Here is a 63,868-nt window from a genome sequence, read left to right on the forward strand (position 1 = left end):
TTTTTCTCCATTCAAACTTACCTCCCAATCGCCTTGACCCTCAACCCTACTGTACCTAATAACCTTGCTCTTATTCACATTTACTCTTAACTTTCTTCTTTCACACACTTCACCAAACTCAGTCACCAGCTTCTGCAGTTTCTCACATGAATCAGCCACCAGCGCTGTATCATCAGCGAACAACAACTGACTCACTTCCCAAGCTCTCTCATCCACAACAGACTTCATACTTGCCCCTCCTTTCCAAAATTCTTGCATTCACCTCCCTAACAACCCCATCCATAAACAAATTAAACAACCATGGAGACATCACACACCCCTGCCGCAAACCTACATTCACTGAGAACCAATCACTTTCCTCTCTCTCGTACACATGCCTTACATCCTATATATATATATATATATATATATATATATATATATATATATATATATATATATATATATATATATATATATATATATTTTTTTTTTTTTTTTTTTGCTTTGTCGCTGTCTCCCGCGTTTGCGAGGTAGCGCAAGGAAACAGACGAAAGAAATGGCCCAACCCACCCCCATACACATGCCTTGATTCAATCCACTGACAGCACGTCAACCCCGGTATACCACATCGCTCCAATTCACTCTATTCCTTGCCCTCCTTTCACCCTCCTGCATGTTCAGGCCCCGATCACACAAAATCCCCTTCACTCCATCTTTCCACCTCCAATTTGGTCTCCCTCTTCTCCTCGTTCCCTCCACCTCCGACACATATATCCTCTTGGTCAATCTTTCCTCACTCATTCTCTCCATGTGACCAAACCACTTCAAAACACCCTCTTCTGCTCTCTCAACCACGCTCTTTTTATTTCCACACATCTCTCTTACTCTTACGTTACTTACTCGATCAAACCACCTCACACCACACATTGTCCTCAAACATCTCATTTCCAGCACATCCATCCTCCTGCGCACAACTCTATCCATAGTCCACGCCTCGCAACCATACAACATTGTTGGAACCACTATTCCTTCAAACATACCCATTTTTGCTTTCCGAGATAATGTTCTCGACTTCCACACATTCTTCAAGGCTCTCAGAATTTTCGCCCCCTCCCCCACCCTATGATCCACTTCCGCTTCTATGGTTCCATCCGCTGCCAGATATATATATATATATATATATATATATATATATATATATATATATATATATATATATATATATATATATATATATATATATATATATATATATATCCCTGGGGATAAGGGATTAAGAATACTTCCCTCGTATTCCCTGCGTGTCGTAGAAGGCGACTGAAAGGGGAGGGAGCGGGGGGCTGGAAATCCTCCCCTCTAGTTTTTTTTTAATTTTCCAAAAGAAGGAACAGAGGGGGCCAGGTGAGGCTATTCCAAAAAAGGCCCAGTCCTCTGTTCTTAACGCTACCTCGCTAACGCGGGAAATGGCGAATAGTTTAAAAGAAATATATATATATATATATATATATATATATATATATATATATATATATATATATATATATATATATATATATATATATATATGTGTGTGTGTGTGTGTGTGTGTGTGTGTGTGTGTGTGTGTGTGTGTGTGTGTTACGAGCACCAAAACTGCAAGGATTGGCATCTTTCCTGTTACTGTTAACGCTGGTTCAATCGCATCAAGCTCTGCCACCAGACTGCTCTAGATCTTTCCCAGGAGTGAGGTTGTATTGAGGGATGCGTGCTGAGAGAACCACTCACGTTATCAGCGGGCCTCAGTGGCGTGCGACCCTTTAATGCACCAACCAGCCTAAGTGCTCCGTCGAAAGCTGAGCGTCCTTCAAGACCTCCTTCCCATCCTCAGCCTCTATAGAGAACTGACAGTCTGATGGTGGAACCTTTTACTGGGCGTTCATCGTCTCCCCTAACGGGCGGTATGGTCCAAGCTAGGCTGACGTTTACTTGCTGGCGACCATTATAACCAGCGACGATCACCTTCGATCGCTTTATCACGTGAGGTACAACTGGCTGGATCACTTCTGCCAGGGAGGGACGCACCTCTGAGAGGTATTATTTGATCCACCTGGTAACACAGCATGTTCCCTCCTGCCCAGGAACTCATGAGAGCTGGAGAGACAGGTGAAGACACCGCTCCCATTCACCGTCAGCATAACTCGCTGACAACCAACGACAAAGCCGCTGACGAACTCCCCCTGCTGTGACGGTGGTCATCATTACGTCATCGGCAGCTGCATGGCTTCCGACAGCCTGGGAGAGATCAGACATAATCCTCATCCCTGAAATAAATAACCACGGAAATACACATCTCTTTCATTAGTTGTTAACCACTGGGAAAAGACGTGCTTCTCACGGCCTGCCGTGGCAAACTGGAGAACTTCATGATGATGATCCAGGCTCGACCAGACCGGAACGAGTGAACACCACAAGATATCGTCATACGCCATGATCTTAGGAAAGCCTTTGAAGCTATCCACCTCTAGAGCCAGGTCGGCAACATTGGTCAGGAAGGGTGCAAAAGGAAGCCTACTCGTCTGAATTGCTGGAAACATCACTGACCTGACCTTAGCTCCACACGCTAACAATAACGAGCTCGTTTGCTGGATTTAGTGACGGTGTCTCTAGATTCCTACCTCGTATGATATTGTTTTCTTGTGTTTCTTCAACTGTAAGTTTATTCTATATTTCTGTTTCCATATTTTGTATTTAGACTGTAACTCTCACTACCTGTCAGGATACTGTAAATGTGTACCGCTTTTAGTGTTTCTCTGATGCTTTATGTGCTATGTACTGTGGTTATTTCCGAATGTCTTTCTTATATATATATATATATATATATATATATATATATATATATATATATATATATATATATATATATATATATATATATATATATATATATATATATATATATATATATATATATATATATATATATACGTGGGAAGTATTTAGAATACTTCCCACGTATTCCGTGCGTGTTCTAGAAGGCGACTGAAAGGGTAGGGAGCGGGGGGCTGGAAATCCTCGCCTCTCGGTTTTTTTTTTTTTTCTAATTTTTCAAAAGAAGGGACAGAGAAGGGGGCCAGGTGAGGATATTCCCTCAAAGGCCCAGTCCTCTGTTTTTGACGCTACCTCGTTAACGCGGGAAATGGCGAATAGTAAGAAAGAAAAAAGATATATACATATATATATATATATATATATATATATATATATATATATATATATATATATATATATATATATATATATATATATATATATATCTGTGTTTAACATATATCCAAGTTTTTTGACGTTTTTCTTTTTTTTTGTAGCTTTCTGATGATTCCAATGTGAAGGAAAAAGCAAGAAGATTACTAACTCTAAATATGTTGTCGTGTTCAATGTTAGGTGCATTAAGGAAGAGCCTGCTCCCAGCATGACGCAAGGATGTGTTCCCCGCCCAGCTCTTCCATATTCCAGTGGCACATCAATACCACGGCTTCCTGACGACGCACAACTGGTGGTAACCGGGAGCTGAGGGAAATCAGATTACCATCGCTCGAGAAGCATCAAGTCAAGCCCGAACACACACTTGGCCATGTTTGGAAATGATCACCTGTCGACTGGGAGTCGGTGTGGAGCGGATGAAAGGTTCAGAATCGACAAACACGTCCAACACCTGACAGATCGAAGAGAATAGAGGGTTCAGATGATGAGCACAAGGGTTCAGAACCCAGTGTGAGCGCTGAACGTTATGTTCCGAGGTCCCTACACCCACACCAACAGCTGGTTACTGACGTCAGACTCAAACCAGAGAAGTAGTTGGCAGTGGCTCAGAATGACGTCATGTGAACCATGCTTGGACTCCCAGGGTGAACTAGAACTGAGAACCTCCAACTGGAATCACCTCTTGAATTCGATATGAAAAATAAAGTCCGCACATCCACCTGCAGGTCACCAGGCAGACTGACCAGGTTACGTGAGGAATGACGTCAAGGCAGGTTACCAGCAGGTGTGTATCCCTCGGCAGGCAGGAGCGTCCCCTGCCCCACAAGACCACATGTTTACTATGAGCAGCTGAGGCGACGCGTGGATCCCATCTGCTAGACACAAGCCTCAGGAGAGCCAGCGAGGCCAGGCTACAGCCCGTCTCCGGCAGACGAGCCAGCACCATCAGCTGCCACGTCAGGCGATGATACAGTGCAGGACACACAGAGGGAGTGCAGCACCAGGACGTGTGGCAAGTGACGGGAGGGTCTTGCAGCAACTGTCCTGCCTCACATATAGTTGATCCATGTTAGAACATTGTTAGCTACCGCGGCCAAGACCTGACACTCTCTAGTTACTAATGAAACATACACACACACACACACACACACACACACACACACACACACACACAGAGGAAGGGAAGATTTCCAGCCATCCGCCTCCGACCCTCTAAGTCGCCCTCTCCAACACGCAGGGGACGCATGGGCAGTATTCTTTATTCCCATCTCCATCCAAGACACGTGAAGCGTCTGGGGTAAACCATGGAAAGTCTTGTGGGGCCTGGATGTGGAAAGGGAGCTGTGGTTTCGGTGCATTATACATGACAGCTAGAGACTGAGTGTGAACGAATGTGGCCTTTGTTGGCATTTCCTAGCGTTACCTCGCGTCAGCGAGGTATTCTATATATATATATATATATATATATATATATATATATATATATATATATATATATATATATATATATATATATATATATATATATATATATTCAGCAAACCTTCGAAATACTCGCTCCATCTCCTTCTCACATCACCACTACTTGTTATCACCTCCCCATTAGCCCCCTTCACTGAAGTTCCCATTTGTTCCTTGTCTTACGCACTTCATTTACCTCCTTCCAAAACATCTTTTTATCCTCCCTCAAATTTAATGATACTCTCTCACCCCAACTCTCATTTGCCCTCTTTTTCACCTCTTGCACCTTTCTCTTGACCTCCTGCCTCTTTCTTTTATACATCTCCCACTCATTTGCATTATTTCCCTTCAAAAATCGTCCAAGTACCTCTCTCTTCTCTTTCATTAATAATCTTACTTCTTCATCCCACCACTCACTACGCTTTCTAATCTGCCCACTGCCCACACTTCTCATGCCACAAGCATCTTTTGTGCAAGCCATCACTGCTTCCCTAAATACATCCCATTCCTCCCCCTCTCCCCTTACCTCCTTTGTTCTCACCTTTTTCCATTCTGTACTCAGTCTCTCCTGGAACTTCCTCACACAAGTCTCCTTCCCAAACTCACTTACTCTCACCACTATCTTCACCCCAACATTCTCTCTTCTTTTCTGAAAACCTCTACAAATCTTCACCTTCGCCTCCACAAGATAATGATCAGACATCCCTGATAGAGTGGCAGATATAGGGTGTTTTGGTCGAGGAGGTCTGCAAAGTGAGAGCGTTAGGGAGAATGATTTGGTAAACAGAGAAGAGGTAGTAAAAGCTTTGCGGAAGATGAAAGCCGACAAGGCGGCGGGTTTGGATGGTATTGCAGTGGAATTTATTAAAAAAGGCGGTGACTGTATTGTTGACTGGTTGGTAAGGTTATTTAAAGTATGTATGAAACATGGTGAGGTGCCTGAGGATTAGCGGAATGCTTGCATAGTGCCACTGTACAAAGGCAAAAAGGATAAAAGTGAGTGCTCGAATTACAGAGGTATAGGTTTGTTGAGTATTCCTGAGAGATTATATGGGGGGGTATTGATTGAGAGGGTGAAGGCATGTACAGAGCATCAGATTGGGGAGGAGCAGTGTGGTTTCAGAAGTGGTAGAGGATGTGTGGATCAGGTGTTTACTTTGAAGAATGTATGTGAGAAATACTTAGAAAGGCAAATGGATTTGTGTGTAGCATTTATGGATCTGGAGAAGGCATATGATAGAGTTGATAGAGATGCTCTGTGGAAGGTGTTAAGAATATATGGTGTGGAAGCCAAGTTGTTAGAAGCAGTGAAAAGTTTTTATCGAGGATGTAAGGCATGTGTACGTGTAGGAAGAGAGGAAAGTGATTGGTTCTCAGTGAATGTAGGTTTGTGGCAGGGGTGTGTGATGTCTCCATGGTTGTTTAATTTGTTTGTGGATGGGGTTGTTAGGGAGGTGAATGGAAGAGTTTTGGAAAGAGGGGCAAGTATGCAGTCTGTTGTAGACGAGAGAGCATGGGAAGTGAGTCACTTGTTGTTCGCTGATGATACAGCGCTGGTGGATGATTCGGGTGGGAAACTGCAGAAGCTGGTGACTGGGTTTGGTAAAGTGCGTGAAAGAAGAAAGCTGAGAGTAAATGTGAATAAGAGCAAGGTTATTTCGTACAGTAGGGTTGAGGGACAAGTCAATTGGAAGGTAAGTTTGAATGGAGAAAAACTGGAGGAAGTAGTTTTAGATATCTGGGAGTGGATTTGGCAGTGGTTGGAACCATGGAAGCAGAAGTGAATCATAGGGTGGGGGAGGGGGCGAAAGTTCTGGGAGCCTTGAAGAATGTGTGGAAGTCGAGAACATTATCTCGGAAAGCAAAAATGGGTATGTTTGAAGGAATCGTGGTGCCAACAATGTTATATGGTTGCGAGGTGTGGGCTATAGATAGAGTTGTGCAGAGGAGGGTGGATGTGCCGGAAATGAGATGTTTGAGGACAATATGTGGTGTGAGGTGGTTTGATCGAGTAAGTAATAAAAGGGTAAGAGAGATGTGTGGTAATAAAAAGAGTGTTGTTGAGAGAGCAGAAGAGGGTATTTTGAAATGGTTTGGTCACATGGAGAGAATGAGTGAGGAAAGATTGACCAAGAGGATATATGTGTCGGAGGTGGAGGTAACGAGGAGAAGTGGGAGACCAATTTGGAGGTGGAAAGATGGAGTGAAAAAGATTTTGTGTGATCGGGGCCTGAACATGCAGGAGGGTGAAAGGCGTGTAAGGAATAGAGTGAATTGGAACGATGTGGTATACCGGGTTCGACGTGCTGCCAATGGATTGAACCAGGGCATGTGAAGCATCTGGGTTAAACCATGGAAAGTTTTGTGGAGCCTGGATGTGGAAAGGGAGCTGTGGTTTCGGTGCATTATTACATGACAGCTAGAGACTGAATGTGAACGAATGTGGTCTTTGTTGTCTTTTCCTAGCGCTACCTCGCGCACATGAAGGGGGAGGGGGTTGTTATTTCATGTGTGGCGGGGTGGCGATGAGAATGAATAAAGGCAGACAGTATGAATTATGTACATGTGTATATGTGTATATGTCTGTGTGTGTGTGTATATATATATATATATATATATATATATATATATATATATATATATATATATATATATATATATATATATATATGTATACGTTGAGATGTACAGGTAAGTATATTTGCGTGTGTGGACGTGTATGTATATACACGTGTATGTGGGTGGGTTGGGCCATTCTTTGGTCTGTTTCCTTGCGCTACCTTGCTAACGCGGGAGACAGCGACAAAGCAAATTAATATATATATATATATATATATATATATATATATATATATATATATATATATATATATATATATATATATATAACATGTGTCAGAGGTGGAGGGAACGAGAAGCAGGAGGATGAAAGGCATGCACAGGATAGAGTAGATTGGAACGATGTTTTATACTGAGGTCGACGTGCTGTTAATGTACAGAACCAGGGTATGTGAAACGTCTAGGGAAACCGTAGAAGTATCTACTGGGCCAGGCTGTGGTTTAGAAGCTGTGGCTTCGATGTATTACCCATGATAGCTAGAGAATGGATGTGAGCGGATGTCTCTTCTCGTTATCTGTTCCAGGCGCTCCCTAGGTAACGCAGGAAATGGCCAACGGAATGAATGCATTGTGCCATTATACAAAGGCAAAGGGGATAAAGGTGAGTGCTGAAATTTCAAAGGTATAAGTTTATTAAGTATTCCTGGGAAAGTAAATGGGAGGGTATTGATTGAGAGAGTGAAGGCATGTACAGAACATCAGATTGGGGAAGGGCAGTGTGGTTTCAGAAGTGGTAGAGGATGTGTGGCTCAGGTGTTTGCTTTGAAGAATGTATGTGCAAAATACTTAGAAAAGACAGATGGATTTGTATGTAGCATTTATGGATCTGGAGAAGGCATATGATAGAGTTGATAGAGATGCTCTGTGGAAGGTATTAAGAGTATATGGTATGGGAGGCAAGTTGTTAGACGCAGTGAAAAGTTTTTATCGAGGATGTAAAGCATGTGTACTAGTAGGAAGAGAGGAAAGTGATTGGTTCTCAGTGAATGTAGGTTTGCGGCAGGGGTGTGTGATGTGTCCATGGTTGTTTAATTTGTTTATGGATGGGGTTGTTAGGGAGGTGAATGCAAGAGTTTTGGAAAGAGGGGCAAGTATGCAGTCTGTTGTGGATGAGAGTGCTTGGGAAGTAAGTCAGTTGTTGTTCTCTGATGATACAGCGCTGGTGGCTGATTCGGGTGAGAAACTGCAGAAGTTGGTGACTGAGTATGGTAAAGTGTGTGAAAGAATGAAAGCTAAGAGTAAATGTGAATGAGAGCAAGGTTATTAGGTTCAGTAGGGTTGAGGGACAAGTCAATTGGGAGGTAAGTTTGAATGGAGAAAAACTGGAGGAAGTGAAGTGTTTTAGGTATCTGGGAGTGGATTTGGCAGCCGATGGAACCATGGAAGCGGAAGTGAGTCATAGGGTCGGGGAGGGGGCGAAGGTTCTGGAAGCGTTGAAGAATGTGTGGAAGTCGAGAACATTATCTCGGAGAGCAAAAATGGGTATGTTTGAAGGAATCGTGGTGCCAACAATGTTATATGGTTGCGAGGTGTGGGCTATAGATAGAGTTGTGCAGAGGAGGGTGGATGTGCCGGAAATGAGATGTTTGAGGACAATATGTGGTGTGAGGTGGTTTGATCGAGTAAGTAATAATAGGGTAAGAGAGATGTGTGGTAATAAAAAGAGTGTGGTTGAGAGAGCAGAAGAGGGTATTTTGAAATGGTTTGGTCACATGGAGAGAATGAGTGAGGAAAGATTGACCAAGAGGATATATGTGTCGGAGGTGGAGGTAACGAGGAGAAGTGGGAGACCAAATTGGAGGTGGAAAGATAGAGTGAAAAAGATTTTGTGTGATCGGGGCCTGAACATGCAGGAGGGTGAAAGGCGTGCAAGGAATAGAGTGAATTGGAACGATGTGGTATACCGGGTTCGACGTGCTGCCAATGGATTGAACCAGGGCATGTGAAGCATCTGGGTTAAACCATGGAAAGTTTTGTGGAGCTTGGATGTTGAAAGGGAGCTGTGGTTTCGGTGCATTATTACATGACAGCTAGAGACTGAATGTGAACGAATGTGGTCTTTGTTGTCTTTTCCTAGCGCTACCTCGCGCACATGAAGGGGGAGGGGGTTGTTATTTCATGTGTGGCGGGGTGGCGATGAGAATGAATAAAGGCAGACAGTATGAATTATGTACATGTGTATATATGTATATGTCTGTGTGTGTATATATATATATATATATATATATATATATATATATATATATATATATATATATATATATATATATATATATATATATGTATACGTTGAGATGTACAGGTAAGTATATTTGCGTGTGTGGACGTGTATGTATATACACGTGTATGTGGGTGGGTTGGGCCATTCTTTGGTCTGTTTCCTTGCGCTACCTTGCTAACGCGGGAGACAGCGACAAAGCAAATTAATATATATATATATATATATATATATATATATATATATATATATATATATATATATATATATATATATATATATATATATAAAATGTGTCAGAGGTGGAGGGAACGAGAAGCAGGAGGATGAAAGGCATGCACAGGATAGAGTAGATTGGAACGATGTTGTATACTGAGGTCGACGTGCTGTTAATGTACAGAACCAGGGTATGTGAAACGTCTAGGGAAACCGTAGAAGTATCTACTGGGCCAGGCTGTGGTTTAGAAGCTGTGGCTTCGATGTATTACCCATGATAGCTAGAGAATGGATGTGAGCGGATGTCTCTTCTCGTTATCTGTTCCAGGCGCTCCCTAGGTAACGCAGGAAATGGCCAACGGAATGAATGCATTGTGCCATTATACAAAGGCAAAGGGGATAAAGGTGAGTGTTGAAATTTCAAAGGTATAAGTTTATTGAGTATTCCTGGGAAATTAAATGGGAGGGTATTGATTGAGAGAGTGAAGGCATGTACAGAACATAAGATTGGGGAAGGGCAGTGTGGTTTCAGAAGTGGTAGAGGATGTGTGGCTCAGGTGTTTGCTTTGAAGAATGTATGTGCAAAATACTTAGAAAAGACAGATGGATTTGTATGTAGCATTTATGGATCTGGAGAAGGCATATGATAGAGTTGATAGAGATGCTCTGTGGAAGGTATTAAGAGTATATGGTATGGGAGGCAAGTTGTTAGACGCAGTGAAAAGTTTTTATCGAGGATGTAAAGCATGTGTACTAGTAGGAAGAGAGGAAAGTGATTGGTTCTCAGTGAATGTAGGTTTGCGGCAGGGGTGTGTGATGTGTCCATGGTTGTTTAATTTGTTTATGGATGGGGTTGTTAGGGAGGTGAATGCAAGAGTTTTGGAAAGAGGGGCAAGTATGCAGTCTGTTGTGGATGAGAGTGCTTGGGAAGTAAGTCAGTTGTTGTTCTCTGATGATACAGCGCTGGTGGCTGATTCGGGTGAGAAACTGCAGAAGTTGGTGACTGAGTATGGTAAAGTGTGTGAAAGAATGAAAGCTAAGAGTAAATGTGAATGAGAGCAAGGTTATTAGGTTCAGTAGGGTTGAGGGACAAGTCAATTGGGAGGTAAGTTTGAATGGAGAAAAACTGGAGGAAGTGAAGTGTTTTAGGTATCTGGGAGTGGATTTGGCAGCGGATGGAACCATGGAAGCGGAAGTGAGTCATAGGGTCGGGGAGGGGGCGAAGGTTCTGGAAGCGTTGAAGAATGTGTGGAAGGCGAGAAGGTTATCTTGGAGAGGAAAAATGGGTATGTTTGAAGGAATAGTGGTTCCAACAATGTTATATGGTTGTGAGGCATGGGCTGTAGATAGGGTTGTGCGGAGGAGGGTGGATGTATTGAAAATGAGACGTTTGAGGACAATATGTGGTGTGAGGTTTGATCGAGTAAGTAATGAAAGGGTAAGAGAGATGTGTGGTAATAAAAAGAGTGTGGTTGAGAGAGCAGAAGAGGGTGTATTGAGATGGTTTGGTCACATGGAGAGAACGAGTGAAGAAAAACTGACAAAGAGTATATATGTGTCAGAGATGGAGGGAACGAGGAGGAGTGGGAGACTAAATTGGAGGTGGAAGGATGGAGTGAAAAAGATTTTGAGCGATAGGGGCCTGAACTTACAGGAGGGTGAAAGGCGTGCAAGGAATAGAGTGAATTGGAACGATGTGCTATATGGGGTCGATGTGCTGTCAGTGGATTGAACCAGGGCATGTGAAGCGTCTGGGGTGAGCCATGGAAAGTTTTGTGGGGTCTGGACGTGGAAAGGGAGCTGTGGTTTCGGTGCATTACGCATGACAACTAGAGACAGAACGAATGTGGTCTTTGTTGTCTTTTCTTAGCGCTACCTCGCTGACGCGGGAGGCAGCGACAAAGTATAATAAATAAATGAATGATATATATATATATATATATATATGTATATATATATATATATATATATATATATTTATATATATATATATATATATATATATAAATATATATATATATATATATATATATATATATATATATATATATATATATATATATATATATATATATATATATATATATATATATATATCAGCTTATGTGAATCGTCTTCGTGCTTCAAAAAGGGTGAGTTAGTTCTTTTCTGGTTACAGTTTTGAGGCTTCTAATTGACAACCAAACGTTGTTTTCCACATCACCTTTGCTAAGTGCAAGTTTGGCTAAAGCATCAGCTTCGTCATGCTCACAGAGCCTTATATGAGAGGCAATCCATAACACTTTGATTTGAATCCCTTGAGCAATAATGTCTGAGTGTTTGTGTTTGGCTTCAGAGACCAACATGTTACATTCTGACCTCAGGGTGTTAAGGACAATTAATAAAGATGATCGGTTATAATCAAACTCTCTGTGGCAGTGATTTTTTACCTGCTTAAAAGCGATAAGTATGGCGAACAATTCAGTTTGTAGCGTAGATACTCAATTATTTATTCTAACATTGATTTATTACCATTGGACTTTATCACAATGGCAGCACTGTCTGCTATCACTGTGGCAGAATCGCGAGAACCGTAAGATTAGATATACTAGGCTATGTTGTTTTCAGTCTGGAGTTTCTGTATAAGTTGAAGGTGAAGATTGTAAGTACTTAGATTCTTAGGTGGATAAGTGGGTGTAGTGAAGTCAAAGGGAGTTGTCTGCCAGAGAGGCAGGAAATGCTGCTGCTTCCTGATTTTAAATCAATCATGTACACCAAATATCGTCATGTGGTTGGCTGTTATTTAGATATATTTAGATTCGCTGGCGCCATGGTATACATGGTTTAACAATTCTTTAGAGACAACACTATCTGGATCACCAGGCAGAAGTTTCAGTCCATAGTATCATAAGATCGATTTCAAGTATTGTGTCTTCAGTGCTGGGAACACCAAGTTCTTTCTGCATGTTGAGTACTTTAGTGGACTTCGGGCAACCAAGTATTGTGTCTTCAGTGATGGGAACACCAAGTTCTTCCTCCATGTTGAGTACTTTAGTGGACTTCGGGCAACCAAGTATGATTCTTAAGGCTTCATTTTACATTTTTTTTTTTCAAGTCTGTTGGTACCTTCACTGTCATGTAGGGCCCAAACCAGTGTGGGACAATCTATTACAGACCAAATGTAGTTAGGATTGCAACCTGGAACAGCGCTAAGAGCTCGATCTGTGCACTGTCAATTAGGTTTTGGACTGCAGCACATGGAACTGAGACACCAAGATATTTAAAGGAGGAGACGAAGTCAACTGAGTTTTCACCAATTGTCAACATAGAAGGTCTGTTCCTGCCACCGTTACCATTTCGTTTATTGAAGACCTTGGCTTGATCTGCAGAAATAATAAAGCCAAGGCTTTCACAGGTTGTGTATATGCAATTAAGAACAGTTTCATTTCACGATATGTTTTGGTATGTGCAAGAATATCATTGGCATAACTAATAGTGGTTTTTCTGGTACACTGTGGAATTGATTTCAATAATGCAGTTTAGTCAATTGAATATAGTGGGGCTAAGTACTCCACCTTGAGGAGTGCCAAGCAGCATGTCTAACCTCACTTTTGTTGCCTTGAAACAACACAGCGGACTTTCTATGAGAGAGATAGCCGAGCATCTTAACCAGAGTACGCCTTACACCCTCCTGCATATTCAAACGTCGAGCATTCCAAACCTTTTTCACTACATCCTTTCATCTCAAATTTGGTCTCCCCTCTACTCCTTGTTCTCTCCACTTCCGATACATATATCAACCTCTCCTCATTCATTCTCTTCACATATCCACATGATTTCAGAGCACCCTCTTCTGATCACTCAACCACACTCTTCTTATTACCACACTAATCTCTTACCATCTCATTTCCTACTTCCGTCAACCCAAATCACACCGCGTATTGTCCTCAATCATTTCACTTCCAGCGCAACCACTTTTTTCCTTACCTTCTCTCCTAGGGCCCATACTATATCTTTAAACATGTCCATCTTTCCCCTCCCAGACAGTGACCTCTCTTTCCACACATTTCTCTGTACTCACAGAACCTTCACCCCCTCACCCACCCTATGACTTACTGCAGGTCTCAGTTATAGAGTTATCATATCTGCAAGAATACCATGGCACGTACCACCAATAAATCAGGGAAAAAGATACGAAAGCCTCACTCCGAAGCCTGAATAGCTGTTCAATTTACTACCACATGAAATCAGAAACATATATAGAACAACTTCAGAGAAATCTAAAAGAAAACTCTACATGTGGTTGAAATCAGTCCCAGATGAACCCAGAATAGATGATTGCTATATACACGTGACAGTAGAGACGAAGATTACCACTCATCAAGCAAGACGAGCGAGCGGTAAGCAAGCGGTGAGTGCCACGCGGTCGCCTTGCAATTGGCAAAATCTCGTTAGACGTATAATCTGCCAAATCTCGTCTTAAGATCTCGGAAATAGGTACTCTCTCTCTCTCTCTCTCTCTCTCTCTCTCTCTCTCTCTCTCTCTCTCTCTCTCTCTCTCTCTCTCTCTCTCTCTCTCTCTCTCTCTCTCTCTCTCGTTGCATACTCCATCTGCTGAATGTTCTATAACGTGCACGTGTTTGCCTCCCAAGAAAGATGTGCTTTATGCCCTGATCATCACAAATTTGCGAGCTCGAAGTAAGAAACCCTTGCCGTAAGATTCAGTAAAATTGGGTTTATGTATAAAATATATCTGTGCACGGATATTTCTCACTTGTCCAGTATCATTTTACGAAAATGACTAGCAAATTTTTTTCAATATCATCATTCAATGAAATATCACGATGAATACAATAAAGAAGATAGATATGAAATATACTTTATACACAGAACCCCTAATCGCTAGATAAGATGGCGGCCTCCATGGTTCGCGGTACTGGTGAGATCCTAATTACTTTTATTTTAAAATATTAGCCATCTTTCTACCAACTTCGTCGTCCTTGAACTTATCTTTTGAGTATTTAAGTCCGGAAAATGGTAGATAACATGAATCCGGCTTGTCATAACCCTGTATATGTTGGGCAAGGCTACCTCTTTCGCCAACTCTTGTTTACATATCATCTGAAGGGTTAATGGGTTTGTATAGGTCTAGTAATTTCTTTTATCCATATCATACATGTGTATTTTGAACCTGGCATTAACTCTCTTAGAAAGTTTGCATCAAAGTTTGGGATCAGGTATATATTGTAGGAACTGGACCAAGTCGTTGGCTGAACCAGTTTTAAGTCTAATCTGGACCTCACGTTGGATGACAACTAATTTTCTTTTAGTTTATGATAATCTTGGGAGTTGACTGTACTGTCAGGTTTCTCAGCCGTATAAGATTATTTGCATAGATTCTCGTATGTATATGGCTTCTGTAGTGAGTGTCTCAGCGAGATCTCCACACCTCTCCTATATCTTTAATTTTATGGTTTAACAACAAGCTTGGTGGCTCTGTAGTGAATACTCTCTGAATGAATAATATTATCTTTCTCATAGTATGATGACCAAGCTGGAACACAGCATATGAGGATGGATGTATAAGTGGATATCTTGCAGGCTAGTATTCATTATTGAGTCAAGTCTTGATTTGCTAACTAGTTTATGTATGTGTGCCTTACTCAATATATTGAGTTTTTTGTATTTATTGAGTGTCTTGCAATTATTGATAACAGAGCGGAAAGAGTAATTTCAGTTACTGTAAGCCCATTAGGGTTGTGGGAGAGCTCATACCTGTGTGCCTTTTTGAATTCAAGGCAAAATGCTGCATTATGATGGTCAGATTAGTCAGCCCAGCTTTACTCCTAAACAGGGCACTTTACCCCCTGACCTAAGCCTACTCCACCATAGCCTAACCTACCTCACCAGTGCTCTAGTCTGAATGTATCCCAAATAAATTTCAGAGTAAGGAAAAACAACAGTGTTGCAATTAGATCAGTTGGCAGAATAGTATCTAACCTATAGGTGGTGACAGGTTAGGAATTTAGCCACTTACTAAGCATTTTGTACAATATTAAGAATCCTTTTCTATCCGTATGGCATAAAGTTTTCCATTTAGATCTCATTATTCACTTTCCAGGCAGACTTGACACTGCTTTTATGATAATTTCTGTCCTGATGAACACACAGTCTTTTGGTATGATATCCTTAAACATCAAAATACATTGAGATACCCAGACATACAAGGAGAATGCAATAGGATTGGCACATTACACCTGTAATGTTGTAGGAGATGCAGTTAATGAAAGAAAATCATTTCTAGTATTTTTGGATTTCGGTATTCAAGCAGTCTGCTGATGATGGGAGCAGTTTAAGGGTTATGGGAAGTTGTGTGCTCTTTGTGATAGGATTCAACTGTTTTTTTGCATATCAATTACAGGACTACGGGCGTTGCAGTCATGTGCCTCAAGAAGTACATTTATTTGGCCAATCAAAGGGTGTCCCACTGGTATAATTGCTCATCCACTGCTTCAGTACCCAGATATCCCAGGAGCAAAAGGAAATTCTGAGGTTGGTAAGAATGTTTTGGAATTCAAAGATGTTGTGAGTGTCAGAGAGAGGGAGGGTGTTTGATTACTTTTTTATTTACATTTATGCATTGTGTAGAAAGTTTACTATGAGATTAATTTTTGTGTAATTATCTGTTTTATGGTGTAGAGAGGATGTTCTACATTTATGGGGCTTCATGATCTTGGTCATTTCAACTTTATCATCCATTTGCTTTATGATTGTAATTTATATAGTATTTACAGATGTCATTATTCAGGGAGGCTGATTCAGTGCAACATTTTTGCTTCCTTTCTTAATGACAGGTGTGACTTTTACCCTTTCCCACTGTACCTTCCTCCATTAACTTCTTTAAATGCATTTCAGTTGGCCTGTCAAACATATCTACACATGACTTCTGCAGATATGAAGACTTCCTTATGAATTTAAGCCTTTTTGGATCAAGGCCTTTTAGCAGAAGAGGGTGTATTGACATGGTTTGGAGATGTGGAGAGAATGAGGAAGGAAAGGTTGACAAAGAGGATATATGTATAAGAGGTGGAGGGAACAAGGAGAAGCGGGAGACCATATTGGAGGTGGAAGGATGGGTCAAAGAGGTTTTGAGTGATTGGGAGCCTGAACATGTGGGAGGGTGAAAGGCATGCACAGAATAGAGTGAATTGGAATGATGTGGCATACTGAGGTCAATGTTCTGTCAATGAACTGAACCAGGGCATGTGAAACTTCTGGGGTGGAAAGTTCTGTGGGGCCTGGATGTGGATAGGGATCTGTGGTTTTAGTGCATTACACATGACAGCTAGAGAATGAGTGTGAGTGGATGTGGCCTGTTTTGTCTGTTTCCAATGCTACCTTGCTGACACAGGATGGCATTGCTGTTTCCTGTGGGGCAGGGTGGTGCTGGGAATGGATGGAGGCAAGTAAGTATGAATGTGTACATATGTATGTATATATTAATATATACGTATATGTTTGTGTGTGTATGTATATATGTGCGTATATGAGTGAATGGGTCTTTCTTCATCTGTTTTCCTGATGCCACCTCACTAATGCGGGAAGCAGCAATCTAATATAATACCGATAAACATTTATATATATATAAAGAGAATGAGTGAGGAAAGATTGACCAAGAGGATATATATGTCGGAGGTGGAGGGAACGAGGAGAAGAGGGAGACCAAATTGGAGGTGGAAAGATGGAGTGAAAAAGATTTTGTGTGATCGGGGCCTGAACATGCAGGAGGGTGAAAGGAGGGCAAGGAATAGAGTGAATTGGAGCGATGTGGTATACCGGGGTTGACGTGCTGTCAGTGGATTGAATCAAGGCATGTGAAGCGTCTGGGGTAAACCATGGAAAGCTGTGTAGGTGTGTATATTTGTGTGTGTGGACGTATGTATATACATGTGTATGGGGGGGGTTGGGCCATTTCTTTCGTCTGTTTCCTTGCGCTACCTCGCAAACGCGGGAGACAGCGACAAAGTATAATAAAAAAAAAATAAATATATATATATACAAATATGTATATTTACATATATTTGTGTGTGTGTATATATTGGCGGAATGCTTGCATAGTGCCATTGTACAAAGACAAAGGGGATAAAAATGAGTGCTCAAATTACAGAGGTATAAGCTTGTTGAGGATTCCTGGGAAATTATATGGGAGGGTATTGATTGAGAGGGTGAAGGCATGTACAGAGCATCAGATTGGGGAAGCTCAGTGTGGTTTCAGAAGTGGTAGAGGATGTGTGGATCAGGTGTTTGCTTTGAAGAATGTATGCGAGAAATACTTAGAAAAGCAAATGGATTTGTATTTAGCATTTATGGATCTGGAGAAGGCATATGATAGAGTTGATGGAGATACTCTGTGGAAGGAATTAAGAATATATGGTGTGGGAGACAAGGTGTTAGAAGCAGCGAAAAGTTTTTATCGAGGATGTAAGGCATGTGTACGAGTAGGAAGAGAGAAAAGTGATTGGTTCTCAGTGAATGTTGGTTTGTGGCAGGGGTGTGTGGTGTCTCCATGGTTTTTTAATTTGTTTACAGATGGGGTTGTTAGGGAGGTGAATGCAAGAGTTTTGGAAAGAGGGGCAAGTATGCAGTCTGTTGTGGATTAGTGTGCTTGGGAAGTAAGTCAGTTGTTGTTCGCTGATGATACAGTGCTGGTGGCTGATTCATGTGAGAAATTGCAGAAGCTGGTGACTGAGTTTGGTAAAGTGTGTGAAAGAAGAAAGCTGAGAGTAAATGTGAATAAGAGCAAGGTTATTAGGTACAGTAGGGTTGAGGGATAAGTCAATTGGGAGGTGAGTTTGAATGGAGAAATATTGGAGGAAGTGAAGTGTTTTAGATATCTGTTTGTGGATTTGGCAGCGGATGGAACCATGGAAGCGAAAGTGAATCATTGGGTGGGGGAGGGGGCGAAAGTTCTGGGAGCGTTGAAAAATGTGTGGAAGTCGAGAACGTTATCTTGGAAAGCAAAAATGGGTATGTTTGAAGGAATAGTGGTTTCAACAATGTTATTCGGTTGCGAGGCGTGGGCTATAGATAGAGTTGTGCAGAGGAGGGTGGATGTGCTGGAAATGAGATGTTTGAGGACAATATGTGGTGGAAGGTGGTTTCATTGAGTAAGTAAAAATAGGGTAAGAGAGATGTGTGGTAATAAAAAGAGTGTGGTTGAGAGAGTGGAAGAGGGTGTTTTGAAATGGTTTGGTCACATGGAGAGAATGAGGGAGGAAAGATTGACCAAGAGGATATATGTGTCAGAGGTGGAGGGAACGAGGAGAAGTGGGAGACCAAATTGGAAGTGGAAAGATGGAGTGAAAAAGATTTTGAATGATTGGGGCCTGAACATGCAGGAGGGTGCAAGGAATAGAGTGAACTGGAACGATGTGATATACCGGGGTCGACGTGCTGTCAGTGGATTGAACCAGGGCATGTGAAGCATCTGGGGTGAACCATGGAAAGTTGCGTGGGGCCTGGATGTGGAAAGGGAGCTGTGGTTTCGGTGCATTATTACATGACAGCTAGAGACTGAATGTGAACGAATGTGGCCTTTGTTGTCTTTCCTAGCGCTGCTTCGCACACATGAGGGGGGAGGGGGTTGTTATTCCATGTGTGGCGAGGTGGCGATGGGAATGAATAAAGGCAGACAGTATGAATTATGTACATGTGTATATATGTATATGTCTGTGTGTGTATATATATGTATACATTGAGATGTATAGGTATGTATATTTGCGTGTATGAATGTGTATGTATATACACGTGTATGTGGGTGGGTTGGGGCATTCTTTTGTCTGTTTCCTTGTGCTACCTTGCTAACACGGGAGACAGCAACAAAGCAAAATATATAAATGGCGAATAGTATGAAAAAAATATATATATATATATATATATATATATATATATATATATATATATATATATATATATATATATATATATATGAAATGGCGAATAGTTTGAAAGAAAATATATCCCTGGGGATAGAGGAAAAAGAATACTTCCCGCGTATTCCCTGCATGTCGTAGAAGGCGACTAAAAGGGGAGGGAGCGGGGAGCTGGAAATCTTCCCCTCTCTTTTTTGTAATTTTCCAAAAGAAGGAACAGAGAAGGGGGCCAGGTGAGGATATTCCCCCAAAGGTCCAGTCCTCTGTTCTTAACGCTACCTCGCTAACGTGGGAAATGGCGAATAGTTTGAAAGAAAGAAAGATATATATATGAGTGGATGGGTTTTTCTTCATCTGTTTCCTGGCGCTACCTTGCGAAGGCAGGAAATGGCGATCATACAGGTATAATGAATATAATATTCTGTGCTTTTCAAGACCTCCTCTCCTTTCAGTCTCAGTGATGTTGGGGCTGCCATGTCTTCCACTATGAACACATGTAGACCTTTTTAGTTAGGTTTTTATATATTTTGTACATCATATCCTACATCTCTATCTTTGATGCCCATTCCCTCTGGGAACTCCCATCAAAGAGTGGCCATGGCAAAAGAGTGTCCACTTATCTCTGTCCTTATATGCCTCCCTCTCATACACCATTCCATGCACTCTTCCTCTGTTTCTCTCCCTCCAGTATTCCTCCACCCTATTTGCCCATGTCTACTCACACCAACCCCTTTAATTGTACTGTCATACACTCCCTTTGTAAAATCCCTGTCTTTCATTCTCTCCACATGTCAAAACCTCCTCAAAATATTATGTTTCACCCATTCTACCACCACAATTCATTCCCTTTCTTTCCTTGCCATACCACATCTCTCATACACCCTTATACTTCTTTCTTCATTCCCTCTAGTCACATCGTATGTTCTTCTCATATAGCTCATTTCCACAGCCTACCTTCTGAACCCCTTATCCTGAGGATATCTGACAGTGTACCCAATTAATGTATGGAAAAGTTTTGGATTATCTCCTATCTTGTCCACAATATTCTTTTCAAAGTTGCTGTCTTCCTCTTTTATCCTGCTTCACTTAAACCTTTCAGATGTTGATTGGCTGAAGTGCTCCTAAAATCTCCTCCTCATTATATCCCTAAGCTCTTTTGCTCTTTGCCATTTCTCATTTTTACCCTTTTTTCTGTATTTGAGGCTAAAGACACCCAAGTCCCTACTTCATTGTAAATTTCACAGAATCTTTCATGATTGTATCTTATATCATGGCTAATGAACTCCACTATCCAGTTGATGTTCCCATTAGAATGCTTTATTTTATGTAGTTTTCATGATTATATTGTCTCAAAGATTCTGTATTTATTTTTTTCCATATATTTTCCTAATAATTAAATTCAAGCATTAAATTGTTCAGCTGCTGTGTGATGTATTACATTTTCAATTTCCATGTCACTCTATATAAAGATAAGATCCAGTAACAATGGTGTGTATCAGCCTTTCTAATTTTACAGTCCTCAGTGGCATGCTGATAAAAGAAATTTTTCGGTATACATAAAAAACTTGCATTACCTTACTTTTTTTGTTTTGGTTTTTGTTTTAGTTTTTATAATCAAAATTCCCCATTGCTAGAACCTTACTGTATCTGAGGAGTATGTGCTTCACTGCTTCATGTACTCTCCTTCATGTTCCTTCAATGCTATCATAAATATTAGAATTGTTTGTAGGATTTTGAATTATCAGTTTTTCCTTGTAGTTACTCTTCCCATTATATACTCTGAATGAACTGTTTTCAGTATTCGTTGAAACTTAAGGCTGTCACCTCTCATCATAATGACAGTTTGATTCTCTAGTCCTCTTACAACTAATGCTCTCATTACACAACACTTTACCACGGTGAAATGATATATTTAAAGGATACTGCATCTTGGGGCCCCACCGGAATCTCCTACCCATTACTTGTACTGTAGGCCTTTGAATTGTAGTGCATCTAAACCATCTGTAAAAGATGAGAGCGCTTTGGGTACTCTTATCTACTGTAATTGCTGGTGTGTGTGTGTGTGTGTGTGTGTGTGTAATCACCCATTTGGAATGTATAGAGAAACAATTCTCTTGTGAAGCCACACATGCATATTTGTGACTGCTATTGTTGCATTAAGGGAAAAGTTTTACATTAATTTTGCTCCATGTGTTAACCACATAAGTATACATGTATTTATATACCCCAGCTTATATATAGTATCTGTACTTTGATTAGCTCCAGTTGGGGGGGGGGGGCGATGAACAGCTGGTTGGCTGTGAGCTGGCTGCCTGGACTGGGAATCAAACTTGGACACATTAGATTTGTGGGTCGCGGCACTAGCCATTGTACTGCAGAAGCACGTGCTTGAATATGCTTGTATGTTACAGGGAGAGAGCTTTTACACTTGTACTGTCATGTCTTTTGAATTTGTACCATGTCTTTACTCCTCTGTGTGCACATACATATACTAGCCAAAGCTGTTTACCCATTTATTGACAAGCCTCAAGGGAATGATGAACATCTGTGCTAGGTTTGGCTGACTGCTGTGCTTAGGATTCAAAGACATGTGGGCCCAACTCCAAGCAGGTCATGCTGACTCATAATCAGCATTGTTAACTACTGCACCACGGAGGCCGATGTGTGTGTATGTGTGGTTGCTGTCTGTTATTTCTGTTTTGTGTGTTGCAGGGAGAGTTTTACACTCACTTTGCCCTGTCTCTTAACCTTGTTTATACATACACTTGTTTATGCATACACTCCTGTGTATTTATGTATATGTAATTACTTATTTGTACAGTGTCAAGGGAATTTTACACTTGTGAGGACCCAGCTTGTTATCATTCTCTGCTATCATAGAACTTAAATTGATGTATGCTGTCTAAATTAACCTTATTCCACTCACCCACCACTGTGAAAATACATCTTTACATCATTCTTAGAAAGCTTTTTGATTAATTTTATGTTATATCCTCTTTTTGCTCTATCTATATATCTCTCAAAGAATTGTTCACTTTCTGCATCATCTGTTCATTTGAAAACTTATGATCAGGTTACTTTTTTTTGTGTGTGTGTGTGTGTGTGTTGTGTGTGTGTGTGTCTGCATATGTGTTTATGTACAACCATTACACGACGCTCATTAGCAAGAAGATATCAGTATAGATTTAATTTTACATTCATTCCCTCGGACATCAGTCTTTTTGTGAACTGCTTCTTTGTGATCTTTTACCACTAATGAGTCTGTGTTTCTGCTTAAGTACACATTGCACAATTTTGTGTTTTTTATTTTCTTTACTCTTGTATTTATGGTAATGAATCATTCCAGAGCTGCAGTTTCCACACCTCATCTCTGTTGTGCTGGGATAGGCCTAAAGGCCCACAGAGTTGGCCTAAAAACAATAAGCTCAAATTTCCACCAACACCACTGGGGGAGGAGCAGAGACCAGCAGTGAGTTGCCATTATGGGTTAGATGTATTTGTTTATTTTCTATTATACTTTGTTGCTGTCTCCCGCGTTAGCAAGGTAGCTCAAGGAAACAGACAAAAGAATGGCCCAACCCACCCACATATGCATGTATATACATACATGTCCACACACACACATATACATACCTATACATTTCAACATATACATATATATACATACACAGACATATACATATATACACATGTACATAATTCATACTTGTTGCCTTTATACATTTCCGTCGCAACCCCACCACACATGAAATGACAACCCCCTCCCCCTACATGCGCGCGTGGTAGCGCTAGGAAAAGACAACAAAAGGCCACATTCATTCACACAGTCTCTAGCTGTCATGTATAATGCACCGAAACCACAGCTCCCTTTCCACATCCAGGCCCCACAAAACTTTCCATGGTTTACCTCAGACGCTGCACATGCTCTGGTTCAATCCATTGACAGCATGTCGTCCCCGGTATACCACATTGTTCCAATTCACTATTCCTTACACGCCTTTCACCCTCCTGCATGTTTAGGCCCTGATCGCTCAAAATCTTTATCACTCCATCTTTCCACGTCTGATTAAGTCTCCCCCTTCTCCTCGTTCCCTCCACCTCTGACACATATATCCTCTTTGTCAATCTTTCCTCACTCATTCTCTCCATGTGACCAAACCATTTCAAAACACCCTCTTCTGCTCTCACAACCACTCTTTTTATTACCACACATCTCTCTTACCCTTTCGTTACTTAATCAAACCACCTTACACCACATATTGTCCTCAAACATCTCATTTCCAACACATCCACCCTCTGCTGCACGACTCTATATCTATAGCCCACGCCTCGCAAACATACAACATTGTTGGAATCACTGTTCCTTCAAACATACCCATTTTTGCTTTCCGAGATAATGTTCTCGCCTTCTACACATTTTTCAACTCTTCCAGAACTTTCACCCCCTCCCCTACCCTGTGACTCACTTCTGCTTCCATGGTTCCACACTGCCAAATCCACTCCCAGATGTCTAAAACTCTTCACGTCCTCCAGTTTTTCTCCATTCAAACTTACCTCCCAATTGACCTGTCCCTCAACCCTATTGTACCTAATAACCTTGCTCTTATTCACATTTACTCTCAGCTTTTTTCTTTCACACACTTTACCAAACTCAGTCACCAGCTTCTGCAGTTTCTCACCCGAATCAGCCACCAGCGCTGTATCATCAGCGATCAACAACTGACTCACTTCCCAAGCTCTCTCATCCACAACAGACTGCATACTTGCCACTCTCTCCAAAACTCTTGCATTCACCTCCCTAACAACCCAATCCATAATGTACAATGCTTTTTTATATAAGCAAGGTGTAGAGGAGGAAAACCTTTTTTTTTCTTATGAGCAGATTTTTCGAAATAATGACAGCAGCTGTTGTAATGGTTGCGAAAACTTTGAAAACAGTCAGTTGAATGAACTGCGAAAAATTGCTGTGAACTGCTGGCTGAAATACATTAATACTGATGGAGAAGCATTGCAAATATCACTTTACTATATTGACTCAAACATAACACTGCTTTCCTTTGCTGCTGTTGCACTTCAGTATCAAGTGACAGCATTTCATTTGGCTTACAGTTATTTAGGTTAGCTTTAGTTTTGTGGGGGACATATTTTACATCGATTGTTCTTTATATAATGTGTGATTAAGTATTTGATGGGGTTAAATGATTGAAGTTAGTTGCTTTAGACTGTAACACATTTTTTGCCCGTAGTTTAGGTAAACATTGTGATGTAAAACATTTGTTTCATGTGGTAGCTATAAACATTATTTTGTGAAATTATGTAGTCTTATGGGTTTACTGTGTTAATGTTCATGTCTGCCATTATTTACTTTTACTTTTTTATGTCTTTTTGTGTGTCCTTAATTCCTCATTTTCTCCCCCATCCCCTTTTTTTCTTATAGCTAAGATGGCACAGGTAATTGGGGCCCTAATCAAGGTCATGCAATTAATGCTTTATGCCCTCATCCATTCCTGGTACCACCCCACCCCACCCCACAGGAAACAGGATCTCCACCCCATGTCAGTGAGATAGTGCTAGGAAACAGACGAGGAAAGGCCACATCTGCTCACATCCACACAAAAGCTGTCATGAGTTATGCACTAAAACCACAGTTCCCTATCTATGTCATTTTCTCTCTTCAAACTGTGAATAATGATATACATGTTACTAAAGCAGATAAGGCTAACACAGTTGTGATTATGATTTATCAAAAATGAATGATCTTTTATGTGATGAAACAACATACTTTAAACTCAGTAGAAATCCCCTAGAAGCAGTTAATTCTCACTTTGATAAAGAATTTTTTCAAAGAGTTTTATCATTGTCCCTTTCATTACCATAGATAAATGGGATTTTCAGAACTCATAAGCCATACTTTCCAGCAGGACCCATAGTGAGTTCAGTGGGCTCTATCACTTATTAATTATCAAAATGGTTGATTTCTTTATTAAGCCCACGTGTGGGTAAGATATCAAATTCTAATTTCATGAACACTGTAGATTTTATTAGCAAACCTGATGATATCCATGTTAATTTTGATTTTAGACTGGTATTTCTGATGTTTTATCCTTGTTTACAAAAGTTCCAGTTGATGACCTCAAGAATATTTTGCTGATTTATTTTATTTTTATTTTGCTTTGTTGCTGTCTCCCGTGTTAGCGAGGTAGCGCAAGGAAACAGACGAAAGAATGGCCCAACCCAGCCACATACACATCCACACATGCAAATATACATACCTATACATCTCAACGTATACATATATATACACACGCAGACATATACATATATACACATGTACATAATTCATACTGTCTGCCTTTATTCATTCCCATCGCCACCTCGCCACACATGAAATAACAACTCCCTCCCCCTCATGCGTGCGAGGTAGCGCTAGGAAAAGACAACAAAGGCCACATTCGTTCACACTCAGTCTCTAGCTGTCATGTAATAATGCACTGAAACCACAGCTCCCTTTCCCACACTCAGTCTCTGGCTGTCATGTAATAATGCACGAAACTACAGCTCCCATTCCACATCCAGGCCCCACAGAACTTTCCATGGTTTACCCCAGACGCTTCACATGCCCTGGTTCAGTCCATTGACAGCACGTCGACCCTGGTATACCACATTGTTCCAATTCACACTGTTCCTTTCCTGCTTCTCACCCTCCTGTATGTTCAGGCCCCAATTGCTCAAAATCTTTTTCACTCCATCCTTCCACCTCCAATTTGGTCTCCTACTTCTCCTCGTTCACTCCACCTCTGACACATCTATCCTCTTTTGTCAGTCTTTCCTCACTCATTCTCTCCATATGTCCTAACCATTTCAACACACCCTCTTCTGCTCTCTCAACCAAATTCTTTATTTCCACACATGTCTCTTACCCTTATCCCTGGGTATAGGGGAGAAAGAATACTTCCCACATATTCCCTGCATGTCGAAGAAGGCGACTAAATGGGAAGGGAGCGAGGGGCTGGAAGTCCTCCTCTCTCGTTTTTAGTTTTCCTAATGAAACAGAGGACGGGACCAAGTGAGGATATTCCCTCAGAGGCTCAGTCCTCTGTACTTAATGCTACCTCACTAACTTGGGAAATGGCGAATAGTATGAAAAAAAAGTCTCTTACCCGTACATTACTTACTTGATTAAACCACCTTACACCACATTTCCAACACATCCACCCTCCTCCATACAACCTATCTGTAGCCCATGCCTTGCAACCATACAGCATTATTGGAACTACTATTCCTTCAGACATACCCATTTTTGCTCTCGAGATAACGTTCTTTCCTTCCACTCATTCTTCACCGCTCCTAGAACCTTCGCCCCCTCCCCCACCCTGTGACTCAATTCTGCTAACATGGTTTCATCTGCTGCTAAGTCCACTCCCAGATATCTAAAACACTTCACTTCCTCCAATTTTTCTCCATTCAAACTTACATCCTAATTAACTTTTCCTTCACCCCTACTGAACCTAATAACCTTGCTCTTATTGACATTTACTCTCAAGTTCCTCCTTTCACACACTTTTCCAAACTCAGTCACCAACCTCTGCAGTTTCTCGCATGAATCAGCCACTGGAGCTGTATTATCGTTGAACAACAACTGACTCCTTTCTAGACCCTGTCACCCACAAAAGATTGCATACTCACCCCTCTCACTAAAATTCTTGCATTTACCTCCCTAGCCACCCCATCCATGAACAAATTAAGCAACCATGGGGACATCACACACCCCTGCTGCAGACCGACATTCAATGGGAACTAGTCATTCTCCTCTCTTCCTACACATACACATGCCTTACAGTGTATGAAGCAAAATTACCATGAGATGTGATGTAGGTGATGTTCTTTATGTTTGGCTAACAAATGAAAATTTACAAACATTTCTTCCTCAACAGTTTTGTACCTATGAAATTTATTATGGAAGTGGAAAATTATCGTATGTTACCATTTTTAGTTGCATGATCCATAGGGATAGAAACATTTTCAAGTTTAGCATATACAGAAAACCAACCTATGTTTGTTCTTATATTCATTGTTACTCAGCTCAACACGACAGAGTTAAACTATCATCGTCCCAGTTGATGTTAATTAGGGCCTTGTGTATGTGCAGTCCAGAATTTATTAATGATGAGTTTTAGAAGATATATTGGATCCAAGTTAAAGTATTCTAGATCTGCCCTTGATAAATTCCTGAAGTTGGCAAAGAAATCATTTTGTAGAGTTTAACCCAAACCACCCCTTGATACCAAGAATCTTTTAGCTCTCCCTTATAGTGATAATTTTACATTACTTCCCAGGTTGCTTAAATTTTTTAATGTAAATGTGGCCTTCAGCATTAATAGTACTATAAGGAATACTTTAATAAAAAACTCATCAGAAAATCCTGCAGGCTGTGCTTACAGAATAGGTAAGGATCTTTATGTTAGACTTTAGCAATGTAGATATAGTATATGAACAGGACAAGAATCAAATGCTTTTTTTAACCAAGAATTATGACCATTGTATTGACTGGAGCACTGCTAAATGAGTTATTAATTGTAGCTCCATTACCATGACAAATTTCATTGAATCTTCTATTTTTAGATACACAAAGAATTGTAACATTGATATTAATGAAGGTCTATACAAGCTAGGTAGCTTTGTCAGAGGCAGAATTTGTAAACTTCCCTTTTCTGTCCACATAATAAACATTTTATGACAAGCATGATGCCATCTGAACACCACTATCCAGTAACACTTCTTTACCATTGGTGTCTTAGCTACGCCTCTTCCTTGTATATCAATTGACTGCTCTACATCTGTCTCATTCTTGTATCTCCCCTGACAATGTGATCATTACACAAAAGTGCTCTTGGGAACTTATCATGTTTCCTTTTCCCTGTGGTTTTATGCTTATTCTAGATCATGCACACCACTGTGACCTGCAAATTGGAGGTGGAAGGATGGAGTGAAAAAGATTTTGAGTCACTGGGGCCTGAACATGCAGGAGGGTGAGAGTCGTGCAAAGAATAGAGTGAATTGGAATGATATGGCATATCAGGGTCGATGTGCTGTCAATGGACTGAACCAGGGTATGTGAAACGTGTGGGGTAAACCATGTAAATGTCTGTGGGGTCTTGATGTGGATAGGGAGCTTTGGCTTCGGTGCATTACACATGACAGCTAGAGACTGAGTATGAATGAATGTGGCCTTTTTTGTCTGTTTTCCTTGCGTTACCTCACTGAAGCAGGGGGTAGCGATGCTGTTTCTTATGGCCTAAGGCAGGTACCCAATTTGTTGACCAGCCTTACAGGGGTTGATGAATAGCTGGGTTGACTGCAGACTGAGTGCTGTGACCAAGATTTGGACCTATGTGGGCTCAACCCAAGTTGGCCTGTTAATGTGATATGGTAAAGGAAAAAAGAAAAGTCTTCTGCACATTATTTACTTGTAATGATTTATTTTTCATGTGTTTGCTATTTCCCACATCTGTGATGTAGCATCTGCAACAAATGAAGAAATGGCCTTATTTCCTCAGATCCACTCTCTATCATGTATCATGTACAAAAACCAGAGCTTCCTGTTCACAACCAGGCCCCATCGACCTTTCCATGATTTTTTCTTTGCTGTTTCATATGTCTTGGTTTAGCCCACTGACAGCACGTGTCCCCTGCTCAATCTTTCCCTTGCATGTAGCATACCCTCATGCATGTTCAGGCCCTGAACCCTCAAAGCATCTTTCACTCCATCCTTCATCATCCTTCTTTGTTTCTCCTTTTTCCTTGTTCCCTGCACTTCTGAAATGTATACTCTTTAAGTCATCCTCTCTTCACTCAGACCATTTAATCACTTTCTCTTTAGCTCTCTCACACATACTCTTCCTACCACTCTTCATGCTTACCTTATCATTCTTATCTGATCAATCTTCCTCACATCTCAAATTGTCTTCATGTAGTAATTCGTTTCCAATATATCCTTCATCTTCCCTGTTATTGTCTAAGGCCCATGCCTTCCATCCAAATGGCATCAACAAGGCTACTGACTATACTGTCATACATCACCTTTGCCCTCAGTAACCTCTCTTTCCACACATTTCTTATAGTGCTCAGGACCTTTTCTCTCTCACCCACCCTATGGCTCACCTCTGCTCCCATGGTTTCATTTGCTGCCATATCCCCTCCCAGGTTATCTGAAAAACTCCACATCCTCTGAGATTTTCAAATTTCCTGTCCCTCTTCACTGCTATACTTAACTTTTATTCACATTTACTCTCAACACTCTCCTCTTACACACTTCCAAACTCAGTTTGTCACTTGAATACAGCCAAAAGTGCCATGTCATCTGCAAACAACAACTGACTCACCCTCCAGCTCCCCTAACCCCCAACCTCCAGTCTCCCTCACCTCCACCCTCCAGTCCCTCTTGCACCTACCCCCACCCTAAACAGACTACTTGCATATGTCTCTCTCTAAGGTCGCCCCCTCCCACTTCCCTCACCACCCCAATCATTAACAAATTTAACAGCCATGGTGACTACACACACCACTGCTGTAGACCCACCTTCACTAGGAACCAATCTCACCCTCCTCTATTCCTAATTGTGCACATGTCTTACTCTCTTCATAAAAATCTTCACTGCTCGTAGCAGGTAATTGCAACTCCTTCCATAGAGCATCTCTGTCAGCTTTATCAGCATGCTTTCTTTAGACCCACAAAAGCCACATACAGACTCTTCTGTACATTTAAGTATTTTTCACACACAATTTTCAAAGCAAATACTTGGTCCACACATCCTCTACCACTCCTGAAGCCACAGTGTTCCCTGGTCCACACATCCTCTACCACTCCTGAAGCTAGTATTCCTCCTAAGTCAAACTCTGTATATGCTAGCATTCTTACAAACAACTTACCAGGTACTCTGAACGTTTATGCTTACACCTCTGTAATTTGAACAGTCACTATTGACCCCCCTCGCTTTTATACAGTAGTGCTGTACAGGCATTTTGATTCTCAGGTGCCTCACCTTCCATTTCAGCCACTTTGCACACCTCATCTTTTGTAAGGCTCTTACCACCTCTTCTCTTTTCACCAAACCACTTGCCATGACTTCTTCACTTTTTGTTCCAACTCGTCCAAAATATCCCTTCTCTGCAGCCCTGTGATTGAACATATTTAACATCCCGTCAAGATACTCTCTCCATTTCCTCAACATCGCATTGTTACTGCTTCCCCATTTGTCCCTTTTATTGATATTTCTATTTATTTCTTGTTTTTTTTCACAATTACCCTCCTTCCAAGTTATTTTCATATTTTTCTTGAAGTTTGCTGATACTCGATCACCCTAACTTTCATTTGCCCTCTTTAACAGTTCCTGCACTTTTTCTTTTGACCTCCATCTGCTTTTTCTTGTGTATCTCCCAATCACTTACGGTCCTTTACTGCAGAAACACCCATATACCACCATTTTTTCTTTCACTAGCAGGTTAATTTCCTCTTCCCACCACTCACTACACTTTCTCACTTGTTCACCTTCCCCTTTATGTATGCCACACACCTCTTGCATATGTAAGCAGTGTGAAATATTGTTCCCTAAAAGTTTTATTTGGTGTCATATGCTGTGATTCTGTTTCCCATTTTTTAGAAAGTTAAAATTACAAGGAGGGAAGGATTTCTGGGCCCCCGCTCCCGTCCCCTCTAGTCGCCTTCTACGACACGTGAGGAATGCGTGGGAAGTATTCTTTCACCCCTATCCCCAGGGATAATATATATATATATATATATATATATATATATATATATATATATATATATATATATATATATATATAGACACATATACACACATACACACATATACACACATATATATATATATATACATATGAACAATGTACAGAGCATCAGATTGGGGAAGAGCAGTGTGGTTTCAGAAGTGGTAGAGGATGTGTGGATCAGGTGTTTGCTTTGAAGAATGTATGTGAGAAATACTTAGAAAAGCAAATGGATTTGTATGTAGCATTTATGGATCTGGAGAAGGCATATGATAGAGTTGATAGAGATGCTCTGTGGAAGGTATTAAGAATATATGGTGTGGGAGGAAAGTTGTTAGAAGCAGTGAAAAGTTTTTATCGAGGATGTAAGGCATGTGTACGTGTAGGAAGAGAGGAAAGTGATTGGTTCTCAGTGAATGTAGGTTTGCGGCAGGGGTGTGTGATGTCTCCATGGTTGTTTAATTTGTTTATGGATGGGGTTGTTAGGGAGGTAAATGCAAGAGTTTTGGAAAGAGGGGCAAGTATGAAGTCTGTTGGGGATGAGAGAGCTTGGGAAGTGAGTCAGTTGTTGTTCGCTGATGATACAGCGCTGGTGGCTGATTCATGTGAGAAACTGCAGAAGCTGGTGACTGAGTTTGGAAAAGTGTGTGGAAGAAGAAAGTTAAGAGTAAATGTGAATAAGAGCAAGGTTATTAGGTACAGTAGGGTTGAGGGTCAAGTCAATTGGGAGGTGAGTTTGAATGGAGAAAAACTGGAGGAAGTGAAGTGTTTTAGATATCTGGGAGTGGATCTGGCAGCGGATGGAACCATGGAAGCGGAAGTGGATCATAGGGTGGGGGAGGGGGCAAAAATCCTGGGGGCCTTGAAGAATGTGTGGAAGTCGAGAACATTATCTCGGAAAGCAAAAATGGGTATGTTTGAAGGAATAGTGGTTCCAACAATGTTGTATGGTTGCGAGGCGTGGGCTATGGATAGAGTTGTGCGCAGGAGGATGGATGTGCTGGAAATGAGATGTTTGAGGACAATGTGTGGTGTGAGGTGGTTTGATCGAGTGAGTAACGTAAGGGTAAGAGAGATGTGTGGAAATAAAAAGAGCGTGGTTGAGAGAGCAGAAGAGGGTGTTTTGAAGTGGTTTGGGCACATGGAGAGGATGAGTGAGGAAAGATTGACCAAGAGGATATATGTGTCGGAGGTGGAGGGAACAAGGAGAAGAGGGAGACCAAATTGGAGGTGGAAAGATGGAGTGAAAAAGATTTTGTGTGATCGGGGCCTGAACATGCAGGAGGGTGAAAGGAGGGCAAGGAATAGAGTGAATTGGAGCGATGTGGTATACCGGGGTTGACGTACTGTCAGTGGATTGAAGCAAGGCATGTGAAGCGTCTGGGGTAAACCATGGAAAGCTGTGTAGGTATGTATATTTGCGTGTGTGGACGTATGTATATACATGTGTATGGGGGGGGGGTTGGGCAATTTCTTTCGTCTGTTTCCTTGCGCTACCTCGCAAACGCGGGAGACAGCGACAAAGTATAATAAAAAATAAATATAATGAACAATGTAAGAAATAATTTAGAAAACTGAAACTTCTAGCTTGAAATGAAATGAAAAATGAATGTCACATAATGGTTCAACCTCTGGCTATGGAAAAGGGAAATGTATAATCTATTTACACAAACTTCAATAGTAGTTTTCATCAATTTAACCACTGTATCATACTGCCTGGTCCACTTCTCTTATCATGAAACATGAATATTGGCTAATGATGTTTCTCAATTGTCTTCATTACACTAAGTACAACCATATCTTGGATACATGAGGGTAGGTAGTTGGTCATCCGCCATAATAAAGCCTTGACAGACCAAAAATTTATCTGGACCTCAACTTTTCCAGTACATTTATGAAAAACACCTTTTTGCTTTCCGGAAATCTCTATCACTTTGAAAAAAACTGTGTGATGTGAGAAGGAGATGGAGTGAGTATTTTGAAGGTTTGTTGAATGTGTTTGATGATAGAGTGGCTGATATAGGGTGTTTTGGTCGAGGTGGTGTGCAGAGTGAGAGGGTTAGGGAAAATAATTTGGTAAACAGAGAAGAGGTAGTAAAAGCTTTGCGGAAGATGAAAGCCGGCAAGGCAGCAGGTTTGGATGGTATTGCAGTGGAATTTATTAAAAAAAGGGGTGACTGTATTGTTGACTGGTTGGTAAGGTTATTTAATGTATGTATGACTCATGGTGAGGTGCCTGAGGATTGGCGGAATGCATGCATAGTGCCATTGTACAAAGGCAAAGGGGATAAGAGTGAGTGCTCAAATTACAGAGGTATAAGTTTGTTGAGTATTCCTGGTAAATTATATGGGAGGGTATTGATTGAGAAGGTGAAGGCATGTACAGAGCATCAGATTGGGGAAGAGCAGTGTAGTTTCAGAAGTGGTAGAGGATGTGTGGATCAGATGTTTGCTTTGAAGAATGTTTGTGAGAAATACTTAGAAAAGCAAATGGATTTGTATGTAGCATTTCTGGATCTGGAGAAGGCATATGATAGAGTTGATAGAGATGCTCTGTGGAAGGTATTAAGAATATATGGTGTGGGAGGCAAGTTGTTAGAAGCAGTGGATAGTTTTTATCAAGGATGTAAGGCATGTGTACGTGTAGGAAGAGAGGAAAGTGATTGCTTCTCAGTGAATGTAGGTTTGCGGCAGGGGTGTGTGATGTCTCCATGGTTGTTTAATTTGTTTATGGATGGGGTTGTTAGGGAGGTGAATGCAAGAGTTTTGGAAAGAGGGGCAAGTATGAAGTCTGTTGTGGATGAGAGAGCTTGGGAAGTGAGTCAGTTGTTGTTCACTGATGATACAGCGCTGGTGGCTGATTCATGTGAGAAACTGCAGAAGCTGGTGACTGAGTTTGGAAAAGTGTGTGAAAGAAGAAAGTTAAGCGTAAATGTGAATAAGAGCAAGGTTATTAGGTACAGTAGGGTTGAGGGTCAAGTCAATTGGGAGGTAAGTTTGAATGGGAGTGGATCTGGCAGCGGATGGAACCATGGAAGCGGAAATGAATCATAAGGTGGGGGAGGGGGCGAAAATTCTGGGAGCCTTGAAGAATGTGTGGAAGTCGAGAACATTATCTCGGAAAGCAAAAATGGGTATGTTTGAAGGAATAGTGGTTCCAACAATGTTGTATGGTTGCGAGGCGTGGGCTATGGATAGAGTTGTGCGCAGGAGGGTGGATGTGCTGGAAATGAGATGTTTGAGGACAGTGTGTGGTGTGAGGTGGTTTGATCGAGTAAGTAATGTAAGGGTAAGAGAGATGTGTGGGAATAAAAAGAGCGTGGTTGAGAGAGCAGAAGAGGGTGTTTTGAAATGGTTTGGGAACATGGAGAGAATGAGTGAGGAAAGATTGACCAAGAAGATATATGTGTCGGAGGTGGAGGGAACGAGGAGAAGTGGGAGACCAAATTGGAGGTGGAGAGATGGAGTGAAAAAGATTTTGTGTGATCGGGGCCTGAACATGCAGGAGGGTGGAAGGCGGGCAAGGAATAGAGTGAATTGGATCGATGTGGTATACCGGGGTTGACGTGCTGTCAGTGGATTGAATCAGGGCATGTGAAGCGTCTGGGGTAAACCATGGAAAGTTGTGTGGGGCCTGGATGTGGAAAGGGAGCTGTGGTTTCGGGCATTATTGCATGACAGCTAGAGACTGAGTGTGAATGAATGTGGCCTTTGTTGTCTTTTCCTAGTGCTACCTTGCACACATGAGGGGGGAGGGGGATGTTATTCCATGTGTGGCGAGGTGGCGATGGGAATAAATAAAGGCAGACAGTGTGAATTGTGTGCATGGATATATATGTATGTGTCTGTGTGTTTATATATATGTGTACATTGAGATGTATAGGTATGTATATTTGCGTGTGTGGACGTGTATGTATATACATTGTGTATGGGGGTGGGTTCGGCCTTTCGTTTGTTTCCTTGTGCTACCTCGCAAACGCGTGAGACAGCGACAAAGCAAAAAAAAAAAAGAAAAAAAATGCTATGATGATAATATTGTGTAACGATCCAAGTTTCATGCAAAGTTTTAAAATAATGGAATTATCCCTGGGGGTAGGGGAGAAAGAATACTTCCCACACATTTCCTGCTTGGTGTAGAAGGCGACTAAAGGGGACAGGAGCAGGGGGCTAGAAAACCTCCCCACCTCGTATTTTAACTTTCTAAAAGAGGAACAGAAGGAGTCAAGAGGGGAGTGCTCATCCTCCTCGAAGGCTCAGATTGGGGAGTCTAAATGTGTGTGGATGTAACCAAGATGAGATAAAAGGAGAGATAGGTAGTATGTTTGAGGAAAGAAACCCGGATGTTTTGGCTCTGAGTGAAATGAAGCTCAAGGGTAAAGGGGAAGAGTGATTTGGGAATGTCTTGGGAGTAAAGTCAGGGGTTGGTGAGAAGACAAGAGCAAAGGAAGGAGTAGCACTACTCCTGAAGCAGGAGTTGTGGGAGTATGTGATAGAGTGTGAGAAAGTAAACTCTAGATTGATATGGGTAAAATTGAAAGTGGATGGAGATGGGTGATTATTGGTGCCTATGCACCTGGTCATAAGAAAGATCATGAGGCAAGTATTTTGGGAGCAGCTGAGTGAGTGTGTTAGCAGCTTTGATGCACGAGACCTGTTTATAGTGATGGGTGATTTGAATGCAAACGTGAGTAATGTGGCAATAGAGGGTATAATTGGTGTACATAGGGTGTTCAGTGTTGTAAATGGAAATGATGAAGAGCTTGTAGATTTGTATGCTGAAAAAGGACTGGCGATTTCGAATACCTGGTTTAAAAAGAGAGATATACATAAGTATACGTATGTAAGTAGTAGAGATGGCCAGAGAGTGTTATTGGATTACGTGTTAATGGATATGTGCGTGAAAGAGAGGCTTTTGGATGTTGATGTGCTGAGAGGGGCAACTGGAGGGATGTCTGATCATTATCTTGTGGAAGTGAAGGTAAAGATATGTAGAGGTTTTCAAAAAAAAGAGAGAATGTTGGGCCGAGGAGAGTAGTGAGAGTAAGTGAGCTTGGAAAGGAGACTTGTGTGAGGAAGTACCAGGAGAGATTGAGTGCGAAATGGAAAAAGGTGTGAGCAAATGATGTAAGGGGAGTGGGGGAGGAATGGGATGCATTTTAGGGAAGCAGTGATGGCTTGCGCAAAAGATGCCTGTGGCATGAGAAAGGTGGGAGGTGGGCAGATTAGAAAGGGTAGTGAGTGGTGGGATGAAGTAGTAGGATTGTTAGTGAAAGAGAAGAGAGGCATTTGATTGAGAAGGTGAAGGCATTTACAGAGCATCAGATTGGGGAAGAGCCGTGTGGTTTCAGAAGTGGTAGAGGATGTGTGGATCAGGCGTTTGCTTTGAAGAATGTATGTGAGAAATACTTGAAAAAACAAATGGATTTGTATGTAGCATTTATAGATCTTGAGAAGGCATATGGTGGAGATGCTCCGTGGAAGGTATTAAGAGTATATGGTGTGCGAGTTAAGTTGCTAGAAACAGTGAAAAGTTTTTATCGAGAATGTAATGCATGTGTACGAGTAGGAAGAGAGGAAAGTGATTGGTTCCCAGTGAATGTCGCTTTGCGGCAGGGGTGCGTGATGTCTCCATGGTTGTTTGATTTGTTTATGGATGGGGTTGCTAGGGAGGTGAATGCAAGAGTTTTGGAGAGAGGGGCAAGTATTCAGTCTGTTGTGGATGAGAGGGCTTAGGAAGTGAGTCAGTTGTTGTTCGCTGATGATACAGAGCTGGTGGCCGATTCGGGTGAGAAACTGCAGAAGCTGGTGACTGAGTTTGGTAAAGTGTGTGAAAGAAGAAAGCTGAGAGTAAATGTGAATAAGAGCAAGGTTATTAGGTACAGTAGGGTTGAGGGACAAGTCAGTTGGGAGGTAAGTTTGAATGGAGAAAAACTGGAGGACGTGAAGTGTTTAAGATATCTGGGAGTGGATTTGGCAGCGGATGGAATCATGGAAGTGTAAGTGAGTCACGGGGTGGGGGAGGGGGCGAAGGTTCTGGGAGTGTTGAAGAATGTGTGGAAGGTGAGAATGTTATCTTGGAGAGCAAAAATTGATATGTTTGAAGGGATAGTGGTTCCAACAATGTTATATGGTTGAGAGGCATGGGCTATAGATAGGGTTGTGCAGAGGAGGGTGGATGTGTTAGAAATAAGATATTTGAGGACAATATGTTGTTTGAGGTGGTTTGATCGAGTAAGTAATGAAAGGGTAAGAGAGATGTGTGGAAATAAAAAGAGCGTGGTTAAGAGCAGAGGAGGGTGTGTTGAAATGGTCTGCTCACATGGAGAGAATAAGTGAGGAAAGATTGACAAAGATGATGCATGTGTCAGAGGTGGAGGGAACGAGGAGAAGTGGGAGACCAAATTGGAGGTGGAAGGATGGTGTGAAAAAGATTTTGAGTGATTGGGGCCTAAACATACAGGGGGTGAAAGGCATGCAAGGAATAGAGTGAATTGGGAGGATGTGGTATACCGGGGTCGATGTGCTGTCAAAGGATTGAACCAGGGCATGTGAAGCGTCTGGGATAAACCATGGAGTTTTATGTGGCCTGGATGTGGAAAGGGAGTTATGGTTTTGGTGCATTACACATGACAGCTAGAGACTGAGTGTGAATGAATGTGGCCTTTCTTGTCTTCTCCTAGCACTACCTGGCACGCATTGGGGGAAGGGGGGTGCTGTTTCACGTGTGGCAGGTTGGTGGCGGGAGTGGATGAAGGCAGCATGTATGAATATGTACATGTGTATATATATATATATATATAGGGGATGGGATTAAGAATACTTCCCACGTATTCCCTGCGTGTCGTAGAAGGCGACTAAAAGGGGAGGGAGCGGGGGGCTGGAAATCCTCCCCTCTCGTTTTTTTTTTTAATTTTCCAAAAGAAGGAACAGAGAATTGGGCCAGGTGAGGGTATTCCCTCAAAGGCCCAGTCCTCTGTTCTTAATGCTACCTCGCTGACGCGGGAAATGGCGAATAGTTTAAAAGAAAAGAAAGAAAAGATATATATATATATTATTTTTTTTTTATTATACTTTGTCGCTGTCTCCCGCGTTTGCGAGGTAGCGCAAGGAAACAGACGAAAGAAATGGCCCCCCCCCCCATACACATGTATATACAATACGTCCACACACGCAAATATACATACCTACACAGCTTTCCATGGTTTACCCCAGACGCTTCACATGCCTTGATTCAATCCACTGACAGCACGTCAACCCCGGTATACCACATCGCTCCAATTCACTCTATTCCTTGCCCTCCTTTCACCCTCCTGCACGTTCAGGCCCCGATCACACAAAATCTTCTTCACTCCATCTTTCCACCTCCAATTTGGTCTCCCTCTTCTCCTCGTTCCCTCCACCTCCGACACATATATCCTCTTGGTCAATCTTTCCTCACTCATTCTCTCCATGTGCCCAAACCACTTCAAAACACCCTCTTCTGCTCTCTCAACCACGCTCTTTTTATTTCCACACATCTCTCTTACCCTTACGTTACTCACTCGATCAAACCACCTCACACCACACATTGTCCTCAAACATCTCATTTCCAGCACATCCATCCTCCTGCGCACAACTCTATCCATAGCCCACGCCTCGCAACCATACAACATTGTTGGAACCACTATTCCTTCAAACATACCCATTTTTGCTTTCGGAGATAATGTTCTCGACTTCCACACATTCTTCAAGGCCCCCAGAATTTTCGCCCCCTCCCCCACCCTATGATCCACTTCCGCTTCCATGGTTCCATCCGCTGCCAGATCCACTCCCAGATATCTAAAACACTTCACTTCCTCCAGTTTTTCTCCATTCAAACTCACCTCCCAATTGACTTGACCCTCAACCCTACTGTACCTAATAACCTTGCTCTTATTCACATTTACTCTTAACTTTCTTCTTCCACACACTTTACCAAACTCAGTCACCAGCTTCTGCAGTTTCTCACATGAATCAGCCACCAGCGCTGTATCATCAGCGAACAACAACTGACTCACTTCCCAAGCTCTCTCATCCCCAACAGACTTCATACTTGCCCCTCTTTCCAGAACTCTTGCATTTACCTCCCCAACAACCCCATCCATAAACAAATTAAACAACCATGGAGACATCACACACCCCTGCCGCAAACCTACATTCACTGAGAACCAATCACTTTCCTCTCTTCCTACACGTACACATGCCTTACATCCTCGATAAAAACTTTTCACTGCTTCTAACAACTTTCCTCCCACACCATATATTCTTAATACCTTCCACAGAGCATCTCTATCAACTCTATCATATGCCTTCTCCAGATCCATAAATGCTACATACAAATCCATTTGCATTTCTAAGTATTTCTCACATACATTCTTCAAAGCAAACACCTGATCCACACATCCTCTACCACTTCTGAAACCACACTGCTCTTCCCCAATCTGATGCTCTGTACATGCCTTCACCCTCTCAATCAATACCCTCCCATATAATTTACCAGGAATACTCAACAAACTTATACCTCTGTAATTTGAGCACTCACTCTTATCCCCTTTGCCTTTGTACAATGGCACTATGCACGCATTCCGCCAATCCTCAGGCACCTCACCATGAGTCATACATACATTAAATAACCTTACCAACCAGTCCACAAGATATATATATATATATATATATATATATATATATATATATATATATATATATATATATATATATATATATTCCTTTCTTTCAAACTATTCGCCATTTCCCGCATTAGCGAGGTAGTGTTAAGAACAGAGGACTGGGCCTTTGAGGGAATACCCTCACCTGGCCCAATTCTCTGTTCCTTCAATTCAATTGGGAGGTGAGTTTGAATGGAGAAAAACTGGAGGAAGTGAAGTGTTTTAGATATCTGGGAGTGGATCTGGCAGCAGATGGAACCATGGAAGCGGAAGTGGATCATAGGGTGGGGGAGGGGGCGAAAATTCTGGGGGCCTTGAAGAATGTGTGGAAGTCGAGAACATTATCTCCGAAAGCAAAAATGGGTATGTTTGAAGGAATAGTGGTTCCAACAATGTTGTATGGTTGCGAGGCGTGGTCTATGGATAGAGTTGTGCGCAGGAGGATGGATGTGCTGGAAATGAGATGTTTGAGGACAATGTGTGGTGTGAGGTGGTTTGATCGAGTGAGTAACGTAAGGGTAAGAGAGATGTGTGGAAATAAAAAGAGCGTGGTTGAGAGAGCAGAAGAGGGTGTTTTGAAGTGGTTTGAGCACATGGAGAGGATGAGTGAGGAAAGATTGACCAAGAGGATATATGTGTCGGAGGTGGAGGGAACGAGGAGAAGAGGGAGACCAAATTGGAGGTGGAAAGATGGAGTGAAAAAGATTTTGTGTGATCGGGGCCTGAACATGCAGGAGGGTGAAAGGAGGGCAAGGAATAGAGTGAATTGGAGCGATGTGGTATACCGGGGTTGACGTGCTGTCAGTGGATTGAATCAAGGCATGTGAAGCGTCTGGGGTAAACCATGGAAAGCTGTGTAGGTATGTATATTTGCGTGTGTGGACGTATGTATATACATGTGTATGGGGGTGGGTTGGGCCATTTCTTTCGTCTGTTTCCTTGCGCTACCTCGCAAACGCGGGAGACAGCGACAAAGTATAATAAATAAATAAAAATATAATACATATATATACATATATGTATATTTGCGTGTGTGGACGTGTGTATGTACATGTGTATGGGGGGGGGTTGGGCCATTTCTTTCGTCTGTTTCCTTGCGCTACCTCGCAACCGCGGGAGACAGCGACGAGGTATAAAAAAAAAAAAAAAAAAAAAAAAAAAAATATATGTATATGGATCTGGAGAAGGCATATGATAGAGTTGATAGAGATACTCTGTGGAAGGTATTAAGAATATATGGTGTGGGAGGCAAGTTGTTAGAAGCAGTGAAAAGTTTTTATCAAGGATGTAAGGCATGTGTACGTGTAGGAAGAGAGGAAAGTGATTGGTTCTAAGTGAATGGAGGCTTGTGGCAGGGGTGTGTGATGTCTCCATGGTTGTTTAATTTGTTTATGAATTGGGTTGTTAGGGAGGTGAATGGAAGCGTTTTGGAAAGAGGGGCAAGTATGCAGTCTGTTGTGGATGAGAGAGCTTGGGAAGTGATTCAGTTGTTGTTTGCTGATGATACAGCGCTGGTGGCTGATTTGTGTGAGAAACTGCATTAGCTGGTGCCTGAGTTTGGTAAAGTGTGTGAAAGAAGAAAGCTGAGAGTAAATGTGAATAAGAGCAAGGTTATTAGGTACAGTAGGGTTGATGGACAAGTCAATTGGGAGGTAAGTTTGACTGGAGAAAAACTGGAGGAAGTGAAGTGTTTTAGATATCTGGGAGTGGATTTGGCAGCGGATGGAACCAAGGAAGTGGAAATGAATCATAGGGTGGGGGAGGGGTCGAAAGCTCTGGGAGCGTTGAAGAATGTGTGGAAGTCAAGAACATTATCTTGGAAAGCAAAAATGGGTATGTTTGAAGGAATATTGGTTCCAACAATGTTGTATGGTTGCGAGGCGTGGGCTATAGATAGAGTTGTGCAGAGGAGGGTGGATGTGCTGGAAATGAGATGTTTGAGGACAATATGTGGTGTAAGGTGGTTTTATCGAGTAAGTAATAATAGGGTAAGAGAGATGTGTGGTAATAAAAAGAGTGTGGTTGAGAGAGCAGAAGAGGGTGTTTTGAAATGGTTTGGTCACATGGAGAGAATGAGTGAGGAAAGATTGACCAAGAGGATATATGTGTCAGAGGTGAAGGGAACGAGGAGAAGTGGGAGACCAAATTGGAGGTGGAAAGATGGAGTGAAAAAGTTTTTGAGTGATTGGGGCCTGAGCATGCAGGAGGGTGAAAGGTGTGAAAGGAATAGAGTGAATTGGAACGATGTGGTATACCGGGGTCGACGTGCTGTCAGTGGATTGAATCAGGGCATGTGAAGTGTCTGGGGTAAACTATGGAAAGTTGTGTTGGGCCTGGATGTGGAAAGGGAGCTATGGTTTTGGTTCATTATTACATGACAGCCAGAGACGGTATGAATGAATGTGTCCTTTGTTGTCTTTTCCTAGCGCTACATCGTGCACATGAGGGGGGAGGGAGTTGTTATTTCATGTGTGGCGAGGTGGTGATGGGAATGAATAAAGTCAGACAGTATGAATTATGTACATGTGTATATATGTATATGTCTGTGTGTGTATATATATATGTATACGTTGAGATGTATTGGTATGTATATTTGCGTGTGTGGATGTGTATGTATATACATGTGTATGTGGGTGGGTTGGGCCATTCTTTCGTCTGTTTCCTTGCGCTACCTCGCTAACGCGGGAGACAGCGACAAAGCAAAATAGATAAAATAAATAGATGAATAAATATGTCTGTGTATGTATATGTATGTATACCTTGAAATGTATAGGTATGTATATGTACGTGTGTAGGCGTTTATGTATATACATGTGTATGTAGGTGGGTGGGCCATTCTTTCGTCTGTTTCCTTGTGCTACCTCACTAACGTAGGAGACAGTGACAAAGTATAATGAAAAAAAGTAAATGATAATAGAATTAGTAAGAAATGTAAGATGCTTTGAATGTCTGAAAAGTATACTGAATTGCTTTAGGTGTTTTAAAAGTTTTGTAATTAAAAGTAAAAGTAATGAAAGGGTTATTAATTGTAAAAGTAGTATTAAGTATTTTGAAAGGATGAAATTTTTATTTGAATTTGTGTTGTTACTGAAGATATTTTATCAAGAGAAGTTTCATTTCAGTTTGTGTGTCATATGAAGACAAACATCAAGTACAGTCCTTCAAAAATGTGGTATGTAGCCTGCTTGGTGCGTGGCCTCAGAATTGATGATGCCATCAACCAGCTCAAGTTTGTCCACAAGAAGGGCTCAGTGGCTGCCAGAGAAACCCTTGAGGAAGCTCAGAAAATAGCTGTTAGGGATCACAATGTTGAGTTCCCAAGTAATCTGTGGGTCTGTAAGTTCCTGAAGGATATTTTGAAGTAGGTGTGATCCTTGAAAGAAGGGAAGCAGCAAATTAGATTTTGATGTATAGATATAAAGGGCATGTGAAGCGTCTGGGGTAAACCATGGAAAGTTCTGTGGAGCCCGGATGTGGAAAGGGAGCTGTGGTTTCGGTGCATTATTACATGACAGCTAGAGACTGAGTGTGAATGAATGGGGCCTTTGTTGTCTTTTCCTAGCGCTACCTCGCACACATGAGGGGGAGGGTGTTGTTATTCCATGTGTGGCGGGGTGGCGATGGGAATGAATAAAGGCAGACAGTATGAATTATGTACATGGGTATATATGTATATGTCTGTGTGTGTATATATATGTATACATTGAGATGTATAGGTATGTATATGTGCTGTGTGTGGACGTGTATGTATATACATGTGTATGTGGGTGGGTTGGGCCTTCCTTTCGTCTGTTTCCTTGCGCTACCTCGCTAACGCGGGAAACAGTGACAAAGCAAATAAAATAAATAAATTAGATATAAAGAAGGTATAATGAAAGGATAGAGCAATTTAATTCATTAGATGTGTAGTGTCTGTCTTATCTGGAAGAGGCTGCATAGACAGTTTTGTTTTAAATTTAGAGTCGATAAGGCTGTAAATAGAACCATAGGTGCTGAAGTGAGTCATAGGGTGGAAGGTGGGGCTAAGATCTTGGCTGCATTCAGCTTGTGGAAGGAGAGGTCACTTATGGAAAAGTTGGGAATATTTAAAGGAATAGTCTTCCTGACAGTGCTATGTTGATGTAAGTTTTGGGCCTTGAATGCAAAAAGAAGAGGGTGGATGAGTATGAAATAAAATGCCTAAGGATTAATTTTGGTGTGAGGTGGGTTGATTGCATAAGGAATGACAGTGTTGAGAGAGAATTATGGCAGTATGTACAGTCTTATTGAGAGAGTGATTGAGAAAGTTAACAAGGATGTGTTGAAATGTTTCCAACATATGGGAGTGGATGAGTGAAAACAAACTGAGAGGATCTGTGGGTTGGAAGTAGATGGAATATTTGGGAGGGGAAGACTTGGAGGGAGGTGAAAGGATGAAGAGGATTAGATTTTAGGGTACCAGGACTTGAATACTCATGATAAGTTGAGATATGCATGAGATAGGAAGAATTAGACTGATATATGGGGACAGACATGCTGTCTGTGGGCTGAATCAGGGCAAAGCATATGGAGTTGTAAAAGTGAAACATAGAATAGGCTATGGGGCTTTGTTCTGGGTTATTGGGTCAGGTTTCAGGTCATTATACACAAAGCCAGAGTGGAGGTGTTCGAATATGGCTTTTATTTGCATGTTCCTGATGCTGCCTTTCTAAGGTGGGAGACGCAGTCGAGTGTAATATTTTTTTTTCTTTTTTTGGCTTGTATGAAGTATGATGTATATTTCCCATTTTTCTGGATTATGCTTGTCAGTTTCTCTCAACCTGTCATGGATACAATATTTTTTTCTCAAGCTTGTAAGGTGTTTATGAATTGTTTACACTTTACTGGTATTACCTTTTGTTGGGAACCATGCAGCACAGTATTATTAATTTTTTTCTTACATAAGCATTAAAGATTTTCACAATTAACTTTCTTTGTGTCAGAATGAAAGTTTTCATCATTGCAACTCTCTTTACCTGACTTACTGATCTTTAAATTGCAATTTGTCATTTATGGTAACATTTTCTCCTCTTATCAATCTGTTACTAGTGGCCCCTTGTAAGGTGCCACCTTTATGTAGTCTGTCATTCCAAAACTTAGGAGTTTTTCTTCTGTGATTTCTAAATCATTTTGCTTTTTCCCTTGTCTTCTCATTATCATATTAATCTTACCCTGGTGGCACATCATATAAAACATTTCATCAGGCATGAATATTGGGTTTGTTTCAGTGCCATTATAATAAATTCATGGTTTATTTTGCTTCTCTATCACACAAAATTCAGTACTTGATTGTATCATTTGCCAAAGCGTAGTCAAGAAAAACAATATCTATTCTCATTTCTTGCATTGGAATTTCATATATGCTTTTGAGGTGAGCTAATAGCTGAGCTTAAGTTCTTATGGCTATTACAGATTCATGGTGGCTTTAGTATATATATAGTTATTGTTAATCAGAAGTTTTGATATGTTTCTTAATCATTCTTTTGAATACCTTATGTACATAACAACAAACCATAACAGGTCTGTATTGCTGAGTGAGAGGGTTTGATAACTTTATGTATTGTGACATATGAACTTCCACTATATTGCTATCATGTAGGCTTTGTTCCAACAGAAATGCCTCCAATTTAGCTATTGATATCCTTATCCCTTTGTTGGAAAATAGCTGTTGTTCTGTTTTGTGCTAGTGCTAAATTTTCTTTGAGTTGATCTGTTGCTGTTACTGTCACTGTCAGTTATTTCAGTGTTTCTAGTGACATTTTCATTTTTTTATTGAATATCTGTTTGCTGCTTCCTTTCCTAGCACCAGGAATAGATGACAATAGCTTCACTTCCTCTTTTCCTCCCTCTAGCTGGCATTTACAATGTATTGAAACTGGATTCCACTTGCTTGTTGCATCCCAAATGGGTATCATCCAAATGCCTCTCTTCTCTCTTTCACTAGCAGCTTTACCTGTTCATCGAACCACTCACTACCCTTTGTAATCTGCTCACCTCCCACCTTTCTCATGCCATATGCATCTTTTGCACATGCCATCACTGCTTCCCTAAATACATTGCATTCCTCACCCACTCCCCTCAAGTCATTTGCCCTGACCTTTTGCCATTCTACACTCAATCTCTCCTGGTACTTCCTCACACAAGTCTCTTTTCCCAGCTCGCTCACTTTCACCACTCTCTTCTCCCCATCATATTCTCCTCTTTTTTGAAAACCTCTACAAATCCTCACTTTTCCCTCCACAAGATAGTGATCAGACATCCCTCCAGCTGCTCCTCTCATCACATTAACATCCAAAAGTCTCAGTTTTACATGCCTTTTAATTAACATGTTAACCTTCTCTCCTACTCACATACCTATACTTATGTATATCTCTTTTTAAGAGAGATACATAAGTAATACATAATAAGTAATACATAAGTAATGTATTACTCCCCTCCTTGTATTAACTTTCTAAAATGGGAAACAGAAGGAGTCACGCGGGGAGTGATCATCCTCCTCGAAGGCTCAGAGTGGGGTGCCTAAATGTGTGTGGATGTAACCAAGATGTGAAAAAAGGAGAGATAGGTAGTATGTTTGAGGAAAGGAACCTGGATGTTTTGGCTCTGAGTGAAACGAAGCTCAAGGGTAAAGGGGAAGAGTGGTTTGGAAATGTCTGGGGAGTAAAGTCAGGGGTTAGTGAGAGGACAAGAGCAAGGGAAGGAGTAGCAATACTCCTGAAACAGGAGTTGTGGGAGTATGTGATAGAATGTAAGAAAGTAAATTCTCGATTAATATGGGTAAAATTGAAAGTTGATGGAGAGAGGTGGGTGATTATTGGTGCATATGCACCTGGGCATGAGAAGAAAGATCATGAGAGGCAAGTGTTTTGGGAGCAGCTGAATGAGTGTGTTAGCGGTTTTGATGCACGAGACCGGGTTATAGTGATGGGTGATTTGAATGCAAAGGTGAGTAATGTGGCAGTTGAGGGAATAATTGGTATGCATGGGGTGTTCAGTGTTGTAAATGGAAATGGTGAAGAGCTTGTAGATTTATGTGCTGAAAAAGGACTGATGATTGGGAATACCTGGTTTAAAAAGCGAGATATACATAAGTATACTTATGTAAGTAGGAGAGATGGCCAGAGAGCGTTATTGGATTACGTGTTAATTGACAGGCGTGCGAAAGAGAGACTTTTGGATGTTAATGTGCTGAGAGGTGCAACTGGAGGGATGTCTGATCATTATCTTGTGGAGGCTAAGGTGAAGATTAGTATGGGTTTTCAGAAAAGAGGAGTGAATGTTGGGGTGAAGAAGGTGGTGAGAGTAAGTGAGCTTGGGAAGGAGACCTGTGTGGGGAAGTACCAGGAGAGACTGTGTACAGAATGGAAAAAGGTGAGAACAATGGAAGTAAGGGGAGTGGGGGAGGAATGGGATGTATTTAGGGAATCAGTGATGGATTGCGCAAAAGATGCTTGTGGCATGAGAAGAGTGGGAGGTGGGCTGTTTAGAAAGGGTAGTGAGTGGTGGGATGAAGAAGTAAGAGTATTAGTGAAAGAGAAGAGAGAGGCATTTGGACGATTTTTGCAGGGAAAAAATGCAATTGAGTGGGAGAAGTATAAAAGAAAGAGACAGGAGGTCAAGAGAAAGGTGCAAGAGGTGAAAAAAAGGGCAAATGAGAGTTGGGGTGAGAGACTATCAGTAAATTTTAGGGAGAATAAAAAGATGTTCTGGAAGGAGGTAAATAGGGTGCGTAAGACAAGGGAGCAAATGGGAACTTCAGTGAAGGGCGTAAATGGGGAGGTGATAACAAGTAGTGGTGATGTGAGAAGGAGATGGAATGAGTATTTTGAAGGTTTGTTGAATGTGTCTGATGACAGAGTGGCAGATATAGGGTGTTTTGGTCGAGGTGGTGTGCAAAGTGAGAGGGTTAGGGAAAATGATTTGGTAAACAGAGAAGAGGTAGTAAAAGCTTTGTGGAAGATGAAAGCCGGCAAGGCAGCAGGTTTGGATGGTATTGCAGTGGAATTTATTAAAAAAGGGGGTGACTGTATTGTTGACTGGTTGGTAAGGTTTTTTAATGTATGTATGACTCATGGTGAGGTGCCTGAGGATTGGCGGAATGCTTGCATAGTGCCATTGTACAAAGGCAAAGGGGATAAGAGTGAGTGCTCAAATTACAGAGGTATAAGTTTGTTGAGTATTCCTGGTAAATTATATGGGAGGGTATTGATTGAGAGAGTGAAGGCATGTACAGAGCATCAGATTGGGGAAGAGCAGTGCGGTTTCAGAAGTGGTAGAGGATGTGTGGATCAGGTGTTTGCTTTGAAGAATGTATGTGAGAAATACTTAGAAAAGCAAATGGATTTGTATGTAGCATTTATGGATCTGGAGAAGGCATATGATAGAGTTGATAGAGATGCTCTGTGGAAGGTATTAAGAATATATGGTGTGGGAGGCAAGTTGTTAGAAGCAGTGAAAAGTTTTTATCGAGGATGTAAGGCATGTGTACGTGTAGGAAGAGAGGAAAGTGATTGGTTCTCAGTGAATGTAGGTTTGCGGCAGGGGTGTGTGATGTCTCCATGGTTGTTTAATTTGTTTATGGATGGGGTTGTTAGGGAGGTAAATGCAAGAGTCCTGGAAAGAGGGGCAAGTATGAAGTCTGTTGGGGATAAGAGAGCTTGGGAAGTGAGTCAGTTGTTGTTCGCTGATGATACAGCGCTGGTGGCTGATTCATGTGAGAAACTGCAGAAGCTGGTGACTGAGTTTGGTAAAGTGTGTGGAAGAAGAAAGTTAAGAGTAAATGTGAATAAGAGCAAGGTTATTAGGTACAGTAGGGTTGAGGGTCAAGTCAATTGGGAGGTGAGTTTGAATGGAGAAAAACTGGAGGAAGTGAAGTGTTTTAGATATCTGGGAGTGGATCTGTCAGCGGATGGAACCATGGAAGCGGAAGTGGATCATAGGGTGGGGGAGGGGGCGAAAATTTTGGGAGCCTTGAAAAATGTGTGGAAGTTGAGAACATTATCTCGGAAAGCAAAAATGGGTATGTTTGAAGGAATAGTGGTTCCAACAATGTTGTATGGTTGCGAGGCGTGGGCTATGGATAGAGTTGTGCGCAGGAGGATGGAGGTGCTGGAAATGAGATGTTTGAGGACAATGTGTGGTGTGAGGTGGTTTGATCGAGTAAGTAACGTAAGGGTAAGAGAGATGTGTGGAAAGAAAAAGAGCGTGGTTGAGAGAGCAGAAGAGGGTGTTTTGAAATGGTTTGGGCACATGGAGAGAATGAGTGAGGAAAGATTGACCAAGAGGATATATGTGTCGGAGGTGGAGGGAACGAGGAGAAGAGGGAGACCAAATTGGAGGTGGAAAGATGGAGTGAAAAAGATTTTGTGTGATCGGGGCCTGAACATGCAGGAGGGTGAAAGGAGGGCAAGGAATTGAGTGAATTGGAGCGATGTGGTATACAGGGGTTGACGTGCTGTCAGTGGAGTGAATCAAGGCATGTGAAGCGTCTGGGGTAAACCATGGAAAGCTGTGTAGGTATGTATATTTGCGTGTGTGGACGTGTGTATGTACATGTGTATGGGGGGGGTTGGGCCATTTCTTTCGTCTGTTTCCTTGCGCTACCTCGCAAACGCGGGAGACAGCGACAAAGTATAAAAAAAAAAAAAAAAAAAATAAGTAATACATAAGATATACGTAAGAGATATACATAAGTGGAAAGATAGAGTGAAAAAGATTGTGAGTGATCGGGGCCTGAACATGCAGGAGGGTGAAAGGCGTGTAAGGAATAGAGTGAATTGGAATGATGTGGTATAATGGGGTTGACGTGCTGTCACTGGATTGAACCAGGGCATGTGAAGCATCTGGAGTAAACCATGGAAAGTTCTGTAGGGCCTGGATGTGGAAAGGGAGCTGTGGTTTCAGTGCATTATTACATGACAGCTAGAGACTGAGTGTGAACGAATGTGGCCTTTGTTGTCTTTTCCTAGCGCTACCTCGCACACATGAGGGGGAAGGGGGTTGTTATTTCGTGTGGCGAGGTGGCGATGGGAATGAATAAAGGCAGACAGTATGAATTATGTACATGTGTATATATACGAATAAAGTGCATATGAACGCGCACCTTCATAGAACATACAAACCTCCAACAGCCAGGATCGAACCCGGGACCCCTGTGCAAGAGGCAGGCATGCTAACCGCTAGGCTATGGGACTGTATAATAGGAAACAACTATTCGAAATACTAAGTACTCGAATACCCTTCGTCTCACAATTGTGAGCAATGGGGTCTATACTGGTTATTTCCGAACAGACGCACATAGCCAGCTGATAGCGTTTTACCGAACCTAACTGTACAACGTGGAGGTATATGAATACAGGGGTCCCGGGTTCGATCCTGGCTGTTGGAGGTTTGTATGTTCTATGAAGGTGCGCGTTCATATGCACTTTACTTGTATTCATATACCTCCGCGTTGTACAGTTAGGTTCGGTAAAACGATATCAGCTGGCTATGTGCGTCTGTTTGGAAATAACCGATATAGACCCCGTTGCTCACCATTGTGGGACGAATGGTATTCGATTACTTAGTATTTCGAATAGTTGTTTCCCATTATACAGTCCCATAGCCTAGCGGTTAGCATGCCTGCCTCTTGCACAGGGGTCCCAGGTTCGATCCTGGCTGTTGGAGGTTTGTATGTTATGTGTATATATGTATATGTCTGTGTGTGTATATTTATGTATACGTTGAGATGTATAGGTATGTATATTTGCGTGTGTGGACGTGTATGTATATACATGTGTATGTGGGTGGGTTGGGCCATTTTTTCGTCTGTTTCCTTGTGCTACCTCCCTGACGCGGGAGACAGCGAGAGAGCAAAATAAACAAAAATAAATCTTTTTAAAGCAGGTATTCCATTTGCCAGTCTTTTTTTTCAGTGCACAAATCCACAAGCTCTTCCATATTTCCATTCTTAATACTGAATACCCCCTGTACACCAGTTGTAACCTCAGCTGCCACATTACCCACCTTTGCATTTAAATCACCCATCACTAATACCTGGTCTCTTGCAACAAAGCTGTTGACACACTCACACAGCTACAGGTGTGTGACCAGGTGTGTAAGCACTAATAATCACCCCTTTCCATCCACTTTCAGTTTTACCCACATCAGTTTAGAATTTACTTTCTTACTATCACACACTCCCACAAATCCAGCTTCAGGAGTATTGTTACTCCTTCCTTAGCTCTTGTCGTCTCACCAACTCTTGACTTTACTCCCAAGACGTTTCTAAACCATTCTTCCCATTTATCTTTAAGCCTCATTTCACTCAGTACCAGAACATCCAGGTTTCTTTCCTCAAACATGCTTTTAGAAGTGGTAGAGGATGTGTGGATCAGGTGTTTGCTTTGAAGAATGTATGTGAGAAATACTTAGACAAGCAAATGGGTCTGTATGTAACATTTATGGATCTGGAGAAGGCATATGAGAGAGTTGATAGAGATGCTCTGTGGAAGGTATTAAGAATATATGGTGTGGGAGGCAGGTTGTTAGAAGCAGTGAAAAGTTTTTATCGAGGATGTAAGGCATGTGTACGTGTAGGAAGAGCGGAAAGTGATTGGTTCTCAGTGAATATAGGTTTGCGGCAGGGGTGTTTAATGTCTCCATGGTTGTTTAATTTGTTTATGGATAGGGTTGTTAGGGAGTTGAATGCAAGAGTTTTGGAAAGAGGGGCAAGTATGCAGTCTGTTGGGGATGAGAGAGCTTGGGAAGTGAGTCAGTTGTTGTTCACTGATGATACAGTGCTGGTGGCTGATTCATGTGAAAAACTGCAAAGCTGGTGACTGAGTTTGGTAAAGTGTGTGAAAGAAGAAAGCTGAGAGTAAATGTGAATAAGAGCAAGGTTATTCGGTACAGTAGGGTTGAGGGACAAGTCATTTGGGAGGTAAGTTTGAATTGAGAAAAACTGGAGGAAGTGAAGTGTTTTAGATATCTGTTTGTGGATTTGGCAGCGGATGGAACCATGGAAGCGGAAGTGAATCATAGAGTGGGGAAGGGGGCGAAAGGTCTGGGAGCATTGGAAAGTGTGTGGAAGTTGAGAACATTATCCTGGAAAGCCAAAATGGGTATGTTTGAAGGAATAGTGGTTCCAACAATGTTATATGGTTGCAAGGCGTGGGCTATGGATAGAGTTGTGCGGAGGAGGGTGGATGTGCTGGAAATGAGATGTTTGAGGACAATATGTGGTGTGAGATGGTTTGATCGAGTAAGTAATAATAGGGTAAGAGAGATGTATGGTAATAAAAAGAGTGTGGTTGAGAGAGCAGAGGAGGGTGTTTTGAAATGGTTTGGTCACATGGAGAGAATGAGTGAGGAAAGAATGACCAAGAGGATATATGTGTCAGAGGTGGAGGGAACGAGGAGAAGTGGGAGGCCAAATTGGAGGTGGAAAGATGGAGTGAAAAAGATTTTGAATGATCGGGGCGTGAACATGCAGGAGGGTGAAAGGTGTGCAAGGAATAGAGTGAATTGGAATGATGTGGTATACCGGGGACGACTTGCTGCCAATGGATTGAACTAGGCATGTGAAGCGACTGGGGTAAACCATGGAAAGTTTTGTGGGGCCTGGATGTGGAAAGGGAGCTATGGTTTTGGTGCATTATTACATGACAGCTAGAGACTGAGTGTGAATGAATGTGGCCTTTGTTGTCTTTTCCTAGTGCTACCTCGCACACATGAGGGGGAAGGGGGCTGTTATTCGATGTGTGACGGGGTGGCAATGGGAATGAATAAAGGCAGACAGAATGAATTATGTACATGTGTATATATGTATATGTCTGTGTGTGTTTATATATGTATACGTTGAGATGTACAGGTATGTATATTTGCATGTGTGGATGTGTATGTATATACATATGTATGGGGGTGGGTTGGGCCATTTCTTTCGTCTGTTTCCTTGCGCTACCTCACTAACGCGGGAGACAGCGACAAAGCAAAAAAAAAAAAGAGAGAGAAAAATTTCGTGCATATTCACTATTTCCTGCATAAGCGAGGTAGTGTTAACAAAAGAGGACTGAACCTTAGAGGGAATATTCTCACTTGGCCCCCTTTTCTCTCTTCCCTACTTTGGAAACTTGAAAATGAGAGGGAAGGATTTCCAGCCCCCACTCCCTCCCCTTCTAGGACACACAGGGAAAACGTGGGAAACATTCTTTCTCCCCTGTCCCCAGGGATAATTACCTAGAGACTGAGTGTGAGCAAATGTCGCCTTTTTGTCTGTTTTTCTGGCGCTACTTTGATGAAGCATGTGGTAGCGATGCCGTTTCCTGTGGAGCAGGGTAGCGATGGGAATGTATGAAAGCAAGCATCAATATGTACATATGTATTTCTGTGTATTTCATTGAATGCGTATGTATGTGTATGTAAATGTTGATATGTACATGTATGTATAAGTATGTATATAGGCGTTCAAATTACAGAGGTACAAGTTTGTTGAGTATTCCTGGGAAATTACATGGGAGGGTATTGATCAAGAGGGTCAAGGCATGTACAGAGCACCAGATTGGGGAAGAGTTGTGTGGTTTCAAAAGTGGTAGAGGATGTGTGGATCAGGTGTTTGCTTTGAAGAATGTGTGAGAAATACTTAGAAAAGTAGATGGATTTTTGTGTAGCATTTATGGATCTGGAGAAGGCATGTGATAGAGTTGATAGAGATACTCTGTGGAAGGTATTAAGAGTATATGGCGTGAGAGGCAAGTTGCTAGAAGCATTGAAAAGTTTTTATCAAGGATGTAAGGCATGTGTATGAGTAGGAAGAGAGGAAAGTGAGTGAATGTCAGTTTGCAGCAGGTGTGTGTGATGTCTCCATGGTTGTTTGATTTGTTTATGGATGGGGTTGTTAGGGATGTGAATGCAAGAGTTTTGGAGAGAGGGGCAAGTATGCAATCTGTTGTGGATGAAAGGGTTTTGGGAAGTGAGTCAGTTGTTGTTTGCTGATGATACAGTGCTGGTGGCTGATTCGGATGAGAAACTGCAGAAGCTGGTGCCTGAGTTTGGTAAAGTGTGTGAAAGAAGAAAGCTGAGAGTAAATGTGAATAAGAGCAAGGTTATCAGGTTCAGTAGGGTTGAGGGACAAGTCAATTGGGGTAAGTTTGAATGGAGAAAAACTGGAGGAAGTGAAGTGTTTTAGATTTTCCTAGCGCTACCTCGCGCACATTTGGGGGAAGGGGTTGTTATTTCATGCGTGGCGGGGTGGCAACGGGAATGAATAAAGGCAGACAGTATGAATTATGTACATGTGTATATATGTATATGTCTGTGTGTGTATATATATGTATACATTGAGATGTATAGGTATGTATATTTGCGTGTGTGGACGTGTATGTATATACATGTGTATGTGGGTGGGTTGGGCCATTTCTTTCATCTGTTTCCTTGCGCTATCTCGCTAACATGCGAGACAGCGACAAAGCAAAATAAAATAAATATAAATATAAATGTGCGTGTGTGGGCATTTATGTATATAGATGTGTATTTGGGTGGGTTGGGCCATTCTTTCGTCTGTTTCCTTGTGCTACCATGCTAATGCGCGAGACAGCATGAATGGATGGGCCCAATCGCTCAAAATTCTTTTCACTCCATTCTTCCATCTCCTATTTGGTCTCCTGCTTCTCTTTGTTCTCTCCACCTCTGACACATATATTCTCTATATCAGTCTTTTCTCACTCATTCTCTCCATATGTCCAAACTATTTCAACACACCATCGTCTGCTCTGTCATCCACACTCTTTTTTTCCACACATCTGTCTTACCCTTTCATTACTTACTTGATCAAACCACCTCACATCACGTAATGTCTTCTAACATTTCATTTCCAACATATCCACCCTTCTTTGTACAACCCTAGCTTGTGCCTTGCAACCATACATTGTTGGAACTACTGTTCCTTCAAACGTACCCATTTTTAGTCTGAGATAATGTTCTCTCCTTCCATACATTCTTCATCGCTCGCAGAATCTTCTCCCTCTCTTCTACCCTGTGACTCACTTCCACTTCTATGGTTCCATTTGCTGCTAAATCCACTCCCAGATATCTAAAACACTTCAGTTCCTCCAATTTTTCTCCATTCAAACTTGCATCCCAATTAAGTTGTCCCTCAATCTTACTGAACATAATAACTTTGCTCTTATTCTTATTTATTCTCACCTTTTTCCTTTCACACACATTTCCAAAGTCAGTCACCAGCTTCTGCAGTTTCTCACTAGAATCAGCCACTTGAAGAACAACTGACTCACTTCCTAGGCCCTCACATCCCCAACAAACTGCATACTCGCCCCTCTCTCCAAAACTCTTGCATTTACCTCCTTAACCACCCCATCCATAAACAAATTAAACAACCAAGGCGACATCACACGCCCCTGCTGCAGACCGACATTCAATGGGAACCAATCACTCTCCTCTCTTCCCACTCGTACACATGCCTTACATCCTTGGTAAAAACTTTTCAGTGCTTCTAACAGCTTACCTCCCACATCAATTATCCTTAAGACCTTCCACAAAGCATCTCTATCAATCAACCCTATCACATGCCTTCTCCAGATCCATAAATGCTACGTACAAATCCATCTGTTTTTATAAGTATTTTTCATACACATTCTTCAAAGCAAACACCTGATCCACACATCCTCTACTGCTTCTGAAACCACACTGCTCTTCCCCAATCTGATGCTCTGTACATGCCTTCACCCTCTCAATCAATACCCTCCTGTATAATTTCCCAGGAATGCTCAACAATTGTATGCCTTTGCAGTTTGAACACTCACCTTTATCCCCTTTGTCTTTGTACAATGGCACTATCCATACATTCTGCCAATTCTCAGGCACTTCACCACGATCCATACATACAATGAATATCCTTACCAACCAGTCAGTTTCTCTGTGAAATCTGTCACTAGAGCCATATCATTGTGTTCATAGCAAATGATTAACTTCCCATGCACCCTCCTCTTGTCCAACCAACCGTGGACCTTCACATCACTCTGAGGTCCCTGCATTTACCTCCCTCACCACTGTGTCCATAAATAGAGCAAGTAACTATTGCAGACATTCTTAACTTCTCATGCTTGAACTTTGCAACCAATATTCATGTGAAAACACACTTGTGGTCAAACTTCTTTTTAATGCACCATTCTTCATCGACAATGTGACACCTCTTGCATAACCGCAAGTATCAACTTGCAGATCATCTCTCACCCTTCCATCCATTTGCCTCTCAGCAAAGTCTTGCACAGATCTATCTCTTTTTCCCCTTTCTAAGTGTGTGCAGCTTGTTATCACTAGTTGAAATCAGTTGTTGCCTTGCTAATTTCCTTTTCTTAGAATATGCATAGAATGGGTCCCTATCCCCAGCACTGCAAACCAGCAGAATGGGCAGGGCTGCCAAGCTCTTTGCAACTGATGCTGCTCCTAAGAATATCTGGGAAGTGGTATGGCTGGAAAGTGATTGATCATGCATTGGGGATTAGGTGTATGGCAGGATAGTGATGGATCATGTTATAAGGATTAGTGAACCCTTTATTGATGAAGAACATGGTAGGTTTAGGAAGGGAGGAGAGTGCACTCACCACTTCTTTGCACTGAGATAAGTAGTGGAGAAAATAATGGAGAAAAAGAAAGTGTAACGATTTGGTAATGGATTGATTAGAGGCATATGATGAAGTGAATAGGAAAGCTTTCTTAGAAGTCCTGACTTTGTATAGTGTTCATTGTTAATAGTTTTTACTGTTGACATACTTCTTGTGTGAAATTAAGTGTTATGAGCATATTTGAAATATATTGGGAAGCGCATTAAGGTTGTGTGGTGTCACCATGGTTATTTGGATTGAGAGTAGGGTGATGTGTTAATAGTGTAATATATAATTTTCAAGAGACAGAAAGGAAGTTGCCCCAGTTGTTGTGTGCAGATTTTATTGTAGGCCTTGATGTTTGTGATTGCTATTTGCATGCAACCATACCCTAACCAATATATTATTGTATGTATTTATGTATGTATGTATGAGGAAGATGCTAAAAGTGAATGTAGATTTTGAATTATATTTTCAAAGGATTGAAAGATTACTGTGTAGTAGCCATCTGCATGGTGAACTCTTGCAAGTTGTGGATGAGTTTAGATATTTTACAAGGAAAGCTGAAGCAGAGTAGTCATGAGGAGAAAAGAATTGGAGTTCACTGAAAGCTTTGATAAATGGAAAAAAAGATTAAGCATACTGTGTGCATGTAGCTTGTATGGAGTACTTGTCCCAAACCTGATATGTGGATGTGAAACCCAGGTTTATATATGTCAAAATAGTTTAGATATTTTACGAGGAAAGCTGAAGCAGAGAGTAGAGTCATGAGGGTAGAAAAATCGGAGTTCACTGAAAGCTTTAATAAATGCAAAAAAGATTAAGCATACTGTGTGCAAGTAGCTTGCTTGGAGTTCTTGTCTCAAGCTCTGATATGTGGATGTGAGACCCAGGTTTATATAGGTCAAAATAGGTAAGAGAAGTGAATACTTGTTAGGGTAACTTCGATGGTATAGTTGAATTAGGACAGTAGGCACTGTGAAGACTTAAAGGTATGAGAAGGGTATGTGGTATGAGAAAGTCATGACTCAACTCTCTGCTTTAGTTTTCCTCGTGAATATCTAAACTCATCCACAACTTGCAGGTTCTCACCATGCATATGGCTACTGCACAGTAATCTTACATTCATCTCAAAAACTAGTGTCTTTTATATGCATTCCTTTTCAGCATCTTCCTGTAAAATATTCTCAAAATATATATTTCAAATTTTCATTCCCAGCGGAATCATTCGTCGGCAAGGGAATGGTGATTAAAGGCTTCCGCCGACATGCACGTCGCAGAATGGGAGTAGTTGAATACAAGTACTGTCACTATTTTGTGACACTAGAAGAAGGTGAACCACCTGAACACTACTACCATTTCAGGAGAAATTTAACGCCACAGGAAATGCTGCAGGAATGGCTAGAAGAGCAACGAATGCGAACGATAAATCTCTCTTTGTAGATTTATTTTGTACAGTAATGAAAAGTATGCACTAATGGATGTTTACATTCACTGTTTAAGAAGCATGTCATCCAGCTAATATATATTAATGCAGCTGTGTCAAACAAAGTGATGGTAGGCTTATTCTGCCTCATCATATGTTTATTACATTCATTTCTTTGACATATCAGTAAATGCTATTCAGTAAATTGTAGCATTTTTGTAGTTGTTGAAGAAATATAAGATGATAGCCTGGTAAAAGGACCTGCATGGCGAAGTCAGGGTTCTCATGATATTGTCACCATAACATCAAAATATGATAGCAGTTCTACAGAGTTGAATGACATATCTGAATATGGTTACCTTACCATATAAATGACTGAAGCACCTTATGTATCTTTTTCATCCTCAGAATATATTTATTTATTTTTTTTTTTCTTACCTCTATGACCAGTCATTTTCTACAGTATCAGAAAGGTGGTGTGAAGGTTCTTGTATGTCTCAATATATTAGATACTGATTTTGGATTTTCATTGTAAATTTGTCGCTGTTTATAGTTAAGCATATTCTGAAGGCATTGAATCCAGTGCTGAACTATATTGCTTTTAAAGAATACACAGTATAACATTGTTTATATTCTAAACCAGTTATGCTGCAGTGATTTAGGATATGTCCACCATACCTTTTCAGATTTTGCCTGGAAGTAGCATAATAAATTAATGTTGAGATAAACATCCAATGACAAAGGGAAGAATTAGTATGTGCAGTACTGCTCTAGGTTTATAAATTGACATACATGATATTAGCACATTATAATTTATGTTATTACCGCTATTGTGGTTCACATGTGAAGCGGGGTAAATCATGGAAAAGTCTGTGGGGCTTGGTTATGGATAGGGAGCTGTGGGTTTGGTGAGCAGACATGGCCTTTCTTCGTCTGTTCCTGATGTCACTTTGCTAACGCAGGAAATGGTGCTCAAGTATGGAACAAATAATTACTATTGTACTGTTTAATCTCTTGGAATTTTTGTTATTGAAATTATGTAATTCTGATCATATATTTGATGTGTATTATAACCCAGCAGAAGCAAAAAGGAATAGAATATTCACTTAAAAGTTGTCAAGAGTCCTCTTACAGGCATTCCGAATCTCTGTGAATTGCCAAAAGAGATATATAATCCTCTTTGTATATAGACGTATTGATAAAGAGTTTTGTAAATGTATGCCTTTAATTAATTTGTACCTGAAATTGATAGCTGATGGACATTTCTTATATCTACAGATGTCAAGTACACCACTGGGTAATAAGAATTAAATTCTTTTTGTGTTTTGCACTCTCCTTTTAGGGCAAAGGATCTTGATTATTTGAGGTGGTTGTGTTGTGTAGGTTAGGGGAATAGGGGAAGTGATGATGAAAGGGACAAAGAAGTGATATTTTTGTATTTAGTACAAACCTGGGTATGGATATGTGCTTACAAATTTAAAACTATTATTAGAGACCCAGTCATCTGGACACTACCTTACTCTTGCAGGATAGCGAACAAGTATTGAAAAAGGAAATTAAAGAGGTTGTTTGACAAAATAAAAAGCCATGGCACAATACAGTGACTAGTGGAAAAAGAAGGCAGGGATGAGGAGCAGGAGCAATTTCTAGGGCTCTTCAACAAACTCAGAACATAATCACAGATGCAGTGGAAGAGAGATTGAAGGATGTTGAAACAGGAAGCACGAAATTAAGCAAGGCTGTAGGTATGCACCATTAGACTGAATAATCTGGTAAGTTTATAGGCTTTTAGATACAATGTTCAGAAAAAGTGCAAATATTCAGAATCATTGTTGACTCAGAAGGAGGTTGATGAATTATCTATGGAGGATTTACCAACAGAGTGAAAGGCATCAAAATTATGAAGATTAATAAAGCAAGTTGTTGACACGCATGCCACTGATAAGATTTGAAACAGAAGGAAACTATAGTACAGACAAATTTGAAAAAGTAGCAAATGAGGAAATGCAAATGAAAAGACTACAAAAGGCTATAGAATGTTACATGCAATTACTGTGACAAGAAATGAGGGGAGGTGGTGGATGTAATCAAGACAAGAGGCAGGTTACGCATGATTTAAAATCATATGATCAGGAGGTACTTAAGCAAGCTAAGAAATCTAGAAACAAGGTGGAATTCAACAGGGTCTTTTGTCAGAGGTGATACACCAAGGTGAGAGTATTTACAATGAGATTTAGCCAAAAGGCAGGGCTGAATGTTGCTAGAGTTAAGAAGTACAACTCGTGAGTTACGTTTTTTCAAGTGTTATGTGTATGACTGAGAGATTGTATGTTTGTGGACTGAAGGCCAGCAGGTCACATGTGGGGGAGGCAGAAAGAAATTACTGTTATCTGAGTCAAAAGAGTGATACTTGACAGCCACTGAAGAAATGGCTTACTGTACAGCCAACACCAACTCTCCCAATAACCAGGAGGGTAGCTCCTGTAGAATCTCTCTGATTGGCAGCTACCTAACAACTACTATCTGTATAGATGAAGATTAAGAATACAGTCAGAAAGCAAAAAAAAGAGACGAACCAGATGGACAGTAAATCCCTGCTAGTACTGCAGAGGTCAGCAATGTTTTGTGATGGAAATGTCAGACTGAAAGTAATATATACAAATGCAGATGGAATAGTAGCAAGAGCTGGAATTAAGGAAAATGCATCTGATATTGCTAGAACTGTGGAAACAAAAAGTTTCAAAGAGATAGGCTCACATCTTTCCAGTCCAGGATACATGAAAGTGAAAAAACAAAGGAGGACAATTAACCCTCTTGAGAAGAGGCAACCTTAAGTTTCTGGAAAGTCGTAGATGGCTCATTCAGACAGTACCGTGCTTTAGAAAAGATATGCATAATGGTGTTGATAACACAGAATCTTTTGAAGATTTTCAATGAACCAGAACAAATATACAATAACAAAAATGAAGATAATCAGACAGCTCATAAAGCAGTAAAAACAGCACTTCTCAGAAACCACAAGTACTAATAACTGGAGACTTCAATCATGTCGAAATAGATTAGGGCAATTTGGATTCTGATGGAGACGAAGTTCTTAGAGTGTACAGAAGAAAAATTTCCTTTACCAGCATGTCATGAAGCACAGTAGGATCAAAGTACTGTTAGTACTAGATCTTGCCTCCACACATGCCAACTTGGTATTGAAAACATCAAATGTGATACAACTGGTAAAAATGATCATGTAATGCTTAAATTTGTTAATGGGGTAAATGTGGACGTAAGAAGAGCAGTGAGACCATAGTCAAAGAGGAGATATGATGTTAACTACACTGAACTTGATCATTTCCATAGTTAAATGAACTGGAAATTTGAGTTCCATGGCCAGACAGGGCATTGTGGTGAAAGGTTCTGTGAAATTTACTGTGAAGGAGCAGGAACACAGGTACATTTAATCTTAAATACAAAGGGAAGGTTAAGAAAAAAAGTGTAATTCCATGAAGTTCAAAAAAGCAAGGCTTTGAGATGGTGATGATACAGGCAGAAGCTCATCTAGCCAGGATTTGTAGGTATACAAGAGCAAAGAATGAGTAGAGCAAGATCAGTTTCCTGATGAGTGGGACAAAGATTATCAAAGAAGAAATGGATCACTTACTTGCTAAGGAGAAACTAACTCAATAAGACAACATGATTTTCAGGAAGGAAAACCATGTTTAATGTACCCTTTAGATTTCTATGAGAGAATGACTACTGTTTGAGATGAAAGAAAAAGCTTGGTGAATTATTTTGATCTGGAATACCAGAAAACACTTGACACTGTACCACATAGGGTGCTGGTAAAGAAGCTGGATATCCAGGCATAAGTAAGGAGGAGCTTACTTGATAGAGAGATTATGTAAGTGAAAGGGAACATAAGACGCATATTAGACGAGAAATATGAGTTGAGATCACCAGTAGCATGCCACAGGGTTTTGTTCTCAGACAATTGCTGTGTCTGATGTACGTGAATTACTCGTCAGAAGGAATGGGCTCCTACCTGAAAGTGTCTGGAGATGACGGTCATGAGGAGAGTGAAAAGCAAAAAGGATTGCATTAACATACCAGGGGACCTAAACAGACTCCAAAGTTGGTCTTAAACATGGTTGATGATATTCAACCTGAGCAAATGTAATGAGGATGAAACTGTGATAGAAGGCCTCACTATGATTATTATCTAGCAGGGAATATGCTGCAGGAATCTGTGCATAAGGAAGATGTTGGATTTCCCGGCACCACCTCGCTGATGCGGAAGAGGACGATAAAGTATAATAGATAATTATGTGAATAAAATATTTATTTTATTCATTATACTTTGTCGCTGTCTCCCGCGTTGGTGAAGTAGCGCAAGGAAACAGAAGAAAGAATGGCCCAACCCACCCACATACACATTTATATACATACACGTCCACACATGCACATATACATACCTATACATCTCAACGTATACATATATATATACACACGCAGACATATACATATATACACATGTACATAATTCATACTGTCTGCCCTTATTCATTCCCGTCGCCACCCCGCCACACATGAATGAACACTTCCTCCCCGTGCATGTGAGCGAGGTAACACTAGGAAAAGACAACAAAGGCCACATTCGTTCACACTCAGTCTCTAGCTGTCATGTATAATGCACCGAAACCACAACTCCCTTTCCATATCCAGGCCCCACAAAACTTTCCATGGTTTACCCCAGACGCTTCACATGCCCTGGTTCAATCTATTATCAGCACGTTGACCCTGGTATACCACAATTTCCAATTCACTCTATTCCTTGCACACCTTTCACCTTCCTGCATGTTCAGGCCCTGATCACTCAAAATCTTTTTCACTCCATCTTTCCACCTCCAATTTGGTCTCCCACTTCTCGTTCCCTCCACCTCTGACAAATATATCCTCTTTGTCAATCTTTCCTCACTCATTCTCTCCATGTAACCAAACCATTTCAAAACACCCTCTTCTGCTCTCTCAACCACACACTTTTTATTACCACATATCTCTCTTACCCTTTCATTACTTACTCGATCAAACCACCTCACACCACGTATTGTCCTCAAACATCTCATTTCCAGCACATCCACCCTCCTTCGCACAACTCTATTTATAGTCCACGCCTTGCAACCATATAACATTGGTGGAACCACTATTCCTTCAAACATACCCATTTTTGCTTTCCAAGATAACGTTCTTGACTTCCACACATTTTTCAATGGTCCCAGAACTTTCGCCCCCTCCCCCACCTTATGATTCACTTCCACTTTCATGGTTCCATCCGCTGCCAAATCCACTCCCAGATATCTAAAACACTTTACTTCCTCCAGTTTTTCTCCATTCAAAATTACCTCCCAAATGACTTGTCCCTCAACCTTACTGTACCTAATAACCTTGCTCTTATTTACATTTACTCTCAGGTTTCATCTTTCACACGCTTTACCAAACTCAGTCACCAGCTTCCGCAGTTTCTCACCCGAATCAGCCACCAGCGCTGTATCATCAGCGAACAATGACTGACTCACTTCCCAAGCTCTCTCATCCACAACAGACTGCATACTTGCCACTCTTTCCAAAACTCTTACATTCACCTCCCTAACAACCCCATCCATAACAAATTAAGCAACCATGGGGACATCACGCACCCCTGCTGCAAACCAACATTC

At 41.2% G+C, this 63,868-nt stretch overlaps 1 protein-coding gene across 2 annotated transcripts; it reads left to right on the forward strand.

Moving 5' to 3' along the window:
- Nucleotides 1–14,597: 14,597 nt before the first annotated feature.
- Nucleotides 14,598–59,378, forward strand: mRpL22 (mitochondrial ribosomal protein L22). Of its 2 annotated transcripts, none has more exons than XM_071666739.1 (5): nt 14,598–14,654; nt 16,137–16,267; nt 22,994–23,116; nt 43,244–43,457; nt 57,957–59,378. In XM_071666739.1, exons 1-5 carry the CDS (start codon nt 14,627–14,629, stop codon nt 58,178–58,180), a joined length of 720 nt encoding a protein of 239 aa, XP_071522840.1. In that variant the 5' UTR covers nt 14,598–14,626; the 3' UTR covers nt 58,181–59,378. The 2 variants fall into 2 exon arrangements, with proteins under 2 accessions (XP_071522840.1, XP_071522841.1); XM_071666740.1 differs by lacking the exon at nt 14,598–14,654 and adding an exon at nt 14,830–14,851.
- The last annotated feature ends 4,490 nt before the right edge of the window (nt 59,379–63,868 follow it).

The sequence above is a fragment of the Panulirus ornatus genome, chromosome 11, assembly GCF_036320965.1.
Source record: "Panulirus ornatus isolate Po-2019 chromosome 11, ASM3632096v1, whole genome shotgun sequence".
In the NCBI taxonomy this organism is placed as follows: domain Eukaryota; kingdom Metazoa; phylum Arthropoda; class Malacostraca; order Decapoda; family Palinuridae; genus Panulirus; species Panulirus ornatus.

What these genes read in the sequence shown, in the direction of transcription:
- mRpL22 (XM_071666739.1), top strand. Translation starts at nt 14,627, where the DNA reads ATGGCGGCCTCCATGGTTCGCGGTACTG. An exon ending in CTCCATGGTTCGCGGTACTG is followed by an intron (nt 14,655 to 16,136) that starts GTGAGATCCTAA and finishes TATCAATTACAG; the next exon opens with GACTACGGGCGTTGCAGTCA. An exon ending in GGGAGGAGCAGAGACCAGCA is followed by an intron (nt 23,117 to 43,243) that starts GTGAGTTGCCAT and finishes GTTTCATTTCAG; the next exon opens with TTTGTGTGTCATATGAAGAC.